The 72,089-nt window shown below is 35.2% G+C and overlaps 3 protein-coding genes, 1 long non-coding RNA gene, 1 other non-coding gene and 2 pseudogenes across 7 annotated transcripts in view; 5 read left to right on the top strand and 2 right to left on the bottom strand.

Moving 5' to 3' along the window:
- The first annotated feature begins 33,454 nt into the window (after positions 1-33,454).
- On the top strand, positions 33,455-36,491 carry LOC143623991 (uncharacterized). Its single transcript, XM_077094759.1, has 2 exons — positions 33,455-33,729; positions 35,334-36,491. Exons 1-2 carry the CDS (start codon positions 33,455-33,457, stop codon positions 36,148-36,150), a joined length of 1,092 nt encoding a protein of 363 aa, XP_076950874.1. The 3' UTR covers positions 36,151-36,491.
- Positions 36,492-39,936: 3,445 nt separating this feature from the next.
- TRNAL-CAA (transfer RNA leucine (anticodon CAA)) lies at positions 39,937-40,020 on the top strand. Its single transcript has one exon. It is a non-coding gene; the product is annotated as a tRNA-Leu (tRNA).
- Positions 40,021-41,007: 987 nt separating this feature from the next.
- On the top strand, positions 41,008-41,569 carry LOC143624011 (uncharacterized). Its single transcript, XR_013152013.1, has 3 exons — positions 41,008-41,123; positions 41,210-41,297; positions 41,426-41,569. It is a non-coding gene; the product is annotated as an uncharacterized LOC143624011 (long non-coding RNA).
- Positions 41,570-44,577: 3,008 nt separating this feature from the next.
- Positions 44,578-50,270, top strand: LOC143624054 (protease Do-like 7; annotated as a pseudogene). Its single transcript, XR_013152028.1, has 22 exons — positions 44,578-44,965; positions 45,088-45,158; positions 45,250-45,443; positions 46,047-46,083; positions 46,180-46,304; positions 46,371-46,473; positions 46,571-46,636; positions 46,727-46,783; positions 46,870-46,941; positions 47,012-47,128; positions 47,211-47,332; positions 47,428-47,593; positions 47,671-47,952; positions 48,057-48,239; positions 48,319-48,424; positions 48,490-48,660; positions 48,747-48,826; positions 48,934-49,161; positions 49,240-49,455; positions 49,529-49,686; positions 49,775-49,886; positions 49,975-50,270. The product of XR_013152028.1 is annotated as a protease Do-like 7 (transcript).
- An 11,623-nt stretch (positions 50,271-61,893) lies between these two features.
- Positions 61,894-63,885, top strand: LOC143624010 (uncharacterized). Its single transcript, XM_077094770.1, has 3 exons — positions 61,894-62,038; positions 62,234-62,310; positions 63,531-63,885. The coding sequence occupies exons 1-3, from the start codon at positions 61,938-61,940 to the stop codon at positions 63,656-63,658; spliced, it is 306 nt and encodes a 101-aa protein (XP_076950885.1). The 5' UTR covers positions 61,894-61,937; the 3' UTR covers positions 63,659-63,885.
- A 1,103-nt stretch (positions 63,886-64,988) lies between these two features.
- Positions 64,989-66,210, bottom strand: LOC143623989 (uncharacterized). The gene is made up of 3 exons (XM_077094758.1): positions 66,143-66,210; positions 66,005-66,081; positions 64,989-65,923 (listed from the first exon to the last, which is right to left on the bottom strand). Exons 1-3 carry the CDS (start codon positions 66,208-66,210, stop codon positions 65,244-65,246), a joined length of 825 nt encoding a protein of 274 aa, XP_076950873.1. The 3' UTR covers positions 64,989-65,243.
- A 4,700-nt stretch (positions 66,211-70,910) lies between these two features.
- The window catches only part of LOC143624009 (uncharacterized), a 4,818-nt pseudogene continuing 3,639 nt past the window's right edge, over positions 70,911-72,089 (bottom strand). Inside the window, exons 3-4 of the transcript XR_013152012.1 lie at positions 71,623-72,089; positions 70,911-71,027 (exon numbers count right to left, since the gene is read on the bottom strand). The exon at positions 71,623-72,089 is cut by the window's right edge and continues 236 nt beyond it. The product of XR_013152012.1 is annotated as an uncharacterized LOC143624009 (transcript). The remainder of the gene's footprint in view (positions 71,028-71,622) is intronic.

The following is a 72,089-nucleotide window of genomic DNA, read 5'->3' as shown; positions in this document are numbered from 1 at the left end:
TTTTCTCAGTTCTTGCGAATAGCTTGGCTGACGTCATGATTTCGTCCCAAGATTTGGGCATACCATCTCTTCCGGTTAGAGTACGAATCAGGGCGTCACTATTTACGTTCTTTCGGAATGCTCCTCTCAGCATGTCTTCACTGACTCCACCAATATTAAGGCTCTCATTATTGAAACGAGTAATGAAATCCTCAATGGATTCGTTATTTCACCTTACTACATCAAGTATTTCAGACGGGTCAGGAGTGTGTTTCTTTTGTTGATTAAAGTGTTAGGAAAACTTTGCTACGAAGTCTTTCCAACTCTTAATGTGTCCGCAAGGCAATTTTTCAAACCATTCTCGCGCAGCTCCAGTAAATATCAATGCGAACATATGGCACCAGTACGGAAGAGTCCAACCACTGACTCCTCCAACCACTGACTCCTCCAACCACTTCGAACCTTAGCAAGTGATCACTGGGGTCCGTCATCCCGTTATATGTCCCAACGAATGTTGGTATTTTCGCGTTTATCGGGAACGGAGCTGTCGCGATGGCCGAAATGAACTTGGATTTTTCTGCGAATGACTCTGGGCGGTATGGTTTGGAGAAGTCGTGTTCCGCATTGCTGTAATACTCTGCGTGGCAAATAGCCGATCGCGGGTAACTAGCCTCTCCAAATGGAAGAAAACGGCTGTCTCCGCTGTAATAACTACCTCCTGGATGATATGTTGAGTCGTGTCCGTCTAATTCTTCTTCGTAAGATGGTACTCGCATATTTATGCGGGGACGAGGACGTAACCTCGGGATTTCCTTCTGGTATTGCTCTTCTGGATGACTGTACTGAATATGACTTCCTCTTATCGGAGGAGAAATAGATCTCCTAGGAGGGTCATCATAACTTAGGGTACGGGCGTGAAGTCGCTCATTCCGTACCCTTCGTCCATATCCAGCGGCCAGACTCTCTTGTTGAATACGGAACCACTCATCCGGAGACAAGAGTTCCTCAGATATGTGGCTTATTGTATGAGTTTTCCTCAGGGCTGAGTCACCTGAATTTTCTTCGAGGTCCAATTCTGGGTGAGTCGGGCGACTTTCTCTCATAGTTCGCTCAAGATCTCCCAAATTGGAACCTCTCTAAGCTGTAACCCCTCCCAGATCATTGGGCGGGGTACCAGCTGGTGTTACTACATTTCTTGTACCCACTGGAGCAGCGTCTGCCAGTGGGGTACGATGCTTTCGAGTTGATGAACCACCCAAAGTAAAACCTCCAGGTGTCACAACATCATCTTGCTCATCGGGAGCAAGATTCTAAGCGAACAATGACGTTGCTCTCTCACGTGTTTCTAGGTTAGTAACACGTGGGATTTGTTCTGAGGTCCCCGTCGGCCCTTTAGGAATTTGATTCATATCGTGACTTCGAAAGCAAAATTTGCTGTTCTAACAAAAACACGGATGGCGCCAATGAAGAAACACGGATCCACTCCCCGGGTATGGGTCCTGGATCCGATGAGTCAACAGGGTAGGATACGGTTAACTGCCAAACGATATGAACCTAATTGCCTAAAGTCCAGTGACGAACACCTGCAAAACAGACACCGTGAGCTCGTTACGGGAAGGACAAGAGGGGAGGTCTTCCCGTAACCACCCTCCGGCGTGAGAATAAGTACTGTTCTGTAGAAGATAGGCACTTAAGTAAATTGAGAAAGTACAGTCGGAGTGAATGAATACCTCATGGTGGTTGAGAGAGTATTTATAGCCGAAGGGTGTGGGAAGGTGATTGGGGCCAGCTGTCCTTTAATAAGATGCCTGCATAACCGTCTGGACATGTGTCCTTATGTGATAGGTTCATCCTATACGTTGCATGTGCATGTATAACAACCTGGACACGTGTCTCTTTCCCATTGACTAATGGGGGAATATTGGCCATGTGCACGGTTATAACGTCCTTGTCACTTGTCATCAATTGACTGGTCGGGGGCTCACGTATTGCCCAACAAAGCATCTTGGTAAATCTTCTAGAAGGTAATTATGTGTTAACAGCTGTCCCCGAGCATTTACCTCGTGGTTATTTACGCGGAAGGATAGCTCTTCCCGCGGATGACCTTTGAGGGTGCTGTGGTGCTTCCGCATGCGCTATGAGGGTGTTTCTTCCTCAGATGATTACGCGGATGGTTCATATGTCCCGCGGGTGACTTATGAGGGACTTCTGATTGATCCGCAGGTAATCCTTAAGGGTATTTGGGTCTTTTTGATACCCTACCTCTATAAGAACTTATTAATATATACATAAATTTGAGTGAAAAAATAATATTGTAAATGCTAGAAAGGAAAAAAGATAACATTTGAGAGTACATGTTATAAGCCACTTCTTCTCTCTCCTCTTGTCTGTGCAAGTTTAATGGAAACCCTCTCCCCTTCGCAACCGGTTTCTCAGAATCACAAATAGCTAGAGTTATGTTAACGCCGGGGTCGGAGATTGCTGACCATGTTGCTGGTATTTCCACACACTTTGTCCATATTTCTATCAAAAGTTAACTCATTTCCTTTAATTTCTCTAAAATTTTACCTGAAATAGTAACTTTTTAGCTACTTTACTAAAAGAATTTCATGTTTTTACTGGTCTGTTAGCTAGTATGCCGAGATCTTGTAAATCCTTTAATGTTCCTAATGTATACTTCACTATCTTTTCTTGTTAAAAGCAATATCTATACAGATTATGTTACACAAATGTTAAGGCTTTAATTAATTAATTCTAAAATAACTTGTTTTAAAAGATGTCTTGCTTATGATCATATCTTTAAGGTTCAAAGCCCGATTTCATGGTCAACAAACTTCGGTGGGGGCGTCAACATAGCTCCGGCTGTTTGATGATTCTGAGACAGCAGCTGCTCAGGGGAGAAGGTTTCCATATGCCAAGCGTAGGGTACCCCGACGATAGAGGACCCGCTGTTAGAGAAGGACGAAGAACGATCAGAAGACAAGCTAGTATGTGCCTCGTGATCTATGGCAAGACGAACACGATACTGCTTCGAATGGCCCATGTCATAACCCATGGGAAGACGTGCATAATACCAACTCAGATTATTCATAATCATTATGTTTTAGTCATGTTTCAATTGTATTTTACTTATGTTATAATTACATTTTAACTATGTTCTAAGCATGAAGTCAATGTTTCAAAACTATGTTCTAAGCATGAAGTCAATATGAATGTTTGATCATGCTTATTTAACTTTACCTCATGACCCGATTTTACCCTGTCTAAAATTTATTGCTAAGTGATTTGAGTAAAAGGTGTTACTCTATTTCTTTTCTTTGAAAGATGACTTATATTGAAAAACCAGGTCAAAAGCAAGATGCTTAGCAAACCTAAACAAAAATACAAAAAACATAAACAAAAGAGAAAATTACCAAAATAGCCCTTTTTATGAGAGAGAAACTACAAAATAGCCCGTGAGATTTCATTTTCCTAAAATAGCCCTCGAAATCCAACTTTCACGTGAGATTAGGATATTCCTCGTGAGTTTTCGTGGACCAATCAAAATCTGCCATGTGTCAAGCATCCCCACCTACCACGCAAGTTTTCATCCTAAATCCGTCTTAAACGTTACTTTTCGCATCAAATCTAACCTTATGAAAACCAACTTTAACGTGATGTTTCAAGCTGTTTTCGTCTCCAACGTGAGTTTTCAAATTTTTGGTTTTTAAAGTTTTTTTGAAATTCATCTCTAAAGATGAATTTCAAATGAATTTCAACTTCGGAGATGAATTTTGATTACAATTTAACTGCCAAGATGAATTTCAATTAATCTTCAATTTCTTTTTCTATTATCCCTTTGTTTTTTCATATCCTCCATACAACAACCATGTTCTTCTTCTCCCACTCCCGTATGAATGGAATCATCAAGTGTTAACGGCGAGGATCCGCGAGGATCTACCTATATGGAACCCATAAATGGAATCCAAATCTTGTTAACGGCGAGGATCCGCGATTTCCTCCGTTGTGAAACGTAGATGTGGTAAGTTTAATTTTCTTCTTCTATTATCCCTTTGTTTTTTCATATCCTTCACACAACAACCATGTTCTTCTTCTCCCACTCCCGTATGAATGGAATCATCAAGTGTTAACGGCGAGGATCCGCGAGGATCTACCTTTACGAAACACATAAATGGAATCCAAATCTTGTTAACGGTGAGGATCCACGATTTCCTCCGTTGTGGAACGTAGATGTGGTAAGTTTGATTTTTTTTTGTTTACAATAATTTAGTGAGTAATTAATTGTTTTTTTTAATAAATTTTAGGTTTTTGTTCCAATATATGTTGAAGAAACAGTCTGGTATGTTATGGAAATTGACATGAAAACTTTTGAAATTCATGCATATTTTACAAATTCATGTGATCCGTCCGCAAGTGGAAGGACAAAGTGTTATCACCGGCAGTTTTTTGAAACAATTCATGTATTTGAGTCACTTTTTTTATAGTTGTTGGACCGTATTTGTTACTGGGAAAAAAGTGGGCGTCAAAAAAATATATTGTTGTTGGACCGTATTTGTTACTGGGAAATCTCAAGAGTAATCCTTTGTATATTGCTCTCGATCTTTTTAACTTCTTGTCTTTAGTTTATTTAGTTGTTATGGTTGTTTAATTAATAATGTTAGTTTTAGTAGATGAATTGTCCAATGCATGATGAAATTGAGTCATAGGAAGGCACATTTGCATTATGTTGAAAAACATAGTCAAAGTTTAAATTGTCCAACCCTTTTCAGAATACGTTGATTTTATGTTGAAAAACATAGTCAAAGTTGGAATTGTATTAAAATCCATCTTCAAAGACATTTTTTTGAGGAAAAAAATTTCATGTGGACCCCATCCACCTAACTCTTTTCAAAACACGTAGACTTTATGTTGAAAACCATAGTCAAATTGGAATTCTTATTAATTCCATGTTCAAAGACATTTTTGAGGAGAAAACTAAATGTGAACCCTATCCACCTAACCATTTTCAAGACACGTTGGTTTCATGTTCAAAACCATAGTCAAAGTTGGAATTGTAATAAAATCCATGTTCAAAGACATATTTGAGGAGAAATACTTTGTGTGGACCCCATCCACCTAACCCTTTTAAATTCCTATGAAATTCATCTTGGCAGTTGATTTTCTTTTTGAAATTCATCTCCGAAGTTGAAATTCATTTGCAATTCATCTTCGGAGATGAATTTCAAAAAAACTCAAAAATTATCTTTTTTGAAAACTCACGTTGGAGACGAAAACAGCTTGAAACATCACGTTAAAGTTGGTTTTCATAAGGTTAGATTTGATGCGAAAAGTAACGTTTAAGACGGATTTGGGATGAAAACTTGCGTGGTAGGTGGGGATTCTTGACACATGGCAGATTTTGATTGGTCCACGAAAACTCACGGGGAATATCCTAATCTCACGTGGAAGTTGGATTTCGAGGGCTATTTTGGGAAAATGAAATCTCACGAGCTATTTTGTAGTTTCTCTCTCATAAAAGGGCTATTTAGGTAATTTTCTCTGAACAAAAACATAACTGACTTACACCAATTATCTCAATCTAAATTCTAAATAACACTTCTTTGATCTTGACTTTAACTTTAGAAAACCCAATGCCATTATCTCTTTCACGATTACGCTTGTAGGTGGATGCAACCAATCTTGCATTGTCACCTCACGTTACGTATAGGAAAGTGTAGGGGTTTAAGTGTAAACGGTAGTAATAGAGGGACTAGTTAGTAATACTTGTAATTGTTAGGGATGCACTTGTAATCTAGCTAACAGACTGCTAGTTGAGAATTTGTTGTACTTAACTATGAGTGACGATAATAAACGCAGCGATTTGGTGGAATACCTCATCTCTGTTTTCTCTATTATATCTTTTTGCTTATCACCTTAGATTTACTTTGAACTATCCTAGAATACCTTAAGAGATAACGCCACTCCTTTCAGTCATCTTAAAGAATTTTTATTTTGTAATTAAAAATTACTAACAAAGTTTAAACTTAAAAACACAAAAAAAAACCAACATAGTTTTCATTTTAGAAATACATAAATAATTAAGTACTTTATTTTCTTCCAAAAATATATAAAAATAGTACTATTCTCAATTAAAACGACAATATTTAACAAACTCATTTCATTTCACAACATCGAAAATGTCACATAACAATATTCAAGAGATAGTCATACAAAATATAACAAATCAAATATTGTTAATTTTTGCTAATAACTTAAAGGTCTTGACATTCGTTTTCTCCGCAAGCATCGAATCAACCGAGATATAAACCTGTAACATTTCATAAAATAAAGTTTGTCAACACAAAGGTTGGTGAGCAATTCATAGTTTTGAGCATATATGTATATAATAAGAAATGCCACAATCTTGTATACGAAACAACAAATAAATAGCAATAATTTGGATAATTTGAGGTCGCTAGTAAGAATACATTAGCGGCACCGTCTATAAGAGAATACCAAATAGATTCGGATTTCATGAGGTCGATAATAAGAATACATTAACGGCACCGTGCTATAAGAGAATACCAGATAGTTCACGGATTTTATAAATCAACCTTCCAAAAGCGATAAATACATAAGCATATAATCATATAAGCATAGAACACCAAATCGAGCATTTATTTAAGTAAAGTATACAATAATGTTTGTGGTTTAAGACTCAAGTATAAAGCATTTAATTTGAATAAGTATGAAATGTCACCCAAAAACAAAAGATAGAAAACGGGGTATGAAGTTACTCACGTTCAAGTAATAAACTTGAAAAGTTGGTAATTTGAAGATTTGCCGGAATGACGAGTTAACGTATGAAGCCTAAATAAAAGAAAGTCTTGGATTTAGAAAGGTTGTCTTGAAGATCTTTAAATAAATAATTGTTGCAAAAAGTAAACAATTAAAGTTCAAGGTTTAAAATGTAACTATTTAAGAATTTATAATAATAACCCTTTAAAGATGTAAGTTTGCTCGAAACCGGGTTAAAGTATCTAACATTAATATTTACTTAACCTATGTTAAGTAATAAGGTGAGTAAAATGCTAAATGCAAGTTCCTTTGGGATAAAGATACTAAAACGGGTCTTTAACGAGTGTTCGGGTTGTTGGTTCGGATCTTGATAATTGGTCAAACCCAAAGTCAACTTTCCAAAATGATGAGTGTTATGAGATAACTCAATAAAACTTTATAAGACTTAACCAAGTATGTAGATCTATTGTTTTAGTACTAACAACGTACGTTAAGCGAGTGTTCGGTTTTGTCGGTCCAAACTATGTTATGAGATTAAGTTGGATCCAACAATTCCAAGTACTTAAGAAAATACTTATAATCAGTTTGTAAACTATTTTTAGAGAAATATACAAGTCTTGACAGCTAAAAACACACTTGTGTGTCCTAAGCGAGTAAAAATTGGATTGGTTCGGGTTCCATCTCACAATATGTTCCTTGATGGTTTCCATGTGCCCAAATATCATAGATCTTGTATAATAATTTATAAATGAAAAATATTTAAGTTTTACAACAAAAAGTTAACAACAAGTCTTTTAAGCAAGAGTTTCAGTTTGGTTCGGTTTCCATCTCACAATATGTTCCTTGGTGGATTCCACATGCTTAATATCAAAGAACTTGTAAAAATGATTTTAGAAACTCAAATCTAGCATTAAACATGTTTAAACAACTATTTTAACAAAACTAGTAAGCAAAAGTTCGGTTTCCGGTTTGGACTATTTACGGTTAAACCGAGGTTAGTCTATACAAACCCACACCATGGAACTTCATAATTATGACAAATAAACTAAAGAGTAGAAGTTAGTCATGGCTAGTATGTGCAAACAAGTTATATAACTGAGCAAGTTACAATGAAAGACTATGGTTAGTTTGACTTGAGAAGTCAAACCTTCAAGAATACATATATAAAACAACCTTGGATCTATGGAGAATGAGAGAGTTTTTGGAGATGTAGCAAGTGTGAAAATAAAGGAGATGGGTGTGTATATATAGGGTAAGGGTCAAAGCTTATTTACAAGGTTCTCTTTTATGTTTTTCATGAAAATAGGTTGGTTAAACAAACAAGCAAAGCACAAAACAACAAACAAACACGAAATGGTGTACAGGGGTGCCTAGGCGCCGCGCGAGTTCCCTTTGGCCCTCTGGTCGCGCAGCGCGGCGTGCCCAGGGGGGAGGGGGCTGGCCCAACTCGTCTAGTGGTTCGTTTCGCGTTCAGAAGTTCGTTTTTGATGTAATTTGCTCGTTTTAAGTCCGTTTTCGAATCCGTAAAAGGGGCTTTTCAAATTGAACAAATGGGAATGTTTTGGTAACATAAAAATCCAATATTTTATATATCATGAGTCTCGGATTACAAAGCGGGTCGGTTTAAAACATAAAACAAATACAAAACGAGTACAAACAAGACCCGAAATTGACGAATGCCACATTTAACCTCCTTGTAACTTTTATTAGTAATAAGTAAAAGTTACAAAATTGTAACTTATTGACTTATCCACTTACAACCTTTAACTTTCTCAAACACCTTATAGCCTATAAGTTATAATTCAAATATAGTTGTCGGATGCAAGAATAGAAGACGGAATGAAATAGTTCATTATGAAGGAATAAAAAAAAGAGTGTTTGGTTGGTTCATGGAAAGGAATCTTCTATTACGTACTCCATTCAATTTCCTCTAAAACATCTCAAATTATATCTATCCCATCACCTTGTATTACCTTAACCACTATCCTACCACTACCACCGACACTGCCACGACGACGACCACCACCAACGCAGCCAACATCGCCGACGCCTTCGACCACTGTTGTCGCCGCCGCCACAAGTTGTCACCTCCAACCACCGCCACCACCCACCACGCGCCTCCGATAACTGTCGACGCCTCCTACCATCGCCTACCAACCACCAGCGCCACCACCATCACTACTAACCTCCGCCTCTGACAATCATTGCTGCTACCAATCACCACTATCGTAGCCGCCACCCACCCCCACTGACCATCGCCACCACCCACCACCACTGCTAACCTCCGCCTCTGACTATCGCCGCCGCCACCGACCACCACTACTATCACCGCCACCCACCATCACCTCCCACCTCCGCCGCCACACACCAGCATCGCCAATCATCACCATCCGCCACAACCACCATCACTACCCCCATCACCACTAATTTTATTTTATTAATTCCTTCTTTTATTGTATATCAAACAACACAAAATAATAATTCATTTCATTCCAACATGGTAACCAAACAAAACAATAAAATAATAATGATCCGTTAAATTACCTCGTCCGTTCCAATCACATAGTCATTTAATTCCCTCACCTATTTCCTAATCACATACCAAACATAACCATAACTAATTAAAGTAGACAATCCCAAACACCCCGTAACTTACTTTGACGGTATATATAAGCCGTTCCACTTCACTTCTTATACTTACACTCGAACAAAACAACACATCTCATTCTTAAAAGCATGGCAAGCCTCTCCTCTCAGCAGTCGCTGACTCGGACTCAGAATCACTAAAACAGCCGGAGTTATGCCGGTGCCGGAGATTGCTGCTGGTAAATGTTTTAACCTTTTCCTTTTATCTTCACAACTCAACAACTTTTATCTAAACACATCATGACAGTGATCATGTGTATGCAAGTTAATAATGTAGTTTGTTTGTTCATTTTATTTTAGAAATTTTAGGCTTGTTTCGTTTAGACATGGTTTACATTTTGATTTTGGGACCACTCTAGCCCTAATTAGATGCATTGTTTGTAATTTATTGACCATGTAACATAACTATCAACTTTTATTTGTGTATATGTTACAAATGTCACAATTATTTGAAAACTTTGAGGCTTTAATCAGGCTTCAATTTATTTATTTATTTATTTTACCAGTCACAAGTTGTGATGGATAAATAATCAGATCAGGGCTTTAATTTCAAAACTTCATGTTGTGATGTCTTGCTGGTTATTATTTATTTATTTAGTTATTTTTATTAATTTTCTTTTTTTTTTAGGTTTAACGCCACATTGGTTATACAAGTGTCTTCTGAACCAGCATGCTCAAAAGTTGAAGAAACCAGCCCCGGTATACCAAACACAAAAAGAAGGATCTGAGCATCTTCCGATGTTCAGATCCACTGTTTGGGTTGATGGTGTGAACTACACATCTTCTAACACACTTTGACATCGTAAGAATGCCTAGATGGGTGCTTCCAGAGTTGCATATATCGCCATAACGCAGAAGGGCAAGGCCGGCATGTTGAACTTTATACGAGAGGTTTGATGTTCACGACTTATTGCATTGATGAACCTCTTAAACATAGCAAAACTGTTAATTTATATCATATAATTTTCGGTTTCTGTTTAATATGATAATTGATAAATTATGCTAAGCATAACCTAGAGAGTTAACGCCCTGCTTGCGGTGCGCACATATAATGTATATATGTGTGAACCCTTGGGTGGGCAAAAGTAAAATTGCACTAATTTTGACGTTATTTTACTAATCACGTGAAAATAACGTTAAAAGTGGCGGAAGGTTAATCAGGCATCATGTAGTGACGTTGATAGCCGAAAGACAAGGGCACATGCACCAATCAGCCGGTGTCCCGATGATTGAGTGTTATGTGTCTTATGTCCAAGGCTTGATTCAAAACTACTATCGAGCCGGGGGTCTCACCGGAAGCAGCCTCTCTATCCCTATGGGATAGAGGTAAGGCTGTCTACATCTTACCCTCCTCAGACCCTACCATAGCATTGCTATTGGTGGGATATACTGAGTACGATGATAACCTAGAGAGTTAAAACTGTATATGATCAATGATTTTTTTTAGACCTGGCAAGGTGCACGTGTCGGGTGGATTCAGGTTACGGATCATAACAGGTTCGGGTCAGAGTCGGTTCTAAGCAAAATGAGTTCGGGTCAAAGTGTCAAACGGGTTCTAAGAAAAATGAATTTGGGTCAATACGGGCCGTTTTTCAAAAAGTATCAATTTGGTTCGGTTCAAACTGGTTTGGCCAAAATAGAATTGGGTTGAGATGAGTTGTTTTAGAAATAAAATACCCGCCCCACCCTCCTTTTTTAAGTTAACAAGTTTTATAATAGTTGTTGTTTTGACCCATTGACTCAATTGAGTAGACCCAATTTGACACGTTGACTAATTTAAGTTGACCCAGGTTGACCCGTTGACAAATTAAAAAACACCCAAACGAACCCATGTCAGGTTATGATTGCCACCTATAATTTTTTTTCTATATTTTCTGTTGTATGCCAGTTGATTAATTTTGAAACTAAGTTAAAAGACGTTGTATCAAAGGGTTGACTCTCACAAATTGTATCCTATTGTTTACTCTTTATTAAGAAAACTAATATTTTCAGACTAAAATTTTTGCAATTATACTCATTGTATCGACTGTTATTAACATCTGAAAGAAATAGACATAAAAAGAAGTGGCAGATCCACCCAATCTGGCCTATTTTGACATGTAGAATATTATTGTTTTAATACGTGCGTTATCTTATTACTTGTTATCCAGGATAAAATATTTTGCAAGTCTGTTATGGCTGAATAAGCAGCTAAGAAGAATATAGGAAAACCGTATACGAGACAACTCGACTGCCATCACTTCCTGTATTCCGCTCTAAGTTGGTTTTCAATGGTGATACTTGGAGACAATGCCACCAGCAAAAAACAAGCCGAACAATTGGTTGCACGCTCTGTCATTATCAACTTTGTAGGTATTTTGAAAATCTTGATACGATGTTTTCCATGAGTGGCTTGCTTTTATATCATATACTTTATGCTAATTTCAGTTTCGGAAGCTGCAACTGATATGGTGGACATAGTTAACTCCAGGTTCAGACAATATCAGGAAATCAACAGTATTTCCATATGCAAGTGTGGCTCAACCAATTATCTCACAACAGTTGGTTGAGCCATCCACTCCAGCGGGAAAATTATGGATCTAGCCATTTGACCAACTCACTATTCCAAAATGAACATTGATAAATTGAGTTTACAAATTTATTATACCAATAGGAGCTCACCATATGTCCATTTCTCGCCTAGTCAACGAGAAACAGTGTAGGTTTCTCGCTCAAAGTTATATAAAAATAAAAAAAAATAATAATGTTTTATATGGTTCTCGTTGACTCAGCGAGAAATTATGGGCTTTTCTCGCCGGGTTTTTTTAAATGAATTCTCGCTTAATTTAAAAAAAGCAAAATTGTTTATTTTCATTAAAAAACCAAAAATTCATTAAAACCAAAAATTAAAAATATATTTTTTAAACAAAAAATATAGTTTTCAAATTCAAGTTATAATATAAATAACTTTAGATAACTATTATGAAAGTTAATTACCTTCTTTATAACAACTACCTTTAAAAATTTTAATAAATACCATTTATAACAATAAATATTTTAAATGTTTAAAAATTAAAATGGGAAAAAAAGTTATAAAATTTTAACTTTTTAAAAACCTTCTCGCTTATGGTATACTCGGTAGTACCCCAGATTAACTTTTTTTCGCATTTTAATTTTAAAAAGTTTTATATCTTCTTTTTTTACTTAAAAATTATGAAGGCCTTTGTTACAAAGAAGGTAATTAGCTTTCTTAAAAATTATTTAAATTTTTTATATTGTGATTTGAATTTGAAAACTACAATTTTTGTTTTTATTTATTTTGTTTTTTAATTGATTTATTTTGAGTCCGGTATTATTGGCCGGTTTGCTAGAACATCGTACCTGCGGTTTTTGTCTAAAATATCGGTTTTTACCGGCAAAACGGTTTAAAGTCCGAGAAATTTTTGATACTTGCAGCCCATATGTTTTCAAAATTACTTTTAACCCAACAATTAACATTTAAACATGTAAATTTTAGGACTATTTTTTATAAATTGATTTCTTTTACATTATTTTTTTAATATGGATCAACTTTTTGATTATTTTTTGTTATGAAATCATTTAAGTTTGAATTATTATTTTATTTAAGTTACATTTATAGTAAATTATAAGGTAAACTATTCAACCGGTTGAACCTCCCCGTATGTTTATTTTGGTAAAGTGAGTTGGTTAAAGGGCTGGATCCGTAATTCAACCGCAACCATCAACCAAGCTAATCATCCAGGTGTACCTGAATCGGTCATCCCACAGCTTTTGGTTGAGCACCACTGCAGCTGCTTCTATTGCAGTTCAACCACCTACTCAACAAGTATCAACCGAGCCCGTCAATCCAGTTGTTTTGCTCCTATTATAATTCAACAAGCTATTTCACAAGTATCAGTTGAACCATTTAAGCCGGTTGTTGCTGAACCTCCGGTTTTCACCCCGGTCACATATGCTTTAGTCAACAACTTAGCAACTGCCAATGTAATAAAGCAACCAAGCACTGAACCTGATCAAGCAATGGAGTACATACCACTTGTGGATCAAGCTTTGACAAGAAACGAAGCAGGACGAGCAGGATAAACGCTCGAAAGAAGATGCATGCTAGTGCTCAGTAAGTGTTATTCTTCTATCAACATTTTCTGATGTGTTTTTTATTATACGCTTGTCTAACTGATTTTCGTGTAAAGCTCCTTTTTTCAAATTTTGAGAAAAAAACGCAAATTCGTAGCTTAGGAATACAATCATACATACCATTATATGTGTGTAATCATGACCCAGTCTTTAAAGAATGAGTTAATTTGGGCATAAATAAATTGTATATGAGTTCATTTAGGTCATCTTAAATTAGTCATCGGGTCCATTTGGGTCTACTTAATTTAGTCATGGGCCATTTTGGGTCTACTTAGTATCGCCAACGGGTCAAAGTGGGTAACTTTTATAAAACTTGTTAACTTAAAAGGGTCCACATGGGTTAGGTTAGCCTCACCCATGACCATTGTTTGTCAGTTTGTCTCCACCACCTACACGTTGCCAACACTATCAGCGCCTTTGCCGCCATCTACACCACCACACTCATTTTGCTTTATCCTTATTGACCTGCACTTGATCTAACCTGAACCCGTTTTGACTTGTGACCGAATCCGTCTAGTTTGCCAGGCCTACATACTATTAAGCTGTTACTTCTGTCAAAATAGAATATAAAAAATGAAGAATATATCATCTTTTATGCTTTTTATTTTATTTCAGGATGCCTATGATACCTGCAACAAGTCAAGCTCTGCCATTTGCATCTCAATGAATGTATAGCTCCTATTCTGTGTTCTTCTATAAGGCGAGCAAACTGTTTCCATGGTGACGGCGTATGGATCTGAGTCGTTAAGCTATGAACAACAGTTCTTTTGTGGACCTTTTAATATAATGGTGGATGTTAGTTATTGTTTTAGTGATAGGAGTTACGTAGATGTCTACTGTTGTTCCTACATGATTATCTTTGTATATTTTTAATATATCATTTCTCAAAAATAAAGCCTAATTTGATGATTGTTTCATTATTTTATAAAATCAGGTACCTTCAAATGTGGGCAACATGCAAATACTAGTTGGACCTAACCCGCTCGTCTAAAGACCCTGGAATAAAAGCGGAACCAAACCGTTAGTGATAGTTCGGTTCGGTTTTATTTTCTAACGGTTTGGTTTCGGTTTTCAATAAGCAAAAACTATTACTAACAGTTTGGCTCACAGTTTTACCTAAAAACCGTTAAAACCGGGCCGTGAACATTCATAACGATGACATAGTGAAAGAAGGATGTTATTGCTTAACTTTCTCGAGAACAAAAGGGAGGAATTTGTCTATTGCTTAACTGATCCTACCCATTATTTTCTGTTTGAAAAACTAAAGGGAGAATTTAATGTGTTAGTCTAAATAGGTTTTGTTATACAATATACCAATACATATAAAGATAGTCAAATAATATGTAGTGCCTTTTGAGAGAAATTATAATCATGCACTTATTTTTTCCCCCAGTCATGTCTACTCTATTCAACCAAAGAACTAATGAACATCCAAACCTTTAATCGGGACTGTCAATAGTGCAATTTAGCTTCATGTGGCAAAAATATCAACCCAAACCCCTAACTAAGGTTTTTAAAAACAATTTTTTTGTACTAAACGCTAACAGCGGTTTTAAAAAACATAAATTATTGCAGGCTGAACTATTAATTACGACTTATGAATAACTCTTACCCTTTTTATTTGTAGTCCATAAGCAAATGACATTTGTGTCATTTGCTAGTAATATTCTACTAGTAGTATCCACTTATTATTTACGTTAATTTGTTTATGATTACATTTTGTATATGAAAACATTGTGATTGACCCAACAAGATATGTATGAACCGGAAATGCGTATCATTATAATTTAAAAATCATAATATATTAAGATACGTATGGACTGGGAATGCATATCAATCAAATGGTAGCCGCATGAGATGTTATGTATAAATCAATGTTGTAAAAGTAGGTCTACAAGGCCGAGTACTCTCCGAGTACTCGCTCCAAGGTATGGTGCCGAGGGGAGTTTCTTTAACTCCGCCTAGTTACTAAAAATTGTTCAAAGGCGGTCAACATAAGCCAGAAATACATCTAGTAGGTTAACTTGGGCCTATTTTGACTTAAAAATACAACATAATTCGTATTTCTATAATATTAAAGACCGAATATCATTTTTTTTAATTAATGCTTAACATTTTTTAAAATAATTTTGTATTTAAAAATGTATTTCTCTTATTTATATTCTCCCCGAGTACTCTGAGTACTCCCTCCAAGGGGGTCGGCCGCCTAGCGACTTTTGCAACATTGGTATAAATGGATGATGTTGTTTCTAATGTCATGAAGTTGAAAAATGTATTGCTAGGTTTTGTTGTAAACTATAGATAGAAAAGAAAGATATAACCCCTATATTTCATACTAAATTTAGTCAAAATGTGTTGTCACTAACTTTAGTCGTCATGATCTAAATTTTGTTGTCATCAAATCGCTACTCATTTCCCGATCATGAATACACGGGACGTGAATCAAGTAGATGGATATTATATAATTGTCTTGCGAGTTACAGGAACAACTTTAAAAAGGTGATATCAGCTAGAATAGAAGTTAGGGTTTAGGGTAATATAATTATCTTTATCATGATTAGGAGATATAGTTTGATAGGTTTATTTTGTAATTACACACATATACACACCGTTGTAATTAATAGATTGAATGCACCATTATATTCATGATCTAGATTATGCCATGTATATTGAATTCGATGCATTCCTTGTGAACCATGTTATCATAATATCCTATGGCATTTTAAGATCAGACATATGTTGAAAGAAAAAAAAACAAAGAAAATAATGATAAAAAGAAAAGAAAGAAAGAAAAAGAAGGAAAGGTCGTAGAGCCATCTCATTTTTTCACCTAAGCGAACACCTATCCAGGCAAAAAACTGTCTTACAAACATATATGTGATCATAGTAATATTTTATTGTGTTGATGATTTTTTAATTAAAGGGGACATTTTACAAGCTCGTCATTCGACCAACTATGTTATATGTCACAAATTGCTAGGCCATCAAGAAGACTTAAGCTCTTAAGCTGTCGTTAGTAGAGATACGGATGCGAAGGTGTGTGTGTGGGCACTAAAGAAGCTTGTAGCTCATTAATATTATATCTTTTGTCCTTTTTTGCCTTTTCGTCTGTATTCATGATCTAGAAACATCTTATGTTTAATATACTTTTCATATACAGGTATGGTTTCATGAAAATTTTTCATAAATGGTGCTTTTTACAAAAGTTGTTTCAAAAATGGTGTTGGTTTATAAACTTTTTCACAAATAGTGTAACCGTGGTTTCAAACCACGGTTTGTCTTCTTTATTTAAGAATATCATATATAATTTCATAAAACAATACATTTTAATTAAAATAATACAAACCGTGGTTTGAAACCATGGATTGTAGCCAAATTTGTAACCTAATACCACTATTCGTGAAGTGATGGTTTTGTTAGTCAAGCCGTGGTTTGAAACCACGGTTTGATGTTTTTTTATATTTTTTAATAAAGATAAGTATATAAAATTCACGGGTTTTCTTACCTTTTTATCTTCATGAATAGTGTATATTCCTATCTATTTTGTATTTAAGTGATTATGTGAGCTTTCTTACCTTTTATCTTCACAGATTGAATGTGTGAAAATTTGAGAATACAACTTAGATAACATTTCTTTTTAATAGTTTTTTTTATCTTAACTATGTGCTTATACTCTATTTGTAGCGTCCATTTGATAAGTATTTTTAATATAGTCATGAAAGATGCTAAATTATTGAAATGATAACATACTAAAAAGTTATTGACATTACATCACCTTACAAAAGAACTGCAATATAAAAAACCTATCAACCATCATGTGTAAACATTATTGAACTGAGAAGAGTTATAATAAAAAAATTCAAACCTTAGAAATAATATACATATTATTTCTCGGCATTTAAAAAATATTAAAAAGTTCAAACCGTGGTTTCAAACCACGGCTTGATTAATAAGCAAAACCATCACCTCTTCCTAGGTGGTATTCGGTTATTATTTTATGCAATCCGTGGTTTTAAACCACGGCTTGTCTTATTTTAATCAAAATATTGTTTTATGTAATTCAAATCTGACACACTCTAAAAAACATATACCCAAACCGTGGTTTCAAACCACGGTTACACCATTTTTGAAATACCTCTTAAAAGCATACCATTTGTGAAATAACTTTAACAAAGACACTATTTTTGAAAAATTTTCATGATTACAGAGCTTAGATCTTCTTGAAAACAACATATTTATCCTCTAGGTGGAGGTACGGTATGCTTATATCTCACCCTCTCAAACTCAATCAACAGCTTTGTTATGAGTGAGATTTCACTAAGTATGATAGATTAATTTCATGTTTGAAGTGTGAACACAAAATTGTAACACCTTACTTAAATCACATATAGTTTTATTTCATTTATAAGAGAAATATTAAGTCATAAAGAATTCATTGATGCAAAATCTCAAATACCTCCAATGAGTTTTGGGTGCAATGGTTGTGGATGAAAGACGAAATCTACAATCTAGGCTCGGATACAAGTAGATGAGTGGCCTTGCGGAGTTTTTCACTTGGGCAACTAAACACGAATTCGTAACGGGTAAAACAGGCAATATTGGATGATATGAGATTTTAGATGTTAAACATGGTATCAAAGTCACTCACTTGGAAATTTGATTCGCGAAATGTGATTCGCGCTTTGAGGTGGGTTTATCTTATATGTTTTTTTAATGGGAAAATTCTCTAAATAGCTTATTTTGACTAGCTTTTCCAGAAATAGCCTATGTTTTCAAAAAAATCCCCAAAATAATATATTTTTTTCGTCTGATTCGATGAAATTTCAACTTCGTCCGATGAAATTTTTGGACCTTTAAAACCGCGCCACGTGTCAACGTATTAATGGATCCAGCGGAATTAGTTAAAGAACCGTCGAATCCGACGGAATTCTTCATTTTCTACTTCTCAACCCCTAAACCTTCATAACCAACCTCCATCTTCACTTTTTTATTTCTCCACAAAATCAAGCAAATCCATAGTGCAAATCGTATACTTTCTCGAGAATACAACCATAGTGTTCAATTCACTTTATGACTCAAAAGAGAAAACACCTGAATTGAAAATCTAGGGTTCGACGAACAAATTAGACAGCCGGATCCGACTGTTTATTATTGCGTCGCCTAGAACACGAATCCGTCGGATAGCTTAAATAAACGTTGGATCCGCTGGAAATTTTGAATACGTGTCAACATCTGATAGGCTATACTAATCCGCCGGATCAGTTCTTGTTTTCCTCGAATTTGACGGAAAAAATAGGCCGTTTTGGAGATTTTTTGAAAACATAGGCTATTTTTTGAAAAAAGTTAGTAAAAAACAATATTTTGGGAATTTTCTCTTTTTTATTTACTCACTAACAAAAGAGAAAACCCAAAACATATAGTCATAAGATAATTAAATGGTATTAAAACGAGTTTGTTTCATTGTATTTTGTTTATGTAACATCAAAGCTCGGGCTACCAAACCTGCGTTGTGAGTTGTGACAGTAACCAAAGATAAGACCCAAAAAAATATAACAAGATTGGTTAATTGATTAGTTTAATATGTGAGTTAGTTAAACAAGAGTATTAACAAAATATACCACACGCTGTGACAGGTACCAAAGATAATATACAAAAAAGTATAATTTGTTCAATTAATTGGTTAGCTTGATACGTGAGTTACTTAAAAGTGATTAAAAGGAAATTAAAAACGTAAAAAAAATGAAAATATAAAAAAAAAATTGAAAACATGATGCTATCAGAGTAACACATGTGGACCAAAAAGGGTGAAAAATTATTCACCTAAAAAGAGAGAAATGATAATGCATAATGTCTTACCAACGCGTTTTAAGTATATGGTTGTGGATAATAGGATGACTCCGCAAGGACCACAACTATATGAACTAGTGTGGAGGTAATTCTAGAGAATAGCCATCCTCCTAGGAAGTTTACCCTCGAGTAACAAAAAAAAATGTACAAACTCTTACTATGCAGGACAGGCACTATCCAATAATATTGATGACTGATTATATAAGAATTATAGGTGACATGCTTTTAGCTCACATCCATCATTTTTGTGATCATTGGAGCTTTATGTATGGACAATAAGTAGTTTTATGAAAATATAACTTGTTTGATTACGTGTGTTTTGTACGTTATTGTGTGGACAATCATTCTGAATCACAATATCACTTTATATTGAAGTATTTCGATGGGTTATTCGAAATTAAATAAGATAACTTAAAACTAAGAACTAGTATATGTTTTGTGTTAAAAGTCTCTAACCTGAAATAAACCAAAACATTGAATTTGAATGTAGCGAACCATCGCATTGTGAATGTTTGGTTGAAACGATACAATGATTCATCAAACGGTGAACCGGTTTGGTAGGAAATTCGATTGGCACAAACAAATATGTTAGTTGAGTTTGACGACTAAATATTACATGGGCTCAAATGAATCGTTTTCAGCTGCTTGTGGGACTACCCCTTAACCCTGTTGTTTGCCAAAGCCGTAAAATCATATTTTAATCTTGAATAGGCATGCACTCCGCTACTCATAACCCATAACAAAGCTTATTCGGGTTTACTTATATCTATAGTGCATTTTGATTATATAAGGCCAAGTAAATTGATAACACTAAAATCGCCAACATGTTTATAGTTGTATTGCTTTCTCATTTAGAAGTGAAAGTTTAACAAAACCTTCTCATACGACACTAGTAAGATGAAGAGAAGAAAAACCGTGAGCGTGTTTGCCTAAGTTGTCAATCAGTCAAAAGTATTTGGAGTGGATTTTGCCAAACTTAATTGGACTGAAAAAAATAAGAAAATCAAGGAGAAAAACGAATAAATCATCATGATAAGATGAATTGTTTGTATGCTCAAAATGTATACTTTAAATGATTGTCTTCACGCAAGTTTTCAAAACACAATTTGAAAACAAGACTTTATTGCCATCATTTTCAAATCAATAGAAGAATAAAAAATATTATTTAATATGTTTGTTTATCTTAAAGAACAAAGATTAGGAAAACACATAACTTAAAATGGCCACTTTCAATTAAGAATCTTAATCTTGAATACGTTATTATTCAAAACTTTATGCTCGAATCCATTGCTTACTGTAAAAAATTATTCGGAATTGAGTACATATATGATTATTAGAAAATGATTTATAGTAATACATTTATGTTCAATACATAACCAATTTAAATGGCTAAAATATAATAAATAAGATATCTATGTATTACTTCTCCTTGGTTTGGATCAAATACAAATTAAATAAGTATGTGAACTTTGCGCATTAAGTGGTGTAACTATATATACGTCGTAGTTAATCATTTACATACTTACACTATTTGATTCGTATGGTTAGCACACTTTTTTTAGTTTGAACATTAACTTTTCCCATTTCCCATATTTAGGCAACACGACTTAGACCATCCATAACAACAAACTCATACAAGCTGATACATCATTGTCACATCAAATTTCAAACTTTTTTTTAAAACTCACTCTCTTCTATAATAACAAACCTTCATAGACCTATTAAAAACATATTAAATATGTATATATATGTATATGTACATATAGTATGTGTGTGTATAAAAGATGTGGGGCCCACACTACAGATTTGTTGCAAGTTTTAAGAAACAAACATGCCACAAACTTCAAAAATCTATAAGACTATACACTATGGGGCGGGGTTGGCTGAGGTGGCGTGGGGCGATGGGCGCGGTGGTTCCTTGGGCGCTGTTCATTCCATCGTTCAAACTGCCGGCCCGCTTGGAGTGTTTTGGTGGGTCCCCCCCCAAACGTTCATTTTGAACGGCTAATTTTTTTATAAAAAAAAACTAATTATTTTATTTATAAATACTAACTCATTGTATCATTCTATACTCAAACAAATACCAAATACTATCAAATTTCAAAACAAAAAACTCTCTACCATGAATTCTTTCTCAAATTTCACCGGATCGAGCTCAAACCCGAACCCAAACCAGAACACGAGCTCGAGCTCAAACCCTAACCAAAACCCGAACACCAACCCAAACCCGTGGGATCCGTCTCAAAGGTGATGGGCTAGTTTACTCGCAAACAATGACCCTACCAACCCTTACTTTGCCAACCAGCATGTACCCTCAATGCCTCTTGGAGGATATGTTTTATCGAATGCCAATGTCGTTTATGCCTCCGCCACCCCAAACCCAAACACCCGAAACCCAAGTTGTGGAAACCCAAATCCCCGAAACCCAAGTCGACGAACCCCAAGTTCGTCGCAAGAGAAGCCATAAAAAGAAGGTCGTTGCCGATCAAACACCAACCGAATTGTACGACAGGAAGAAGTGGGAAGACGATGAGGAAGCGGCGTTGGCGCAAGCGTGGATCGACTCATCCGAAGACTCGGTGTTAGGTGACGGTAAACGCACCGCGATATTTTGGAAAGAAATACGTGGTAAGTTTTTTGAGATAATGGGTCGAGGTCGCTACCACGGGGATGATTCCGTCTCCAACAAATTGAGGGCAATGGTTTTAAAAATGAACCACTTCTCCACAATTCACACTCACCTTAAAAACAACAGAGGAAGCGGCACGAACGTCGCCGACCTTCTTAAGGATATGTTGAAACAATACAATCGCCTTCATGGTAACGAATTCGGCATGAGGATGTTTGAAATTTGGAAGAAATGCACGAGCTCGTCAAAGTGGCATCTGATCCCGACATCTTCACCGCGACCGTCCAAACAATCAAAAACAACGTCTACTTCGGCCGATCAATCGCCGTCTCAAGCCGCGTCGGATGCACGTTCTCAATTTAACTTAAACGAGATTGATCCCGATTTTCAATTTGATGAACCGGATGAGTTGCCACGTCCGGTAGGAAGAGAAAGGGCCAAGGCGGCGGCTAGAGGTGGGGGGTCTTCGTCTAGAACGACATCCTCGATGAGTTCCGACGTGAGCGCGCGGTTTGACAACTTGGAGCTTGCACTTAAAGAGTTTTGCGAGGAAAAAAAATACTCGAAAGAGGAACTCAAGATAATACACGAAGAAAGAAAAGCGATGCATGTGGAATACAAAGCCATGCATGAAGAAAGAAAGAAGGCTAAATCGGAACGGCAACGAGAGAAGGACTTCAAGCTCCTCACAAAGGATCTCTCGCATCTAGATTCGGCCACGCGGGCGTTTTTGAAGAAAAAGAAAGAAAGGATAATGGCAAAATACGCAAACGAGGACTCGGACGCCGAAAATTAGTTTTATTTTTTTTTTCTATTTGTATGTTTTTTTATGTATTTTAGTTTAATTAAGTTTGATTTTTATTATTTAGTTTGTTATATTAAGTTTGTTAGTTTTATTAAATTAAAAAAAAATCAAGAGGCTTCGAAGCCTAGTCACCATTGAGGGGGTCTTTGGGGTGGGGCTTTGAAGCCCCCGTGCACACGTGGCGCTGACGTGGTACTGGGGAGGGGCTTCGAAGCCCCTCACCATAGTGACCAGTCTAATGGTTGATTTTAAATCTTCTCAAGTTCAAGTTAGCTTGTTCATTGGTGCCATATAAACTTACATTCTGGGATTTGTAGCTTAAATCGGATGCTCTTACAAACTTACAAGTGTTTGTTTGGTATGTTAATTTTACTTTTAAAGTAGTTGTATTGAACGGATATAATCTGATTTTTATAATTTATTGATTGGTTAGGAACATTTGTAAAGCGTTGGTAGAGATGGCCAAAAAAACCGGTTGGGGAACCGGTTTTCCGGTTTAAACCGGAAACCGGTTTTTACGAAAACTGGTTTTTTAAAAACCGGATTGACCGGTTTACAAACCGCCGGTTCGTCTTTCGGTTACAAGTTCTAGATCCAAAACCGGTTAACGAACCGGTTAATGGAAAAACCGGTTTTTTTTAAAACCGGTTATTATGAAAAAAACCGGTTATTAACCGGTTATTTTAAAAAAAAACCGGTTAACCGGTTATTAACCGGTTCTAACCGGTTTCTAAACCGGTCCTAACCGGTTAGACCGGTCCGAGTTTTGCACCAAAAAAACCGGTTAATAAACCGGTCCGGTTATTTAAAAACCGGTTTTTTTCCAGGCCAAGAAAAACCGGTCCGGTTATTAACCGAACCGGTTTTTTAAAAAAACCGATTTGTGCACCTCTAAGCGTTGGTGGGCAACAAGCCAACAATACATTTGTGTACTGTTTTTTTTATTGACAATGACTGTTGAGATTTACATAAACACCACCAAACAACCAATAAAAGGTTTATTGTTATTTTAATAATACATACATGATTGCAACTCTGTTTTTGTCTATATATAGCTACAACTCTCATATATTTCATTCAAAGATAAGATCATTCGTAGTGGGGGTTTTATGGGTGGGGTGGGGGGGGGGGGGGGGTTATGAGGTCATAAAGCTTGAGAACACCACCCCCCCCCCCCCCCCCGGCTTTATGGAGGCGTTTTGGGTAAAAAAATTTGGATGGCGTTTTGTAGATAACGCTGGTGGAAGGCACAAGAATTAAAAAAAAACAAATAAACAAAGTTATGAAAAGTTATGGAGGTTTTATGATTAGACCCTATTTTTATAAAAAGTCATAACTTTGACTGGACGCCACGTGACGCATAACGCCTAGAGATGAGGCTTTATGACTACACATGGTTAAGGAACTACAAATTTAACAAAGAAACCCCTGAAAAATCTATCTATTCTAATAAAAGACTGTCTATTTTTGCCACTTGTCATCCTCATAGCCATCCTCACATTTTTTTTTCACTTGTTTCAATATATGGTCCTTATCTTTTAAGCCATGTCAATATATGAATTCAGGATTGTTTTTATTATATGTAAATTCTAATCAATTCATTCATTAACATTAATGGTGAAATAAGGAAATATTAAAATTGACGTTACAAGTTTGTTAGAATATAATTTTAAAGTCACAGGTAATTACAAATTAAAATAAATAAAGGTTCATTATTGTCGAAGAATTTGGATTTGTATGGTAAACTACAAATTGTTTTTTAAACTGAGATTCGAGCAACATTGCATAATTTTTTATATAAGATTGGTTTCAAATTTGGATTTAAAATCTTCTCATGTGCATTTAAACTCGGGAAAATGTGTATTTTCTTAATTTTCTCCAAATGTTTTGTATATATATCGCAAACATAGAGAATACCTATTATATATCTTGGTGTTTAGTATTAAATTATTGAAGTTGAATTATATATTTATAATCTATATATATACCGATTTACTATATGAAGTATATGTCACTTTTTTATATGATTTTTTTTTGTAGTATAAAGAGTTTTAGCAATAAAAAATCAATATTTAATTTTCAATATTTTCTTTATAATTCAGACCAAAATGCTTCAGAACATATATTTCCACATTAATTTACAAAAAAATAGTTAATCCGGTTAAAAGTTATTTACCATGCTTCCAACAAATCCGGAATCTTTGTTTTTTTTTTCTATAAGTTTTTAATATATATATATATATATATATCGATTAATTAAATATTTCAACAACTCCCATAATATTAACAAATAACAGAGGATTAGTATTCAAAATTTAAATATTCCTTATCAAATACTTTCATCTCTCATAAATAAGAATCACTTACCTTCACTTTATGCAACTTTAAATCTTCTATTATTCTACTAACTAAGAATAATCACTTTTCTTCGAACATGACTTTAAGGTTAATATGTCTTTGTCATTTTCCATTAATATGAAATGAAAAAAAAACATTTTATTATATTTTAATTTTCGGTTTTATATGTTGCTTGATTATACAATTGTTAATTGTAAAATATAAAATCAAGTAAATATTTGTCATAAACAGAATATTAATGACACCAAATTTATCATGATCAATCAATTTAAAATTCTAAAAATTATAAGGATGACTATATCATCAAAGTTCAGGTAATCTGGTTTTTAGATAATCATATTTTGGGATAAACATGAACACATGATCTCAAATGACATTATATATATTAATTGATTAACAGACATGCTATTTTATGTGGAAGAATATTTTTTTTTGTTAGTTTCATGGATATATTATTATATATCGAGAGTTGGTATATACTTGAAGAATCTTATTTATCACACGGACAATTATACGTGGCTATATAAAGAGTTATAAACATACCTATAGGTTACCTTATTAAGAGTTATAAGCAAACATGGATTAAAGATTTGATTTGTGATAAACAATGTATACCAACCAATAAAATCACAAATGTAGCGTACAAGGACTGTTTTATTTATTTGTAACATATTTGTGTAATCTTGGTTATGTAATTTCTGTAATTTTAATGTAAATTGTAATTGTATTAAATAGATGATCATTTTGTTAAGTATATTTCACTTAATGATTAAAGTACAAAAGTTTTATCAATTACCCGTATAATACACGGGCCTCAAACTAGTATTGAAATAAAATATTAGATGATTAAACATTAATATTGTAGCTGATCATACCTGATTGTGGTTGTAATTTCCTCGTTAAGAACTTCATAATGACTTAAGATGTGTTATGTGCAATATGCTTGGTAATTATATTATGCTGACATAAATGTCAAACTCAAACTTTAGGTCCCGTGTAAGTGGATGTTACTGCCAATTGTTCCTCGTTTTTTATTGTAGTAGCATTTGACCCCAGATGGACTGCTAATCGCTTACGTATTGTTATGTTAGTGCAAATCGATCATGCCAACTAGCAAAATTGTTCTAATGAGAAGTTGTAACAGTTGCCACTAAATAAAATGATATTTGTATTTTTCACACACTTAAGACAAGACACAACTCACAACTATGTAGCTTAAAACTAGTATGAGAAATTCTGAAAACTGTTACAAATTATTCTATACATGAAACCAAAAGACGTTAACTTTTACTCATTCACCGAACCCATTTTTTTTTCCGTAAGTAATCATAAACTTGATAGTATATCAAAGGTTGAGATAACAGTACAAAAAGTTTTACTGAACTAGAAACAAAAATTTATAAAAGAAGGGGGTGTTTGGACTTTGGGATTCCTTATTTAAGCTGCTTTTAAGTTATAAGTTACAAAATTTTAACTTATGGGTTATTTACTCACAACCTTTAACTTTTTCAAACACCTTATAACTTATCTATATACTATATATAATATAGGAGAGAATGACAAATTAAGACGTTTGTTATTAAGTAATTTACAAAATGGGTGTTCAGGGCCTGTTTTGATAGTATTTAAGTAAAACATGCGAGCCAAGCTGCTAGTAACGATACCGTTGAAAATTATAACCGAAAGTTAAAAGAAAAAACTAACCGTGAAACCTAACCAATTTAAACGGTTGTAAGGTTTCAAACCAAACCGAACCATGAACACTCATAAGTGTTACGTGATTACCAGAGTCTGTGTTCAAACACCCGCCACATTGAAAAACACCCGTCTAGCAAATTATAAATCATAAGGATATTAAATAAGCAAATCCCAAACACCCTCAAATTATGATTACCACAAGTATGGAAGCTTAAAAAGTTTAATATATGGTGTCTGTTTTTTCATAATATTAATTTAAAGTATTAATAAACAAATATATGTTATAATATTAGCCCTAACTATAACAAGCTTATAAGAGTAATATATGAGACTTGGGGTTAACAAGAAACAATGGAATAAGGAAAATATAAGAATATGAACTTTTACTGATACATTAAATCTATCAAGATACATGGTATTTATAATATCAAAAGAACTGTTCTATATACTATTAGGAGGAGGGGACAAGAGTTAATAATTGGTGACAATAATGAAAATGTGTCATACACACAAAAGTGTCGGTGTTCATAAACAATAATGAAAATGTGTCATACACACAAAAGTGTCGGTGTTCATAACACTCCCCCTTGGATGACACCTTTTCAAAACTTCGGGGTCTTGAAGTACTGCCTCATTAAAAACCTTGCTAAAGAAAAACCCAATGGGAAAAAAACTTTAGCTAAGGGAAAAAGAGTGCAGTATATGGCTCCCCCTCAAATTGCAGGTCGTTACATTGTCCGTACATGGCGCATGCCAATATCATGAACATGTTTCCTGAATGTTGCTGTGGGAAGTGCTTTTGTGAAAAGATCAGCTGAGTTGTTGCTGGACTGGACATATCTCATCTCAACCAGATTGTCTTTAATAAGGTCCCGAGTATACTCAAAGTATCTTGGTGGTATATGCTTTGTTCTGTCACTTTTGATATATCCTTCCTTCATTTGCGAGACACAAGCTGCATTATCTTCATAGATAGGAGTTGGAATTCGATCTTTCTCTAGTCCACAAGAAATCAATATGTGTCGTGACATAGATCTTAACCATACACATTCTCTTGAAGCTTCATGCAATGCAATGACTTCAGCATGATTTGAAGATGTTGCAATGAGTGTTTGTTTCTGAGAACGCCATGAAATCGCAGTTCCTCCATTCTTAAATACATATCCAGTTTGAGATTTTGCTTTATGGGGATCAGATAAATAACCTGCATCTGCATAACCAACTAACCCTTCTTTTGAATCGTTAGGATAAAATAAACCTAAATCAACAGTTCCTTTTAAATACCGAAAAATATGTTTAATGCCATTCCAATGTCTTTTAGTAGGGGATGAACTGAATCTTGCCAATAAATTAACTGCAAAAGAAATGTCAGGTCTTGTACAGTTAGTAAGATACATAAGTGCTCCAATTGCACTGAGGTATGGTACTTCGGGACCAATAATCTCTTCATTATCTTCGCAAGGACGAAATGGATCATTTTCAACATTGAGTGATCTAACAACCATCGGTGTGCTTAAAGGATTTGCTTTGTCCATATTGAAACGTTTTAAGAGTTTCTCAGTATAAGTTGACTGATGCACAAGTATCCCATTATGCATATGCTCAATTTGTAAACCAAGACAATATTTGGTTTTTCCAAGATCTTTCATTTCGAATTCTTTCTTTAAAAGAGCAATTGCTTCATTAATTTCCTTTTGTGTCCCAATTAAATTTAGATCGTCAACATACACAGCTATGATCACATATCCTGATGTTGTCTTCTTGATGAAGACACATGGACAAATAAGATTATTTGTGTATCCTTTGCTTATCCAATAATCACTCAAACGATTGTACCACATCCTTCCAGATTATTTCAGTCCATACAAGGATCTTTGTAATTTGATGGAATACATTTCCTTAGGCTTTGAGCTTATTGCATCGGGGAGTTTAAATCCTTCGGGAATTTTCATATAGATGTCACTATCTAGTGATCCATACAAGTAAGCTGTGACAACATCCATAAGGCGCATCTCTAAATTTTTAGAGACTGCTAAGCTGATTAAATATCTAAACGTAATAGCATCCATGACAGGAGAATACGTTTCTTCATAGTCAATTCCTGGCCTCTGAGAAAAACCTTGAGCTACAAGTCTTGCTTTATATCTTGTAACTTCATTTTTCTCATTTCGTTTTCTCACAAAAACCCATTTATATCCTACAGGTTTCATTGACTTTGGTGTAATGACAATAGGTCCAAAAACCTTTTGATTGTTTAGTGAGTTTAATTCAGCTTGCATAGCATCTTTCCATTTGTTCCAATCTTGTCGATTTTTACAATCATCTACAGATTTTGGTTCAGGGTCATCATTTTCTTCCATGATATCGCTTGCCACAGAATAAGAAAATATATCATCAATATTTTCCATTTCATCTCGATCCCACATTATATGTGATTTACCATAGTTTATTGACAATTCTTTATTGGAATCATTTATTTCTTCCTGAGGAAATGTTATATCATTTATTCTTTCCTGAGGGAAGGTTTTGTCAATCATTCCTTCCTTAGGGTCAGTATCCTTCTCAGAACCCTTTCTTTTTCGAGGATTTTTATCCTTTGAACCGATTGGCCTTCCACGTTTTAAACGTTTTTGAGATTCATGAGGTGCATTATTATGGTTTTGCTTGCTTGGAATCTCAACTCGAGCTGGAGCATTAGCAGCTGGTATATGAGATTTAGTGACCCTGTTTATATCAGTAAATGCATCAGGTAACTGATTTGCAATTTCTTGTAGATGTATTATTTTTTGAACCTCTGTCTCACTTTGTTTTGATCTTGGGTCTAGGTGTAACAATGATGGCACACACCATGATATATCTCTTTCTTGCTTTTTCATTTCTCCCCCTAATTTCGGGAACATTGTCTCGTTAAAATGACAATCAGCAAAACGTGCTGTAAATACATCACCTGTTAAAGGTTCAAGGTATCTTATGATGGAAGATGTTTCATATCCAACATATATTCCCAACCTTCTTTGGGGACCCATTTTTGTGCGTTGTGGTGGTGCAATAGGAACATACACGGCACAACCAAAAATTCTAAGATGAGAGATATTTGGCTCATTTCCAGAAACAAGTTGTGTGGGAGAGTATTTATGATTTGCACTTGGTCTCGCGCGGATTAATGATCCAGCATGCATAATTGCATGACCCCAAATAGAAACAGGGAGTTTTGTCCTCATTATTAATGGTCTAGCTATTAGCTGTAGGCGTTTGATCAACGACTCGGCTAAGCCATTTTGTGTGTGTACATGAGCAACAGGGTGTTCTACAACAATCCCCACAGACATGCAATAATCATCAAAAGCATGTGATGTAAATTCTCCCGCATTATCAAGCCTTACTCTTTTAATGGTATAATCCGGAAAATGTGCACGTAATTTGATAATTTGAGCAAGAAATTTTGCAAAAACAACATTACGAGTCGATAATAAAGAGATATTAGACCATCTGCAGGATGCGTCTATTAAGACCATGAAGTATCTAAATGGTCCACATGGTGGATGAATTGGTCCACATATGTCACCTTGAATTCTTTCAAGAAACATTGGTGTTTCTTTATCGACTTTTAATGGCGAAGGCCTTGTAATTAATTTTCCAAGAGAACAAGATGTACATTGAGGCATTTTATCTATTTTATGGATCTTTTGACCTTTCAGTGGATGCCCATGTGTATTTTCAATGATCCTTTTCATCATTGTGGATCCTGGATGGCCTAATCTGTCATGCCATAAGTTTATGATACCAGAATCGCAACAATTTTCTTTGACTGCCATATGTGCTTGAGGCACATTTATATATGTATAATGCAAACCAGAATGGAGCATTGGCAATTTTTCCAATATTTGATCTTTGCTTATGATATGCAAATTTTTGTCATTACTAACAGTCCTTGACTGAGTATCATATCCATTATGATATATGTTTCTGAAACTCAACAAATTTCTTGTTGATTTTGGGGAAAATAAAACATTTTCTATTTTGAGCTTTGTACCATTTGGTAATGCTAAATTAGCTTTTCCCACTCCTTCTATCAAGTTTGTAGGACCTGATATTGTATTGATGATCCCTTTTGTTGGTTTCAGTTTATAAAAATATTTTTTAGATCTAAGTATAGTATGCGTGGCTCCACTATCCGCTATACATATATCTTCTTCATTTGTTTGATCTTGTGCTCCGGTGATTTTCATTTTAAATCTTGAAAAATATTAAGAAAAAAAATAAGTGTATAACGAAGACATATGATATTTTAATAAGAACTTTATTTAATTGAAACACAAGTAGTACATGAAAGAGGAACTACATAATTAAAGATAATGAGAACACACTTAATAACTGCATCTAATTATAATGATCAAGCAACTTTGTTTCAAAGTTCTACCCCAAAGTCTTCAACGCTCAGCTCAGCATTGATATTATTAAAGTTATCAACATGGTTCACTTCTTTCTCTTTTCCTTTTAGAGAGGCTTGGTACAGTTCAGACAGATGTGGAGCTGTGCGACAAGCCTTTGCCCAGTGGTTTGTACTTCCACATCTAAAACATGAAGTGCCATTGTTTTCGGACCTACCAGCTTCATTCCATTTATTTTGGTGGTTGGAATTGGTATTGTGTGGAACATGATAATTATTGGCTCTCTGGTTACGACCACGACCACGGCCACGACCACGACCGTAAGAGTTATTGTTCCATTTGAATGGATGCTTACGATCATTAAAATGCCTTTTGTCAAAATGACCACGTCCACGTCCACGGCCTCGTCCTCGACTTTGTTCCCATTTATGATCAGAATTTTTATGAGAACTTTTGTGAGCAACATGTACTTCTGGTATTGCTAATGAACCCGTGGGACGAGATTGATGATTTTTCATCAATAATTCATTACTTTTCTCTGCTACAAGGAGTAATGCATTTAGATCAGAGTATCTCCTAAAATTCTGCAAACGATAATGTGTTTGCAAGTTTATATTTGATGCATGAAACGTGGAGAAAGTTTTCTCTAACTTTTCTTCCTCTGTTACGGGATACCCACAAAATTCTAGCTTTGAACAAATTCGGTATAAAGCAGAGGTGTAATCATTTACCCTCTTAAAATCTTGGAACCTAAGACTGTTCCATTCATCTCTAGAAGTAGGAAGTAAAACTTCCTTTAGATGACCGAATCTGCTTTTCAAATCTTCCCATATCATATATGGGTTATCATAATTAAAATACTCATGCTGTAGTAATTCATCAATATGTTTATGGATGAAAACATCAGCTCTTGCTTTATCCTGGTCAGAGCAATCATTGTGTTCTTGGATTGTGTCTAACACATCCATAGATTTTAAATGTCTTTTGACATTTGCTGTCCAAAACATATAATTTTCTCCAGAAATGTTGAGTGCAGGGAATTCGAGTTTTGCTATATTTGACATTTTGTTGCTAAACATAATAGAGCAAATAATAAGATAAATATTAGAATCCATATATATCAATCAACAATGAGATACAATACATTGGTAGAGCTATAAACATATAAAAGAAAAAGAAAATGCCGAAATCTTCAGATGGGAGATTAAAAATTAGAATGAGAAGTAGTATAAGCATTATAGTGACCAACAGCAAAACCGGGTGAATCATTTTGAGAATTTTATCTTGGATAAATTTAATAAGAAGAATGTTTGTTGTAAATGAAATGGGGTTAATGATTGGTTATTTATAGTGAAAATTTATAACCCTTTTATAACGGTTACATTACCGTTTATAACGGTAACATTACCGTTTGTATGTGTGTGTGTATATTAATTATTTTAAAGTAAGATAATAAATAAGATATTAAATACAGTTTATTTTATAAAATATATAATTAGTATGCACAATAATAAGAATAGAATTGTTAGTGTAAATAAATCTAACTTCTAAATGAGATATTAGTGTGCATATATAAATAAAAGTTAGAATAGTTATCAAATTTTAATAACAATGTTTATACACATTATTGCTATTACTTAGTATATTAGTTAGTATATGTATATGCATAGATATATATATCTAATGTACATAATTAAAGAAGTGTTTATGATGCTTATGTAGATACCTTTGTGTCTATTACCTTTCTTGGTTAGGATATAAGCGGCTCGTGCTGATAACGTGTTATAATATTAGCCCTAACTATAACAAGCTTATAAGAGTAATATATGAGACTTGGAGTTAACAAGAAACAATGGAATAAGGAAATATAAGAATATGAACTTTTACTGATGCATTAAATCTATCAAGATACATGGTATTTATAATATCAAAAGAACTGTTCTATATACTATTGGGAGGAGGGGACAAGAGTTAATAATTGGTGACAATAATGAAAATGTGTGATACACACAAAAGTGTCGGTGTTCATAAACAATAATGAAAATGTGTGATACACACAAAAGTGTCGGTGTTCATCACAATATATATATTCTAGAAAAAGAAAAAGCCGTTGATAATAATAACTGTTGCTCAACGCCAAGGCACCTCTCTTTTAAACCTTCACTTAATTTCATCCAGTGCCAAATCCCCATGGATTCAAACACCACCACCATCACCGGTGATCATACTCCGGCAACCTCCACCATCGACCGTACACTTCATATCATCCAACAACACAACAATGATACGTTTTCAAAAATTCAAGCAGCTAAAGAAATACGACGCCTCACCAAAACATCACAACGCTTACGTCGACAATTCTCCGACGCCATACCTCCGCTTGTTTCCATGCTATGCTATCCGTCCGTTGAAGCGAAAGCTGCAGCTCTTCTAGCGCTGCTTAATCTTGCCGTCCAAGACGAAATGTAAGTTTTTTTTACAACGAATTTCTGTTATTTATGGGACTTAAAAGACTTTGCCTTTGCCACCGGGTTCGTACTTGGTAAGATGAAACATAAGTTAATATTATTATTTAAGTCAAAGTTCGGTTTTGGCTACAATTGTCAATTTAGTCCAAAAAGTTATTTTACATATTTTGGTTTGCAATTTTTGCCAGGCATGTTGTGGTTTGTATTTTTTTTAAATTACCAGTTCCCAAAATAAACTTTAATCCAAAAGTTTATTTTTTGCCGTTTCAGTTTTATTTTTTTCGCTAGTTGTTCGGTTTTGAATGAATGGTTTTTGTTGGTCGTTCAAAAAAAAATTTAGCTGACTAACCCTGACAAAGGTTATTTATGTTAATCATAGGGAAGAAAACCGAAGTTTTGGATTGAAGTTTAAATTAAATTATTGTTGTGTCATTTTCTATGCTTATGTGTGCATATTTTTTCTCAAATTCATCAATTCAAAGAAAAAGGAGAGTGCAATAATCAATAATGTTAAAAGTATTCTGTTTGTGGTTATACTTTTTAATCAATCATGATTTTAATTGGTTGGTTGAGAAAAGTTAACAGATCATGTTAAAGACTTATCTGAAGATAATATGGTTAGTTCGTTTGTTAATCAAATCATTAATTTGACGTAATTTCAAAAAGAAAGCTGGTAATGGTATTACTATTATCTACAGTTACTGTTTATGTGTCTTGATCGGTGATCACCAATCACCAAAAGGGGATAGCGGCGCAGCTTGTTGCTCGCTTACCCATTATCCAGATGTAGCTCGGTTTGTGTTATTTATAAAATGATACGTGAGTTTTACCAATCACCAATATGGATCTTGCTTTCTGGTTGATTAATTCAGTTTGAAGTTAAATGCGGTTGTTGTTTTAAAGAGACTGTTTTATGTCACTTTCTGGTGTCTATTCTGCTTATTCATTAATGTATTGTTGAAGAAATCTTGAATTGTAAATGATCCTTTTAATGTATGATTGGATCCAACCGAATTAAAATCGTAATTTGCGTTTTTACAGAAATAATTACTGAAAAACAGAGAGATTGAAAAGAGTTATGTACTTATGTTCATTTTGCAAGAAATTTTGGGAAGTATTAATTTTCTTTATAAAAAAATTACAAGTCTAATGTTATTTTTTTCAAGAAATTGGTTGATTTGTTCGTTATGATCATTTCAGTGGGTTAAAACGGGTCATTTTTATAAACTTGCTAATGGGTCCGGTTGTACCGATAATATTCTAGAGAGAGTATATTATTATTCTATACACGCGTTGATATTTGCAGCAAAACCCAATTCACTAACCATTGTATTTAATAACTATGCAGAAAGATAAGCATGAATATAAGATGAATGTATTTATTCGGTACCAACGTTGATATTCGTAGAGAGCTTGATTAACTAACCATTCTATTAAATATTTACTTAAGAAGAAAAGCATGAAGTCAATGAATGCTTTGTAATTGGGCATAGAATCCGATACGGGATAACGTGGGCATGACTCTAATGCTTTTACTCACTTGTCACACTTTTCTTAATTGTTCTTCATTTTTTTATAACTTTTTGATTCAATTTGTACAGAAACAAGATCAGTATTGTGGATGCTGGTGCATTGGACCCAATTGTCACAATTTTTAAATCAGGGAATTTAAATATGCAAGAGCACGCAACCGCGTTATTAGCCACATTATCCGCATCACCTGTCACAAGGTCAACCATTGGTGCATCCGGTTCGATACCGTTTCTAGTTAAGGTTCTTGATCAGGGGACCCCACAAACCAAGGTGGATGCAGTCATGGCACTATACAATCTTTCATCAGACAAAAACAACCTTAACCTCATCCTACAATCACAACCTGTTCCTTACCTAGTAAACATCCTTAAAAGCTCCAAAAAATCCTCAAAGATTTCCGAAAGATGCACGGGTGTTCTTGAATCTTTGATTGGTTTTGAAGAAGGGAGAGTTTCTTTAACTTCAGAAGAAGGCGGCGTGCTTGCGGTTGTGGAGGTTCTCGAGCGTGGGTCCCCCCAAAACCGTGAGCACGCGGTGGGTACACTTTTAACCATGTGTGAAAGTGACCGGTGTAGGTATAGGGAACCTATACTTAAAGAAGGTGTTATCCCGGGGCTTCTGGAGCTTACGGTTCAAGGAACCGTAACCTCGCAGACAAAAGCCCGTACTTTGCTTCGGTTGTTACGGGAATCCTCGTACCGAAGATCAGAGCGCGAGCCCGATACGCTTGAAAACATTGTGTGTGATATAATATCACATATTGAAGGTAAGGAACAGTCTGGGAATGCAAAACAGATGTTAGCAGATATGGTGCAAGTTAGCATGGAACAGAGTTTGAGACATCTACAACGGAGACATTTGCACGTAACGGGTTCTCATGATTAAAAAAAAGTCGCTAATATGTTTTTTTTAAATGTGGGTTTTGTTGGATCAGTTTAATGTAACATGATATATTATGGACATGTGGTGGGATAATATGTTGTTACATACTAGGAAAGCCAGTCCAGGCCTTTTGTGTTTGGTAGGTATCATGTGACTGGTAAGTGGTAAATGTTGATAAACTTGTCAAAATTGGTGTAGTTCATTGTAAATATTGTGGAAGACTGAATAATATATACAAGGTTGGTAAAATATTGTACCCCTGAATCTATTTAGTTACACCAACTAATGTGTTTTGAGTGTTGTATAAATTAAGTATTTATTCTTTTTATAAGTTTTAATTTATATATTTTATATAAATTCAATAGATCGTTAAACCAGGTTTATTTCCATTTATAATCTACCTTTAAAACCAGGCTTATAGTTATAACTTGTAACCATGTACTCAAATATGTATAAGATATATGTTAATATTCTAAAAGAAATACTTATACAAGGGTGGAAGCACCAAAATAATTTGAACACTCTTCCACCCTAGCCACCATTCAATGATAATTAATGATGTCCTTTTATTTGCAACTAAAACTATTCTAAAGTGTTGTGGCACCATCTTTCTTTGTCAAGGTCCACAACGGCTTGATTGATGAGTTTATGACTCATAAAGCTTACCCGGAGCTTGAAGCCACTCCACTTGCGGCGCTGTTCCCATTATACCCAATTGAACCCAAGCTCGAACCCGTTGAATGTTCTGACCACCCGATGGCAAAATAATTAAAAAGTCTAATCAAGAGTGAACTTGGGATATTCATAGTCAAATTAGTTTGGTTTTTGTAAAAAAAAATTAGTTGAACAGCCTACTATGGATTTGGTGTTGATCCAACCTATCGTGGTTCACGGTTTAACGGTTTTAGGACGAAAAATAATATATTTCTCAAAAGCATAATTGTGTATATAAAATAATAAGGATTGTTCATGAAATTAATATATATGAATAACTTTATATTCCTAAAATTGGGTGACGGGGACGGAGAGGGGGCAGGGCAAAGAATAAGAAGAAATGTTAAACGACCAACTCAATTTACACGGCTAGTTAGAAGTTCCAAAATGTAGATTGTTATAGCTTTCATATCAAACCATAAACTACATTGTATATACTTTAAAGTTTAAACCGTCCAAACCCACCAGCTTTCGATGTTTATGAACAAACCTAGTGAAGAAACACTAGTGAGGTCAACTAAGAGTCCTGAATACGAGGGTAAATTGTGGTGATATCTGCAAATACAAAGATGCAAAGAGAACAATCGTGTGATGATGGTTAGAAGGGAGAGATGCTAAAAAGCATCATCGGCGCCTTCATAATGGTCTTTTCGTGAATACAAGTGTGTAAAACACAAGAAAAGTAGTATGAAGTTAAAGAGAGTGAGGATGGAATCTTTTACTGTTTGGTGGAGTCCAGTATTGGTATTTTTAGCCGGCGGTGTGAGGTATTGAAGAAAACATGTTGGGCCACGTGTAGAGGGAATATCTGATTTGTCCCCTCTGCTACCGTAATAACGGAGATCGTGAATGTCATGTTACGCAGGGCCCACAGCTTAGTACTATCTTCCTTGTTGGTGCATTTGCCTGCACACTTATGATATAAGCAATGGTCCAGCCTATAACTTCTCTTGCGTGGCCCTTTGAACGCATTCATCCTAAATGTTCGCCATGTGTGTTCCTTCTTGGCATTTTTCTTCATAGTGCTTGGTTGTTTTTAGTCCTGGGTCCGGATCAAACCTGGATCCAGGTCCATATCTCATAACCTAGTAAGTAGTAAGAATAGTAAATATAGCATGTAATTATGTAAGTTATATATAGTAGTTTTTACCGATTAAAACAAAAATGTTTATATCATATACTTATCTCAAACTCATCTATTATGATAGTGAAAAGTATTTAAGTTTCATTTACTTTGAAAGAAAAATGGCTCTATCTTTCGGTAAATTAATAAATAACTAATATATTTCAGAATAAAATGTTTGAATTGGTGTATAATAATATTCAAGAACACCATTAAAACGTTTAGACTTTTCATACTAGAGTAACTAGACCTTGACTTTGCTGTGTTTTTGGACCACTAACTTATTAGCGGGCCTCTATATGACTAATGTCTATATCTTCTATAAGGGAGGCCTGACTATTAGTATTAGCCAATTAGCCAATTACACATCTTTATTGACTTGTTTTTCAAAAGAAGTGTCTTTTCAAACAAAAAATATTTAAATCAACATAAACGCAATAAAAAAATATTATATTATAGTAAAGCATTCTCTCTTTTTTCAACTATTTTAAAAGCAGTTATCATAGACGAAATATTCACAAATGAAATAATACTTATGGGTAGTTTACACAAAAATCGTTATCGACGGGTTGGGTCAAAACATGCTTCATAAACTAATTACGTTAAACCGTCACAAGGAAACATTTCTCACTAGTGTATGACGTCTAATCAAACTTCAAGAACTCAATAGCTTAACGCAATATGTTAAATTAAATTTCTTATGTTTTCCATTTGCTTTATAAGTATTCAGGATTTCTAAAGCTCTAAAACCCTGATACAAATTAGATTGTTAAATATCCAAGTTATCTTATTCTTAAAATCACAGTGCTTTGAAAGTTGAAACTAAAATCGTTTTTAAGTTTTTTAGAACTGAAAATGCAGTGCCTTTTTATTGGGCCGGATAAACTATAAGAGGACGGCCCTCCCCTTATTGGGCCTTAAACATGCATGTTCTGATCAATAGATGTTCTTGTGCGTTATTGTGTAATTTCCTACTTGGGTGCATACATCTGTTTTAGAGTCAAAACCGGTTCGGTTTAAGTTAAAACTTAAAAGACGTTCATAACTTGTTTTTCACTTTTTCCCACACCTTCAAGTTTGAAACCGGTTTCTAACTGAAAAATGAATGGTTCGGTTTAAAACCAATTTTTAACTGATTTGATTTTTACCAGTTTTAATTGGGGAGTTCTCAAAAAGACATCAAATTGGCGGCTCAGTTTAAATCGCGATCAGTTTCATCAAACAAGTTTCATAATCGATTTCAGTTTGGGTTGAAAACCGTTTCCGGTCTACACATCAGTCCATTATATTCACCTCTATGAAGTATTACTCAAAAAGTAACACATGTAATAGTCGGGGCATGCATGTTCATATAATCACATCTGAACTAATATATATGTGCATAATGTTGCAACAAAAATAGAATAAAAAGGTGCTTAATTTCTATCTACACTCTCAATAACTTATCTCTTCTCTCTAGATTTTTTTTAAGTATAGCAACGGGCGTATGAAGTGATTAACACAAATGCATCAATGTTCTTAACTCTTTATTAGAACTGGTAAAGCGGGTTCCAACTTATTTATCTTAAATCTCTGTAAGTGATGGTTAAGCGGGTTTCAAACATGTTGAATTTCAATTTATCATCGTTTATTACACTTGAAAGTTTATCCCAACTAAAATAAATACAACTCAGATGAAACTACTATCTGAAAACAAATAAAATCATCACACATATAATACCTTTTCTTTTAAACAACAAGATACTTTAACAAAATAAAAACCAAGAGGCATACATGGTGATGCCCATTAGCAGGCTATAAAACGAAGCTAATAAAAGCACTCAATCAAGTCATCATATAATTAGTTAATTGCATAGCAATTTATTTGTATATTATCTTTGGAAGTTGAAACAACTATTTACATGATTAAAAAGTTAAATATCAGTAACTAATTCAGTATCAATAGACATCAAGTCAGGATGGCCGAGTGGTCTAAGGCGCCAGACTCAAGTTCTGGTCTTCGATAGAGGGCGTGGGTTCAAATCCCACTTCTGACAACGTTATTTTTATTTCCGGTTAGCCAATGATGAATTGCTAACGTTCACTTCTGCCCCTCGTGTTACAAAGATAAATTATATATTATATTGTTCCCGGTCGGTTAGCCAATGATGAATTGCTAACTTTCACTTCTGCCCCTCGTGTTACAGAGATAAATTATATTATATATTATATTGTTCCCGGTGAATCCAACATTGAATATCAGCCATCAGGTCAGGAGTAAATCTCAGCCGTTTTAAAGGCATGAATTTTGCGTCAGTTATTAGCTTTTGACAGTTTTCATCTCACTTCCCCCATTTACGCATCTCTTTCATAAACTCCCTTTCACCATCTGTTGATTACACAACTGCTCTTCAACTCTTCCTTGATGATCTCCTCCGTCCCTAAATCGATCCGCAGGTACACCTTTCATTGCAATTCGAAACATCCGTGTGTATTTACGTACGGACACCCAAATAGGGTTTTATGAGAGTTTTATTATTGTAATTTCTGATAAAAATGGTATGTTTTCCGTCATGATTTGGTAGTGGAAATTGACAATTTGCAAACGACGAACTGAATTCGAGCCTTCATTTTAGTGAAACACGAGCCAGTTGATTCGGAACTATCGTATCATTATTTCTACTTATTTGTTACTTCAATTCATTTTGAAATCTAATCTCATCGCTAGTGAAACTGATGGTGACTGACGAGCTTTGATAATTGACGATTTATGTCGAGTTACTGCATATCAACCTGTTAATTTGTGCCTAAATTTGTCTTATTTAAGTTTGAATTTGTTAATTATGAATATAGTCAACAGTTGTTATGTTATGTGTTCAATTTGTTGAGATATAGAACCAGTGAGGCTAACATCACCTGCAGTTATTGCATCAATGGACTTCATTTTTCTGATCTTGTGATTGTTTTACAACCAGACATAACTTTCAGATGCAGTGGGAATAATCAATGCCTTTTGCTTTGTACCTTCTGCTTAAATGATTGCAATTTCTTGATGTATTTCAGGTGGAAATATAGTGCTCCTGGCCACTTGGAATCACGTAATGGAAACAAGGTTTATTGCTAATGTCATCATAATCACTTGAATCTACATTTTCCTATGGTATTTGTACGCATGCTAATTATTTAATTTTAGTTATTAACTATTATTGTCATTTAACTGCAACTTTCTAAACTGTCATGTTTCAGGTAACCGGTCATGAAACCAACCTTTTAGCTAATTTAATTTGCAACATAGGGTAGGTACATACTAAGTCGTGACTACATGAGCCTTAAGGTACATATTTTAATACTTTATTGAATTTATCGGTTAAATATTTATAGGTTAAACTATGTCTCATTTTCATTATTGCTTTTTTATAGATATTCAGTTAATGTGAGATATAAATATGGATTATGACCCAGTTGCAACTTTCCACGTGCATGAACTAGTGTAGGGCGGGAAGACTTTGTATAATGAAGTAGAAGTTGTCGAGGGATGGAAGTTGGACACGGGAACATATCTCCCACATTTCGTTACAAACCAAAAAAATATTAAATGTGTAAGTTCATGTGATTATTACTATGTTAGAGTGTAAATAAATAGGGTTACGTTTATCTATTTAAATATATACATTCATTGATGTTTCACAGGAAGAAGCTTTAAGTCATTAGTTTGGTTATCAAAGTGTTAAGAGTTGGTACTGAAGGTAGCATTATCCCCAATGATTAGTATGAGATAAGAGAATTTGTAGTATTGTTATCATTCCCCAATATAATTAAGGATTATTCCAAATTGCTGAATCTATATCTCTTTGTTAACTAAATGATAAAAGGTACAAAGAAGCTGGATGCGACAATATTTTTCTGAATTGAGCTGAATACGGGGATAACTAATATGCTTAAGGAGACTAGGGCTGCTAAAGGTCCAATGCTTCATGTAAGTAGTTCTCTAATCATTTGAGTGATTAACTTACCCATGTAAGTATTGAAAGAATCCATGGTTGGAATGGGTATCTTTGCACTTTGTTTCAAGGCTGGTGAGGTTTCAATGATAGGTAGGGACTTACTTGAGTTCGGACCTCTATAATGCATCATTGCTTTTTCTCGTATGCTAACTTCTTGGCTCGCATGAAACATGCCACCACATCTGAATTTCAGATTTCATTGAGATTAGGAAGGCCCTTAAGGTGTTGTAAGAGCCTAGGAGGGGTACAGTATTTACCCTAGAGACTGCGAAACTGTAAAGGGAAAACTATCTCACTCAAAAATCATTCATCGCAGTAAGTGCCCCTTCTAAAACAAACCAAAGTTTTGTGTTAAACAAATTTGTTTTACTATATGCACATTTGTTTTGACCTTTTATATTTTGTGGAAATGACAGACTGAAAGTTGTGCCCCTTCCGCAAACTAGTTTAACAACGCACAGTATTTCTACAATCTAGCCAATCACGTCTTTTTTGTTTATGTTGATTTAAGCTTAGTTTGCTTGTATGTTCTTTTTTTTTCGTAATTTCTTGACGTTTTGGTCACAACATGTATCTGTCATTGTAACATAAAGTTCTCCTGTTTGGGTAATTTTGTATGCAAAGAACCAGCCAAATGATATTTATTCTATGCACAATGTAAAATTTATGTACAAATAATATTAGATTTATAAATATGATTAGATTCAATGTACCGACTTCAATATAAATACTTATTAATGCATTGATTCGGATTTGTTTATATTACGAAGAAAAAATACTTATGCCGTTACGACATTGAAATGCCCGTCCACCGGACGGGTATAAAACTAGTTAATGGTGGCTACGTAAACATTCTGATTCATATAACATACTTTAAAATCAAAGAGGGACTATTTTTGTTTATTTTAAATTTTATTTATTCACTTGTGATAAATTATGTATTCATTTCATAAGTAGTATTAAAATGCTTTTCAAAACAAAGATTGTGTGAGTATTTGCTTGCTTTATAAACTTTGTAACACTTCATTATAATATAATACCATAAACAATAATTAAAGGTTGCTACAACAAAATTCAATAGGTTTGTAAAAAGATCTTGTTAACGGGATGAATGAGTGCAATAATCATCTATTCTCGTCTTAGTGGTCATCCTTAATATAATATATGTTCATACGTAGAAAAAGTAATAACGAACACGTAGGACAGTCGTAACCAGATTCATATATATATATATATCCAATGAATTATGCTAGTTGAATAAAATAATATTCTTTGTCGGCTATGTAGGCCAATTGGGATTTTGTTTATACATCCGTATTCAAACTACTCGGACCATATTTTGATCTATGGTGGGACCAAACCAAACCACACTCCATCCATGACCCACCCACCTAGAAAACAAAGAAGCAAACAAACTTTCATGTAATTTCAGTGAAAGATCTTTCATCTTTGTACCTTTTATCAAATACCAAAAGGCACACAATAGACAAACACAGTACTTTATTTCTTTCTTGGCAGCTTTGCTTTTACCTAATTTTGTTTTATTGTAAGGTATAACAACATTTTATTCTTTCTTCTTAAAAAGTCTATATTTAACACTCTAGTAGTCTAGTGTATTATAATTTAAATCGTTTGTGTGTATAGATACGAAGTAAATTATATTAAATAAACTAATTTATATGATATTATCTAGCGCCGGTTTCATAAATAAATCAATAAAAACACTAACTTTTTATCCAATCTGGTATCAGTAATGCTATCATCAATTTGCTCATGTGGCTATGGGTTTTTCACTAAGAAATTTCCTTTTGAGGATGTTCCCGTTCAATTCCTACTAAGTGCAAGTTCTATAAATATGAGCAACCACCACATAGAAAGATTTCAACTTCGGGTAAGGAGAGTTTGACAAGTGTTATGACACTTTAAGAGATATATCACCGCCTTGGACATTTGTTTATATATGTTTTGTAATATAATTAATCTTTTTCATATTTATCTTCTACTCTGCTAGCAAACATGATGTATTTATATTGTATGGTTGTTAATAGAAAAGTATCAAATATTGTATGGCTTTTAATAGAAAAGTATCAAATAATCCTAAGATACATGTATAATTTGTAATTATAATTTGTATCTTTTTCATATTTATTTTCTAAACAACTAATATTTCCATAGTAAAACCAGAACCCACAACATTTTAAAGTTTTGATTAAAAGTTATATATTTTTACCACTAGATCAAGTAGTAATTCTGCTCCATATTTAATATACAATTCATGAGAAAATCTTTTATATTATATTATAGTATATATAATATTGACAGGCATGACCGGTGCCGCAGGTTATTTTTAAATTTCTAATTTCTTTTATTTGGTTTTTACATGTTTGATTTTTTTATAATTTTTTTAATTCATAACAAACTTAATTAACACCGATCAAATTTACGTCCCAGTTTCGCCACAACTAGTTATATTCATTTCGCGTGATTCTAAAGTAGAATTGGAAACTAGAATTTTGAAATATACTATTGGTAAAAGGATTTGTTACACCAACTTCACATAATAAAAGTTCACGTTGACCAATAGTTTGACTCGAACAGCCATTTATAACTGTTTATAACTATTTTACTCTTCGCCTTCGATCTCTCAAAAACCTCTGTAATCACCACCGTAACCGTCGCCGGAGTTCCATTTCACCACCATACACAGTCACCGGAGATGGACGACTCACTGGAAGCATCACAGTCGGAGCCATTGGATATTATTAATCATCACGATGATGATCTGTCCATGGAAATCGATCCTCCGTCGGGAGACAACCACAGACGGCTGAGGATTGGCGTAAAGCGTTGCACAAGGTCGTTCCGGCGGTGGTTGTGCTCCGTACGACGGCGTGTAGAGCCTTTGACACCGAGTCCGCTGCTGCAAGCCACGCCACAGGGTTCGTTGTTGATAAGCGTCGTGGAATTATTTTAACTAATCGCCACGTCGTTAAACCAGGTAATTATGTTTATGAATCCGTTTCGATCACTACTTTTTAATTTAATTGTTGATTATAAAAATAATAAGTTGACTTTATAGTGATTGAGTTGACTTTTAATTTGAGTGTGTGTGTTTTATAGGTCCGGTGACAGCTGAAGCTATGTTTGTGAACCGTGAAGAGATTCCGGTGTATCCGATATACCAAGACCCTGTGAGTTGGTTTGATAATAAGATTATTGATGAGTTTGAGAGTTTATGGTGATTATAAATTTTTTATGTTGTGAGTTTGCAATTAATTTCAGGTTCATGATTTTGGATTCTTTCGGTATGATCCTGCTGCGGTGAAGTTTCTGAGCTATGAGGAGATACCTTTGGCTCCTGAAGCGGCTTCTGTTGGACTGGAAATTAGAGTTGTTGGGAATGATAGTGGAGAGAAGATCTCTATTTTGGCGGGTACTCTTGCGCGTCTAGACAGAGATGCACCACATTATAGGAAGTATGCTGCTTCACAATATTTCCCTTGTTTATATTCTTGGTCTGATAAAGTTGTATAGACAAACAGATATTTGGCTACTTGCATCCTTGGTAAAGAAAATTGATATAATATTGAATCTTTAAACTATTACATGAAGCCTTCTTTTACAGGGTAAATCTATATTTAGTTTTCGAAAACTGAAAATAACTAAGATTTATGCGTATTTACAATGAAAAGGAAATAATTTTATTTTGCTAAAACTGGGGAAACCTGTTAAGAGTTTGAAATCCGGGGCCCATTGAGATTTTTCATCCATTACTAAATACTAATGGGCCCCGTAACTCCAAACGTAGCAAAAGTTATGCCATTTTGAACCTTTTCTAGCCCATTTCGAATTGGTCCACGTATGAGTATGTTAGCTCTTGGATTAACTTCGTGCCAAAGATGATTAAAATCCTTGCAGCTTACATTATATTTGGTTGATTTACTACACCTATATGCCTGATTTTTTCTGCTTTCATATGTGTTCTTTGGATTTTATAATATGTAATAATAGTGAAAAAGATGAATAAAAGATCACCACTATGCATCTCATGTTAACAATGAGGTATTTTCTTGCTGCAGAGATGGCTACAACGATTTCAATACATTCTACATACAGGTGAACTCCCAGCTACTAATGCTATTATTTTTGGTTTATTTTTGACTTTGACCAAGTAGCTTGGATTTCTTATATTATTTTGATTTCCCACAACAGGCAGCCTCAGGTACTAAAGGCGGTTCAAGTGGGTCCCCAGTCGTTGATTGGAAAGGACGTGCGGTTGCATTAAACGCTGGCGGCAACTCTTCTAGTGCCTTGGCATTTTACTTTAGAACGAGTAAGTACAATATAATATGTTGGAACAAGAAATGTTATGTTTTCTAAGAAATCATACATAAACTCTGAAGTTTGCATTTGCAGGTTGTTAGGGCATTAAATTTCTTGCAAAAAGGAAGAGATTCTAGTCAAGATAAGTGGCAGGCTGTTACAGTACTTCGCGGTACAATCCAGGTTTGTTGGTTACATTAGCTGAAAGTTAATTTCATTATTGTTAAACTTAATGTTGTTGTTGTTGTTGTTGTTATTATCAATCTCTTGTTTATGTTAGGCAACCTTTGTCCACAAAGGATTTGATGAAACACGCAGGCTCGGTTTACAAAGTGAAACAGAGCAGGTCTGTTAGTTTTTATTCAACTTTATTTGTTGATTTGTAAACAAAACGTTAAGTTCTCACGTTCTGGTATTTGATTTGTTTTTGGGTTAGTTGGTTCGCCATGCATCTCCACTAACTGAAACCGGAATGCTTGTAGTTGACTCTGTGGTAAGTCCTTCAGATTCTGTTGTGAAATTGCTATCTACAGATTCAGCTGAGCATGTATGTCTGACATCATCACGGGTATGCTGTAGGTGCCAGGTGGCCCGGTTTGTAAACATTTGGAACCGGGTGATGTTCTTGTTCGCATGAATGGGGATTTATGTGTTATATGAATATAGTTTCTTATGCTCATCATTTGTAAAACTATGCTTTAATGAGCTAGAGTTTATGCAGGTGATTACTCAGTTTCTGAAGATGGAGACTTTACTTGATGACAGTGTGGACCAAAATGTTGAGCTAGAGTTTGAAAGGGGTGGCACATCTTTGACCGTTCAGTTAGTGGTGAGTGATGGTTGACCGGTCTCTTACATCCAAGTTTTGTGCTTTACAAAAATTTAGTGTTGGAAAATTCAATATTGTGTTTTGTTTCAGGTTGAGGATTTACACTCCAAACTACTTTTTGGAAGTTAGTGGGGGGATTATACACCCCCTCTCATATCAACAAGCTAGGAATTTTCGTTTTAACTGTGGTCTTGTATATGTAGCAGAACCCGGGTAAATATGTGTGCAGATAACAAGGTTTTTCTTTGGTCTACTTCTAAAAATGAAATGTTCAATCATTTGTTTTTGTCTCTCTTTTTCATTTGCAGTTACATGCTTTATCGAGCCGGGGTCCCACGGCATGCCATTATCAAAAGATTAGCCAATGAAGACATTTCAAATGTTGAAAACTTCATTAATGTTCTATCCAATCTCTCTAAAGGAGCTCGGGTCCCATTAGAATACATAAACTACAAAGATCGACACAGGAGGAAGGTATTCTAATAATAATATTGCCAAAGTATATTTTTTGGATGTTTTTGTGGATACTATTGACTTTCTTTTGTTCGTAGTCTGTTCTTTTTACAGTTAACCGCCATGAGTGGTATGCTTCACCTAGCATATATACACGCAACGACACTTCTGGTATTTGGATAAGAAAGATGGCTTTGCCCTCAAATTCCCAAGTACCTAATGGCGTTGCCAGCATGGACACTTGTAGCTCCGCACATGTTCAAGAGGAATCCACCAATAAAGATTCATCTGCTGATATGGAAGATCAAGACACATCAGCAGACTCCGTTAATGCTTCTGTTGCTGAGCGTGTGATAGAGCCTACTCTGGTCAGGTTTTCGGTAACATCTTCAACATCAAATCATTGTTCATTTATTATTATTATTTGATGGGATTTGTGTACAACTTTTGGAATATTTATATTTACTGGTGTATGACATGTCAGGTTCATGTACCATCATCATGTATGGTTGATGGTGTTTATGCACAGCATTTTTTTGGAACTGGTGTCATTATCTATCATTCAGAAGAAATGGGGTTGGTTGCAGTTGACAAGAATACTGTCGCTGTATCAGCATCTGACGTCATGCTTTCTTTTGCCGCCTTTCCAATCGAAATTCCTGGGGAGGTATGAAACAGATATTAAAAAAATTAATAAGCCGACCGGCCCGACCGTTTATTTTTTGTCACAAGTTTTGATTTTTCAGGTGGTCTTTCTCCATCCTGTTCATAACTATGCAATTATTGCATATGACCCTTCTGCCCTTGGACCCGCTGGTAGTTCAGTAGTCTGAGCTGCCCAACTTCTTCCAGGTAGAAAAACTTGTACCAGATCAATGGTTGAGATGTTTTCTCATTTTTATTTCATTTTGTGATAGAACCTGCATTGAGGCGTGGAGAGGATGTGTATCTTGTGGGATTAAATAAGAGTTTACAAGCAACATCTAGAAAATCTGTTGTAACCAATCCGTATGCACCTCTAAAGATAAGTTCAGCTGATTCACCGCGTTATAGAGCAACCAACATGGAAGTTATAGAGCTTGATACCGGTAATTATCATTATCCGGTTTTTAAATGAATTTTAAAACATATTTATATACATTAATTAGTTAATGATGTTGGTTGCTGTTTGCAGATTTTGGTAGCAGTTTTTCAGGAGTACTAACTGATGAGCATGGAAGAGTTAAAGCTATATGGGGAAGTTTTTCAACTCAGGTTTGTACTAATCATCAATCAAAAAAGAAAAGGAAGGTTGGTTCTCTTAGTTCTTTATTAGTCAACCGTAGGTTGACTAAAATCTGATGATGAAATCTTGGTTGCAGATCAAATATGGTGCGAATACGTCTGAAGATCATCATTTTGCAAGAGGTATTCATATACATTCAATCAGTCAAGTTCTTGACAAAATAATATCAGGCGTGAAAGGACCGACACTTCTAATAAATGGTGTTAAAAGACCAATGCCTCTAGTAAGGGTTTTAGAGGTCGAGTTTAGTCGTACTTTACTTTCCAAGGCTAGAAGTTTTGGGCTCAGCAACAACTGGATCCAGGTATGCAGTATGTTTCTCACTTTTTTTATGTGTAATATATGCAGGAATTGATATTTTTATAAATTTGTTGTTTTGCAGGCTCTTGTAAAGAAAGATCCTGTTAGACGTCAGGTCCTACGGGTCAAAGGTTGTTTAGCAGGATCTAAAGCTGAGAATCTATTAGAACAAGGTGATATGGTTCTTGCAATCAATAAGAAGCCAGTTACATGTTTTAGTGATATTGAAGATGCATGCCATGCCTTGGATATGTATGATGACATGGATGCAAAACTTGAATTTACCGTCTTTCGCCAGGTTAATCATATTAATGAATCTTTGTTTAATGTGAGAAATATTAATGAATTTTGTTTTATGGATTGCTCTTCAGGGGCGTGAAATGGATGTTCAAGTGGGAACAGATATAAGAGATGGAAACGGCACCACACGTGTAATTAACTGGTGTGGATGTTTAGTACAAGATCCTCACCCGGAAGTACGTGCTCTCGGGTTTCTTCCGCAAGAGGGCCATGGTGTATATGTCACGAGGTACGGGTTTGACCTGTCTTTGTCCAGTCAGCATCGGTGTCGACTTATTGTGTCTAAATGCTAAAGAATATAATTTACACTGTTGCAGGTGTTCCTCCGGGAGCCCGGTGCATAGATATGGTTTATATGCTCAACAATGGATTGTGGAAGTTAATGGAAAACCAACTCCTGATTTGGATTCTTTTGTTAATGTCACAAAGGTACAAATGTTCATTTATTCTTTGTGTTTTTCAATAAATTACACTTTCGTTTATTAAACTTAAAGCAATGCATGTATACTGCATACAGGAAATTGAAGACGAAGAATTTGTTCGTGTACGGACAGTGCACTTGAATGAGAAGCCACGGGTCCTGACACTGAAACAGGACCTGCACTACTGGCCTACATGGGAGCTCAGGTTCGATCCTGAAACCGCCATGTGGCACAGAAAGATTATTAAATCATTGGAAACTGGAGATAGCATATGAGCACTGAATTCGTATCAAATCATTGTGATATATTTATTTCTTAGATATATACATTGTAGCATGTACATGTAACTTCATATATTTGATGCATAATAAATGTTTGTATTTGAGGTTTTCTGGCATTTTTTAATCGAAAGACTGAACTATGAACTATAATAGAACTATATATCATAAAATTGCATTATAAACATTTAAAACAATCCAATTATTTGACACTAATCAATAAACTGATAACAGACATTTGTAATACATCATATATGTAATCTGATCTTTAACAAAACTACACTTACAAGAACTCTGAAGGTGAATTAGCATCTGGCTTACCATGATCATCCAATCCACCTGGAACCGGATGCTGCAAAACCTGCGGAGCCAAAGCACCCAACCCATCACTCGTCGACCCAAAAAACTGACAAAAAACCCGAGCCATAACTCCAAGAATCTGCATCTGATTCTGACACGCGTTTGCATGCAGCTGCATCATCTGTTTCTCATGCTCAACCTGCATCCGCACCATCTTCTCCCGCCACTTCATCTCCTCCTCCTCCCACCTCTCCTCCACCGCCATCCTTCGCCTCCTCTCCTCATCAAACTCCATTTCCAGCCTCATCCTACTCTCAACCTCCCGTTTCGCCATCACCATCCGCCTCTCTTCAAACTCCAACTCGTTCCGAGAATCTCTCTCGGCCTTCTTCTCTTCTCGTTTCCACTCCCTCTCCTTCCGCTTCTCCTCTCTCCTCATCATAACATCTCTCAACTCCAACATTTGAGCTCCGACTAACCCCAACATCCTCCCATTCACCCCCTTCCTCGACTTCTTCACATGAACCGAACCCGAATCATCTGTTTCCTCATTCTGATCATTCCCACTCCCGTCCTCCTCCTCCTCCTCCTTATCATTTTGTAACTCATCAAACCCTAAACCAAAAAACTCATCAAACCCATCAATTACCCTCTTACTATCACTCGCTTCAACCTCGACATCACCGAACACCTCCTTATACCTCATGAAATTCTCCCAGTGATTCTCGCCGTCCTCCCAATTGAACTCCGTATCAGAAACCCTAATCTTCTGCTTCACTCCTAAATACTGATGACGCATGTTTTGGACTTTGATGCATACGTCACGCCATGACCACCTGAAGGGGAAATTGACGGGGTCACGGAGGTGATGAACGGAGTTGACGTGTTCGGCGATAGGTTTGAACTTCTTTTCTCTGGTTTTGAGCTTGGCTAGGGTTCCGGTGGTGAGCAGGTCAGAGTATTTGGTGAGGAGTGTTTGCTCTTCGAGCTCTGACCACTTCTTTCGCTTCATGTTCTACCGGCGGTTAATCGGAAATATGAGTGCTGGCCGGAGACTAGAAACTGAATCGGGGCGGGTGTATTCAAGAACCGGTTTATTACGGACTGGACCAGAAAACAAATTATTCTTTGAATTGAATATATAATGATTTTTTAATAATATAACAAGTCTTTGATGGTTAATGACTTTATATAGTCTTAATGTGTGTTTAAACAAAAAAATTGTTAAAATTGGGTAAATATGAGATGTGAACTGATGAATCGTGATTTGGCATAAGGTTGCAAACTGAGCTGGCTAATTAGAGACAGGTCGGGCTTAGATCATTTACCTTGATGAGTTGAAATATTAAGTTTAGATTTTAGAGTTAAACTCACAAAGAGCTCAAGTCAGATTGTTTATTTTTTAATTTAACCATATTTTTATATGTTTTTTTGATTTTTTATATTTTGATATATACAACAACAATCACCATACACTGTGATAATCCCACCAATAGCAAAGTTATTAGTAGACGTACTATAGAATTTAAAAGTAACTAATTTATATATTGGAACTTTAGCTTTATTTTAAATTACTCAAACAAGTGAGCCAACTAATGAGTGAGTTTACCCTGGCTCGGCCTCGATTTGTTTACAAAAGGGTCGATTTTGAGTGAGTTATGAACTTTTTCAACATCCACAGTTTGGCATGGTCAATAATCCGTCCCTAAATATGTTTATACCTTAAAATGCAATTGGTCAGTGACCAAAACTAATTTGGTGGATTTTAAAACTAACATGTTAGGTTTAGGTGATTAAGACAATAGAACTGAAAACCAATCTTATAATTTTGAACATAATCAAATGGATGTGTACTAGAGTTGAATTGGGCATGTGATTAATGAAAATAACCAATAGGTAGTGCTTAAAAAGCTCACTAATAAAGATTGTGTTAACTTTTTCGGATGCTTTAGTAAGAAATGAGACCAAGAATTGCACATTAAAGCCTAAGTTGCTAGGGGAGTACAAAAGCCTTCTAAAAATAAGTATATGCTTTTGTTAACAACAATTTTTGTATGCCTAAATCACGCCTAACCTTGCACTTGCAACCATATATTTAGGGGCTGTTTGTTTGCATCTGAATGGAACCATTCAGATGTAAACATCTGATTCATTCAGACTTCAGACTGTTTGGTTTCAAACAGAAAAACATCTGAATGGTTAAAATTATGTCTGAATCATTCACACTTGTTGTTGTTGCTGAATGGGACAGAGGTTCATTCAGACCTGACTCATTCAGATCTGAATGAACCAAACAAGAAAAATAAGCATAATCGTGTTTTACCTTATTAAATCCTTTAACTTAATTATAATGAATCATATCAAGAATGATAAACGATAATTAACGCACAACTTAGAAATAACCGACTTATATTATAACCAGAAAATATAACTCAAAAAACTGATTACAATAACTTTGGTAGTGATGGTGGTGATTGTTGTTGATGTTGTATCTAACACTAACTTTGTACATGTATTTATACTAGTAACCCAACTTGGTCACCAAGCATAATATGTGGTCACCACTCAACTTGGCCACCAAGGTAAACTTGGGCAACAAGGTGAACTTGGCCAACAAGGTGAACTTGGCCACCAAGCATATGGAATGTTTCATAATACCCCTTAAACTTTAACTGACTTGTTAAAACCTCTTAGGCTCGGTTCACCGACTTGTGACCCGGAATAGAAATTAATCCAACATTCACCCCCCTAATCTCTAATTCGGATTAGAAAGGTCTTCAACTCCAAGTAACTTGTGCATCTCCGTGAACTTGATTCTTGCGAGTGCTTTAGTGAGGATATCAGTCCGTTGCTCTTTCCCGCTAATGTGCTCAACAACGACCTCGCCGTCGTTGTAGCAATCTCGGATAAAATGAAAGCGAGACTTTATATGCTTTGTTCGGTTGTGAAAAAATGGATTTTTCACAAGGGCTATTGCGGACGTGTTATCAACTTTCAACATAACTTTCTGTAATGCTTCTCCAGTCAACTTGCTCAACAACTCTCGGAGCCATACAGCTTGACATGCAGCTGCTGAAGCCGCCATGTACTCGGTTTCACACGATGATAGTGCAACTGTCGCTTGCTTTTGTGAGCACCATGTAATTGGAGATTGCCCGTGATAAAACACGTGCCCCGTGGTACTTCTACCATCATCCTCATCTCTGTTGTGACTACTATCACTATACCCGACAAGTCGTTTGGACCCGTTCTTCCTGTACTTGATCCCATAACTCGTCGTGTTCTTCAAGTATCTCAACATGTGTCATATTGTCATACCATGAGATTCTCGTGGGCATTGCATATATCGACTAACAATACCCACAGAGTACGCCATATCCGGACGAGTGTGTAATAAATACCGTAAGCAACCCACTACCTTTCGATACTCGGTTGCATCGAGTTCGACTTCATTCTCGGCTTTTGAGTATTTCACACCATGATCCATCGGGACTTGAGACGGATTACAGTTTTGCATACCGGTCTCCTTTAGAATCATTTTGGCGTATCCTTCTTGTGTAATTACTATCTTGTCCTCTTGTTGGACTACTTCAATTCCGAGATAGTAGGTCAACTTCCCGATATCCGACATCTCAAACTTGGTCGCCATACCCCTTTTGAAATAGGAAATTATACTCGAGCTTGTACCTGTCACAAATAAATCATCCACATACACGGCTACGATCAAAAAATGTTTCCCATCCGTCTTCCGGTAAACCGATTGTTCCTTGGAACATTTTTGAAACTTCATGTCTCGTGGGATGTTATCGAGCTTTGTGTTCCAAGCTCGGGGAGCTTTCCTTAACCCGTATAAGGCCTTTGACAACTTGTAAACTTTTGTCTCCTCGCCTTTTTCTCGTATCCTTCGGGTTGTGAAACGAACACAACTTCTTTCAATTCACCATGTAGAAAAGCCGTCTTTACATCAAGATGGTGGATTTCCCACCCGTTAGATGCTGCCAATGCGATTAGTAGCCGAACGGTCTTGATTCGGGCTACCGGAGCGAAAACATCATCAAAGTCAATCCCGGGTTGTTGCACGTAACCCTTTGCAACCAACCTTGCTTTGTACTTGTTTATCGTTCCATCCGCGTTTCATTTGATTTTGAACACCCACTTCAACCCGATACATTTTGCACCATTTGGAAGTTCGACTAACCTCCATGTTTCATTCTTGTTTATCGAATCGATCTCGGTATTCATAGCTCGAACCCATTCTTGGTTCGAATTAGCCTCAAAATAACTACTCGGTTCACCACTTGCTGTGAGAAGCAATTGCTCATAGTCAGAGTCAATATGTAACACATAATCTTCTTGTAATCTTCTTGGTAAAACCGAGACTCGGGTTGAACGTCTTAGAACCGTTTGGGCCTCATTATCACCCGAATGGACCTGTGACCCATTACTCGTCGACTGAACTTCAGAGCGGGTTGAGGAATTAGACCCGATATGACTTGGTTCGGTTGAGTCGTTGGACTCGGGTTGAACTGATGATGTAGGTTCAGAGCTTGGGCTACCCGGGTTGCTTCTAGACGTTTCTTCAATAGTGGGTTCGATTTGACCTGATCCATTGTCAACCCCCCCCCCCCAACCAAACAATAGAAAACATACCCGGTTCGTAGTCATTCTTCTCGACTTTCTTTACCCAATTCCACCCTTTGTTTTCGTCAAACACAACGTCCCGACTAACAACAATTTTCCGGGTGTTCGGATTGAAGAGACGGTATGCTTTTAAACCCGTCTCCGACCCGAGATAAACGAGCTGTCTTGACCTATCATCAAGTTTCTTTAGATGTACACTATCAACTTTAGCATACGCCATGTACCCAAATACTCGAACGTGTTCAATAATCGGTTTCTTTTTCTTGAACCGTCATATGGAGTTTGATCAACCAAGGCCCGGGTTGGGACCCGATTGATTAAAAAGGTTGAATGTCGGACCGCTTCTCCCCACATATAATTCGGTACCTGCATCGCCTTTAGAATACTCCGCACCATCCCCATTAAAGTCTGGTTTCGCCTTTATACTACGCCATTTTGTTGCGGTGTGTACGGGGCGGTTAAATGCCTAATAATTCCACTTTCATCACAAAACCGATTGAAATCACGTGAAGTGAATTCTCCTCCCCTATCGGTTCGAAGAGTTTTCATTGGTAAACCTACCTCCGTCTCGATTAGGGCTTTAAACCTCTTAAAACTTTCAAACGATTCACATTTTTCTTTCAATAAAAACGTCCACATATATCGTGAGTAATCGTTTATAATAACAAAGACATACCTATTACCCGAGATAGTGGATGGGCTTATTGGACTGCACAAATCACCATGAACTAACTCCAATGGTTGGGATGCTCTAAACGAGGATGTAGCCGGAAATGAACGCCTCGTTTGTTTTCCCACCAAACACGATTCACACAACTGATTTTCGTGTTCAACGTGTGGTAAACCTCGTACAAGATCCTTCTTAGCCATCGATTTCATTAACTCGAAATTGATATGCCCAAGTCTTGCGTGCCAACGCCATGCATCATCTTCAATCTTCGATTGCAAACACACGGGAGCTCCAATTTTCATTCGTATTTTGTAGAGTCGGTTTTCGGATCTCTTGACCTTCATGAGTAACCTCCCGTTCTCATCATACATGGTCAGAAGATCGTGTTTCATCGGAATGTCACATCCGGACTCCGTTGCTTGACCAAGACTTATTATATTATTTTTTAACTCCGGAATATAATAAATCTCGGTTAGCAAGTCTTGGTCACCCGATTTTCCTTGGAAAATAATTGAGCATTTTCCCTTGATTTGAACAAATGACCCATCTCCGAACTTAACCCTCCCGGTTATGTTCTCGTTTAACTCTAAAAAATATGACTGATTTCCCGTCATATGATTACCTGCCCCATTATCCAAATACCATACATCATATTCGACCCGCTCGGTCTCGTATTTCTTTGGTATTAGGTTTTGTTCATTTAATAACACAACTTGATGCATATACGCCGCATCATCAAAATTTTCACGGGCTTCGGTTTTGTTTGCTTCTTGACCCTTTTGAACTCGGTCCGGGCAACCGGATGCAAAGTGACCAAACTGGTCACATCGGTAACATAAAATATTTGACCGATCTTTCTTCGCCCTTACTTTTCCCTGACTTGATGACCCTTGTTCGGTACTAGGGGTTCGGTATTGGCCATTGAAACGGCCTCGGCCGCGACCTCGTCCCCCGTTAGATTCAAAACTTCTATGGCTTGATGAATCATATTTACCGAATAAAAGTTTACCTTGGTCACCCCCTTGAATTTCTTCTTCTCGGATTCGCTCCTCATAGGCTCGGAGTCGGCCTACAACATCTTCAAATCCCGTTTTATTGAGATCCAACACTTGCTCAAGCGAAGCAACCATTTAAATATACTTCGATCTTGGGAGACTTTTGAGAAACTTCTTTACCAACCTTGCTTCATCTATAACTTTGCTGAGAGCCGCTGATTTCGAGGCAAAGCTCGATAACTTGCCCGCAAAGTTATCTATGGAATCTGACTCTTTCATCTTCATATTGTCAAATTCCATTGACAAGGTTTGGAGACGTGCTTCTCTAACCCGTTCGGCACCTAAGTGTCGGGTTTTAATCGAATCCACATGGCTTTAGCGGTTTCTTGATCTCCAATTTGCATGATCAAGGTTTCGGGTATGGATTGAAACAACAAGGCCATAGCCATGTCATTTTTGTCTTCATCGGGGACACCCGAGTTGATGGTGTCCCAAACTTTGTGAACTCTTAGGACTACTTTCATCCTCATAGCCCACACAGTATAGTTCGTTGCAGTTAACATTGGACATTGAACGGAAGATGGCTCGTTCTCTTTCCCCTTTGGCGGCGGCGGCGGAGTCGTGTCACCCATGGCTACTCAAACCCAACTTGTTTGAATAAAGTAACAATTGAACGAACTATGCGATCGACAATGACAACAACTTCTTTGGGAGATCAAACCAACTTGTTCGATCAACCACGGTAACAACTTCTTCGGGAAATCAAACCAACTTGTTCGATCGAGATACCTTCTTTGTTGGCCGTTAATTATCGCGTTCTTGAACCAAGCTCTGATACCAATTCAAGAATGATAAACGATAATTAACGCACAACTTAGAAATAACCGACTTATATTATAACCAGAAAATATAACTCAAAAAACTGATTACAATAACTTTGGTAGTGATTGTGGTGATTGTTGTGTTTGTTGTTGATGTTGTATCTAACACTAACTTTGTACATGTATTTATACTAGTAACCTAACTTGGTCACCAAGCATAATATGTGGTCACCACTCAACTTGGCCACCAAGGTGAACTTGGGCAACAAGGTCAACTTGGCCAACAAGGTGAACTTGGCCACCAAACATATGGAATGTTTCATAATACCCCTTAGACTTTAACCGACTTGTTAAAACCTCTTAGGCCCGGTTCACCGACTTGTGACCCGGAATAGAAATCAATCCAACATCTTATTATAAAGTCATGTTCATTGCATCACCCTTTTATTGATTATGATTGCCCATAAACTTATTTACTCTTCTCACAAACCTGAAGTATATAACTCTTAGTTTATATTTTGTTCCAAGTTGCGTGCAATAGATCCCCTTTGTCAATGACAAATTTGGATGTTAATTACCATGATAAAAACATGATCAGAAACATTAGCAAGTTGGGTAGAAACCAATTGATCAGATTATTCTAGGTTATTTTTGCCAAAAAATCTAAATTTACAAGATCAAAAACATAAGCGGGTTGGGTAGAAGGTCAAAGTGACTAATTTTGTATGGACCGGTTGGAACCGGAACACTCCTTGTCCAGTATTTTGATTAGCAATATGGGTGCACATATGAATACAAAAGCTTTATTATTTTGAAATCGAGCTGAAATGAATTTAGCCAATATTTCTTTCCTTTTTTCCTCTCTTTTTCGATCTATTTGACTGATTATGAATATACAAATCGAACAAAATGAATGAGACAAGTGTTGGATATTAAATCATGGTTAGTTTGGTTATTTTTTGTTGTTAATTACAGGTAATAGTAGAAGCAATAATTAGACATCAGATGGTCTCATCAATTGTTAGAAAAACTAGCAATTAGTTCAAATAAAAAAAATTGTATATGATTTGTATATCCTTTGTTGCTATACAAAGTGTGGTTTATTAATGTTTCAGTAAAACTGTAGCAATTTATTTGTATATATACAACTTGCAATTTATTTGTAATTTTAGTGATTTATGAACTTTTCGTTTTTCATTATTATATGTAATACGTAAGTTTAATCATATAACGTATTTAAAAAGATTTATCAATTATACCGTTTTTATTGTCCTACCCATGTAATACACGGGTTCCTAACCTAGTATAAAAAATGAGAAGCATTTAAAGACATTCAAGAACCATATATGCTCAATAGAACACACAAAACCATATATATTAATAGTGATGGTTTCCTGCTACCAACACATGCATGCATGCAAACTCTAGAATCCCAAAAACAAAATATATACTACCTTAAACCTAGCTTTGATTACATTATGATCATTCAACATGATCAAGTGCAAAACAAAGCTTTTCATGAACCCTAAAAGACAAAACCTTAATCACCATGCCTTCCTTCAACCCATTTATCTTCACAACTTGGTTCCAGTTGGTCTTTAACACATAATATTCGTTGCTCATCTTCCACCTCGCAAGATTTAGCATCAGTTTTCGCCTTTCCGGATCAAACACGCACACACTTATGTCTTGTTATTTCCGAGTAACATTTTCTCGTTTGCCATTAAGAACCCCTGATTATTAACTTTTGACACCGGAATCAAAAGCCGGCCCTGGTTACCGGTCACATCCGATGATGTCAGCCTCTTCTCGATCACTAACCCGGCCTCCGACCCGCCCATAGTTTTAATAAAACCCATCACACCCTCACCTTCGTTATTGTTTATCATCGTTCCATTACTGTTGTGATCTTCTTTCTCTTGAGAATAAGGGTTTCAGAATGTGGACGTTTATAAGGAACGATTGGTAAACATGTTGTTGATCCACCGAACTTGAAGATAATTTTTCGAATTGTTGGAGGTTTCTTGATCATCACATCACCCACATCGGCCGATTCTCTTCGTTGAATCTCTATAAGTTTCTTGCGCATGAATTTGATGGTATTCTGAAGATCATCATCGTGATACTTCACTGCAGCCAAGAATTCACCAATGTATCTTCTGCCCGTTTGTTCTTTCGTAAGAGTTTTGGTGATTTTCGCCATTGACGTACTTTGAGAACTAATTCAAATGAACAAGATGATGATGAAACTTGTAAGGCAAGTCAAAGTTGGAGTTTAATAAATAGGGAATATGATATGAAATTTTGTATTATTATTTTAAACGACAAGCTAGAAATCCAACGAATGGGGTTGAAATGGATGAAAAAATTTAGGGATTTCATATTAATTGTGAGATTTTTGTGTATCGTTTTCTTTTAAAAATTTTAGGAAATTATATATTACACATATATTTTCTAAATACTGTTTACTTGTTTAGAACCTTAGTTTCCAAGTTAAATGTTTAGGCCTCAAGAATCCGTCTTTTACAAATTTAACATCTATAAATTTAACAAGCTAACTATTTGTGCTAATTATATAAACGCAGTTCTTGTTCATTACTTAAGCAATGTAAAGAACATATAAAGGGGTGAAATGTTAAAGTACATACTACATGCATTTATATTTCTTTTAACGGGGTAAATACTATTATAATTATTATTTTTATTTTTATTTTTATTATTATATTATTATTAAAAACGAATATATAAGTGGTTAGAAATATCAATAAACTTATAGTTATAATAATTTATTGTTCAAACTTGGTTAGAACCAGTATGCTACACGAAGCTAAAAAAAGGAACATTATTACACACTATGTATTGACTTTAATATACATATTATCATACATTATGGATACATAACATGTAAACAAATACACAAAGTATATAATAATAATAATAATAATAATAACAACAACAACAACAACATATCTCTAAATATCTTTTTATACACATCGTTTGTGGTTGTATTTGTGAGTTTGTCATTCTTATAATCCTCTAGTGTCGATTAGAGGATTTTCCCCTAGTAAGATGGTAATCCTCCTTTGAGCCGGTAGTTTCTTCCCATTTCTCTTGAGCATCTTTGCTAAACTGGAGTCAAGAACACAATTATTAGTTCAATTCATACCATATGCAGTAACGAATTCAAGAAATTTTCTTACAGGGGTCGAAAAACTTTTTAGTCGGTATCCAGTTGACCATCGCTACATAGTTTTTTTTCGATGTGGTTCGGGCAGTCGTGACAAGTAATCCGTATATAACTTTTTTGGTCCGGTTGGGCCCTTCCGATTGGCTAGAATCGGGTCGGCTCGAATAATATAGAAAAAAGATTATCAAACAAAAAAAATTACGTGAAACTTTATTAAAAATGCATAAATAAAATGTTATATGTCTAAAATTTGTTGTTTAGGGGTTTACATTTTTTGAAGCTTAACAAAAACATCATATAGTATGCATGTCTTTTTCAATAAAACAAATACAGCTATCGTTTAAATTCTCCTGACCCATTTGATTACGCAAATTAGACTTCACGTAAAAGTATTTTCAACGTTCGCGGTTACAACGTGCAAATCGAGAGCTAGTATAATAATAAAGGTAAAAGATGTGGTATTTAGTTGAAAATGAGATTGGAAAAAAAAAGTGAAATCTTAGTCTAATTTTAGGTTTTGAGATAAGAAAAAGGAACGTGAACGCAAATTATAAGAGTAAATTCCAATATTCCATGGCGAAAATTTACATAGAGCCCAATGAGTAGCTTAATAATCCAAGTTTTGTTTAAATATGAAAAAGCCCACTTCTGGTTCAACTTGTTTTATACTATTGCGTTGCGTACCCTTGTTTGTTCTTTCTAACCTTCACCACCACTCGGCCGGCAACCTGTAAGGCGACCTTCATGTCATTCAATTTTATGTTTATGTTGTTTATTATTACTACCTGTCTTTATAGCAACCAAGCAAGCACGTCTTTATGCTGTTTTGACTTATTGTTCGCGGATTCTAACTCTTATGGGTTTAGGTCAATATTAAATATTAATTTTTAGGGTTGTCTTGTGTCTTTGTAAATTTGTTATCTTTTAGTCTAACTATTTGATGTAGTACGGTCTCGACTAATCTAATTGCAGCATTGCCCACTTCATATCTATCTATCTATCTGATTAAACATTGAGTTTTGGTGTTTCTTATTGGATTAAACCTTTTTAGTTTGTTTACTGATGCTTATATATGATTCTCATGCTTTAGTTATGTCTTCAGATTTCGGTTGTTGTTTCGCGCTAATATATATTTTGGTCTACAATTTTCAGATTTTTAGTCCAAAATGGAGCACGGGTCGTATGCCGATCAATCAAATTCAACGTTTACTTTGCCCAATGAGGATCATACACTCGCTAACGCTCTGAGATTCACTCTCAACCAAGAGTCAGTAACTTTCTAATTCTTTACATTTTTTTATATAATTTAGGTTGATGTTTGGCAGTCTGTATTGTTTACATTTTAAGCTGCGGTATCCCATCACAAAAACACAAGAAGTTTCCGCCTTTTTCATATGCTTTGAAGCCAAACTTGAATCTTAACTGTTTCTTGGTGTTTTATATTGTAATTATGTCATTGCAGTCCAAGAGTTACCGTCTGCGGGTACAGCATTCCTCATCCTTCTGAGGAGCGGGTCAACATAAGAGTCCAGACTACTGGTATCGTCTCTTTTCTTATTCTGTTAATTATATATTTTTTTTCGTTGAAATTTGTCTATAATGTCTTGGAGTTTATATGTAACTGTATTATTTAATAGAGGCTTTATTATGTAATTGTAGTTACTTCATGATTATATGTTGATAACTTGATCATAGTTATCAAATGCGCTAGGCGCACTGTTAGGATAACCCTTAGAGGGGGTCAAGCTCCAAGCAGTAAAGATAAGGAATAGATATTTTGGAACGATTTTTCTTCTCTGATTTCTTAACTTGAAGTACAAATGCTTAAATAAACAAGCTAGCCTACACTACATGCACTTTATTTGGAGAACAATAAGGAAACATGCAAAACAATAAGAGAACATGCAAAACAAACATGCAACGTGGGCTATCCCCACTAACTATTTTCCTAACTTCTATTCCTAACTTGTAGTGCATCCATTTGACTGGGATGACCGGGTTGCCACTTTCTGCCTCGGGTCTTGGGTATGGGTCGGTTGAGATGGGTCCGGGATCGCATCACGCACTCAAGGTGCATAGGTGTCGCTTGGGGCCTAGGCGCAAGGAGCAAGAAAAAGTGAGGGCCAAAAGAAAAAAAAGCACACTAAAATAAAAAATAAAAAATATATATTATGCATACGAAAATGAATGTTATTCTGCAAGTAAAATAAACACAGTTATTATATAACATTTAATATCATCTAATTAGTACCAAAAGATTTATAAAAAAGTCAAGATTCAAAAGTAATTTCAAAACCTGAATAACATAATGTATCAATATAATGCCTTTGACCTCTCCTAGATCTAAGTTTCAATAGCACTTGTTGCGTTTCTTTTGCTCGGCTTTTATCTTCACGTGCTCCTGATGTAGACATTGCCGAAGCTTTCAAATAGGAACTAGAAACACATTTATTGAGTCTCGCCTGAAAAATGGGCTTAGGTGCAAGAAGCGAGGGATTTTAATAACTATGAACTTGATACATGTGTCTTAATATTGTTTATTACTTTTTTCTGTTTATTTTCTTTATAAAGATCTAGTGTTTTATGTTTGAAAAACTACTTTGATGGTAATAATAATCTAGTTTTTTAAAAAATAGAATAAAGTTATATTGTTTTTTGAAAAGAAACCATAACTCGAATAAACATAATCATAATAATAACGAGTCACAATTGTTACCTCCATTCAGAATATTACTCGGTTATATGATTTGGTTTTGTAGGCGATCCAGCAAAGGAAGTAATCAAAGACTCGTGTCAAGATCTAATGATGATAGGCCAGCATGTCCGGAGCACCTTTGACCAAGCTGTTGCCGATTTTAAAAAACATAATGGTTCTGGCAGCAAGTAAATTAACAACCCTTTTATATCTCTATTTACTTATGGATTGTGTGGTTTGATTTATATTTGTTTTTGCGGGAATTGTGTCCATTTTTTTTCTTACCCTATTTTGTATCCACCTCATTTAGATGCGATGTATTAAATCATTTTGTTTTATATTAAGCGTTGATAGCGCTTATGTGATCCAACATCCAATCCATACACAACAATTTGTTACAAGTTGTTTTGACTTAAACTGGACCAACTGAATTTTATGTTTCTATAACCGGAACTTGACGATGTGTGATGAAATATTTGAGTAGTCAAATTTCAAGGACCGAGTCGTAACGTCTACATTAGTTAAGGGTCAAGTTTGTTAAGTTGTTTTTGTTGTAACCTGAAGTTGATATTTTAAAAGATAGGTTATATAAAATGCTTATTAAATATTCGTGCGAATTGGTTTTTGTTGTCAAATTTAATATTTTAGATTTTTACCTAGTGGGAATGAGGTGTACAAATTGGTTAGCGGGCCCAAATCGATGTGGGTTATAAACCGGAACAGTTTAGTCAATAACTGATCATAACTGGTTTGGCGCTCAAACCAGTTCGGGTTATAAACCGGCTTAGGAGGAAAGATGTTTGAACCTATCAAATCGATTCGGCCAAGTTATAAACCAGTTTGGGGAAAAGAACCTTTTTTTCAGAATGGGCCGGGTCTTAAAGCGGTTTAAATCTCTGTAGTGTGAACCTATACGAACCGCCTGTCTGGGTTGTGCCTGAAACCAGTTTGGGTTTGGTATTGGGGTGGTTCAGGAATCAGATTACTGGTTTGATAAGCCAATGTAAAGCAAGACTTTATTAAAACCTTATAGCTGGTTATTTTTCTTTGAATTGAACTGTATGTATTTATTCAAAACAACTCATTGTATCCAAATTGATTTTGTATCATCATGATATCTTTTCAAATTGCAAACTAACCATTGTACTTATTAATATGCCAAAAAGAAAACTATCATTGATGTTCTTGTTATATTTATGCTGGTGATTTGATTTATAGATCTTTTTTCTTAACCTTCTGAGTCAAAATTCACTGTGTTGATTAATAAAGAACCAATTATAAGTTGAACACTGTAAAGGTGTACTAATAATATGGTACATAAGGCTGTCAATACGTATAAGCGGTTATACGATTTTTTTATTATTTAAAATTCCTTCACCCTAATATGTACTCTTCCAATTTCTCCTTTTTGGGTTCAAAAAATTTACAAGAAATTGATTATTGAAATTTGCTAACTTGATGCATCTATTGATCCTTTCCTTTAGTGACCCGTTTCATCGAAACACCCAAGTAGGCAAGTACCCGAGCTTTAGTTAGTAGTTACAGCTGAGCATACAAAGGGGCCCATGCTATGATAAATCATATTATATGCTTCTTGTTGATTATATTATGCTACTAAATGAGATTTATTGAAGATATCAAGATTAATGCACGTCTTAATCGAGTAACAAAAACTTATACCATATTTGTATTCATATCCATACAATCCTTCATAAAAACTTAGCAATGGTACTATAAAGTTAAAATCAACCTAATCATAAAACAATACGGTATGAGATTAGTAGTAACCATCATAAGGGGCATGATGAACCATGGGCAACACATGATTTGGCACATGAGGTTGATGCATGTACATGTTGTCATGCATCATAACATTCCCCATACTACCATGCATGTTCTTGTTCATGTTCATGTTCATCATCATAGGCGATGGATAGCTTTGCGGATACATGTTCATCATCATAGGCGATGGGTAGCTTTGTTGATACATGTTCATCATCATAGGTGATGATGGATAGCTTTGCTGATACATGTTCATCATGGGCATTCTTGGTTGATGAAGATGAAGATGATGATCATGATAAGTTTGCAATCCACCAAGTTGACTTCCTTGTAAGTCAACAAAACTAGACTCATTTTCGCCAACCGAACTCCTATCGATATCATCCCATCCCATATTCTTCATATTCATACTCTGTTTCAAATACCTTTCAAAGGACATTTGGTCTTCAAGGCTTCTAGGAGTCAACAAAGGTAGTCTTTTTGGAGCATTGATCAGATTATGAATCTGATTTTGGTCATTTTCATCATCCATGAAACTTGGAACTTGTTGGTCACTTGTTGGCCAAAGTTGTGCATACTTACCTGATTTGACCAGCTTCTTGATCAATGTGGTGGAGTCAACATCTCCATACACTTTGACCTGTTGCTCTGCATCAATCTCTACATAATAAACCCCTGCACTCATAATCCCATCTCAGTAATCATGGTAAAAATATGTTTTGAAGATGATTAATTTAAGAGAAGGATGATTATTACCTTCAATTTTTTTGAGTATTTTTTTAACCTTTTTCTTGCATCCATCACAGTGAATGTGGACTTTTGAGTGCAAGTTCCTGTTTATGCAAGAAAGAATAAAAGGGTAAGTAGTAATAATAAATTAGAGAAGCAAGAAACACATTATTATTAAGATTTGTGAAGAAAAGCATTGAAACCTTAATCTGTAAGATTTGAAACTGTTCCATGTTTCTTGAGAGTAAAATGTTCTTGTTCTTGTTTTGTTGGTTGTTTTGTTTTCTAGTTTGATAATTATACCTGCAAAAAGGAAGAGTACTGGACACGGTAAAAGTGTGTGATTTGACTGCAAAATGATGTGTACTTTTTTATCCTCTGATTTTATTTGTTAGCTGTCCAAGTAAAACAAAAATCATTCTTTAAGGACATAAATAAACCCACTCAGTTAGAAACCTAAAATGTTGTCACATTAATTTTGAAGTTTGAACTACTCATTTCTTGCTCTACTCGCATATTTTATAGATATTAGAAGGGTGCCCAAATGATTTCGCGGAAAAAATTAGAATCAGTAATCACGTAAAATGCTAATTTTTTAAATAGCAATATCATACTCAAATTAAATAATATAAAATGCTCGTTTTTATGGTGTTTTTTTTTTTTAAATATATTAAGTATGGAAAGGTTATTGTCATTTAAAAATCACGTGGAATATTGGTTTAAAACGAAACTAAAAGAAACATATGGGTAAAGATAATGGAGTAAAAATGTAAGTAGTCGTAAAATAACTAAAGTTGGGTAAAAATGAACGTGTAAGAGTGTATGTATGTGCATAAATAGTTAAAAACTATTTTGTCCTCTTAAACACGTGGAATAAGTGTTGTGTTATTGCTAATAAATATTGTGTTACTTAAATTTTAAATGTTATGGGTGCTCTTATAAATTTATAATATAGTATGGTGAGCACGGTTCGGTTCAGTTATGGGCTTTCATTGTAATCGAAACCGATAATTCAGTTATGGTCTGCTCGATTAACCGTCGGTTATGGATCAGTAAGTTTTTGTTGGGCTAGGTTTGATCTAAAATAATGAATGTTGGGTCAGGTTTGTTGCATCGTGACTGTTGTAGTGTTGGTTATGTATTTCAGTATGACAAATCAACAAAAATACACAAGTATTCTAAATGCAGTAACTCAAACTTATTTTTTTTTCTTTCTTTTTAATTTTAAATTCTCTGTTAGAAGCAGAAACACAAAATGCATATACATAATACATCACTAATCCATATCAATGATTCCGAGAAAGCAAAAAAAAAAAAAAATTAGATCAAAGGCGGAAATTTTTTTGGACCTTAAGTAAAAGAGTATTTTGTTGGGTTTATGCAATTTAATTTTTATATGAGTTTACTTGATAATTGGGTTGTGTAAAAAACTTTTGTATAAAAATAGAATTAACACGTCTCAAATGAGAGTAGAACTCATAACTTTTGGGTTGAGAGTAATACTATTTTGCCACTAGACCAAACTAGTGGTTATGTAATTGAGTTTAAACATTAAATATACATATTGTTTTAATAAAAATACCTATAATTTAAAAAAAAATAAATAAATTCGGGCCTAGTGGGGTGTCGGTCTGTGACCGTCGACCACCCGGCCACACCTTATGGCCGGCCCTGGTGGTCATATGTAGCAAATTGTTAACAGGTTGTAAATATAGGATAATATGAAGGGGGTAAAGTTAAAATATAAAAGGAGACCCAAATGAGAAGTGTTAGAAGGACTTATAGCCACATAAAAAGGGAGAATTCTGAAAATAGTCCCTAGTAGGAGAGAGATTCTCAAAATAGTCCAAAACTTTTTGCATTTTGAAAATAGTCCTCCGAAATCTATCTCCCACGTGAGATTGAGATTCGTGACGTGAGTTTTGGTTGACGAATCACAAAAGGACACGTGTAAAGTTGAAGATAAACTTTAAGCGAAATCTGTCTCGGTCGATAGTTTTATAGTCAAAATAGTCTTCTGGGAAATCATAGGTTTGGAATGAAAGTTGCTCGTCACGTGAGGTTTCAAAAAAGATTATTTTCGCGTTTTTTTGAAATGCATCTCCTCGGACGCATTTCAAATGAATTTCGTCTATTTTTGCATAAAAAGACGTGTTGTCTGAAAAGATAGATTTTGTTACAAAATATTTTAATTCGATGGTTTTTTATGAAACTTATCTGTTTTTGCAAAAAAGAATAGATATTAGAAAAGGTAAATTTATCCACCCACGGCCATCATTCACCACCCACCGCCATCATAACCACCACCACCCACCGTCATCATCCACCACCACCACCACCCACCGCCCACCGCCATCATCCACCACCACCACCACCCACCCCCATCATCAACCACCACTGCCCACCGCCATCATCCACCACCATCACCACCACCCACCGCCATCATCAACCACCACCACCCACCACCCACCGCCATCATCAACCACCACCACCTACCGCCCACCGCCATCATCAACCACCACCGCCATCATCCACCACCATCACCACCCACCGCCATCATCAACCACCACCACCCATCGCCATCATCAACCACCCACCGCCATCATCCACCACCACCACGCACCGCCATCATCCACCACCCACCACATTCTTAACACTTGCCATATTTTTAAAATTTTTATAAAAATCATATAAGGAGATTAAATTCGTTGGGAAATTATCGTTTGTTTAAATTTTTTTGAAAATCATCTCACAAAACTAAGTTCACTGAAAAAGTATCGTTTTTTTTCCATCTTTTTTGAAATTTCACGTAGTAGACGAAATTAATTTGAAATGCGTCTGAGGAGATGAATTTCAAAAAAACGCGGAAACCGATGAGTTTAAAACCTCACGTGACGGACAACTTTCATTCCAAACCTATGGTTTTCCAAAAGGCTATTTTGACTACAAAACTATCAGCCGAGACAGATTTCGCTTAAAGTTTATCTTCAACTTTACACGTGTCCTTTTGTGATTCGTCAACCAAAACTCACGTCACGAATTCCAATCTCACGTGGGAGATAGATTTCGGAGAACTATTTTCAGAATGCAAAAAGTTTTGGACTATTTTGATAATCTCTCTCCTACTAAGGACTATTTTCAGAATTCTCCCACATAAAAAACCTTAACAATAAATTAAAAATAATAAAAAAAATCATAACTCAAAATATAAATATAAAACGAAAAATTTTAAAAACTAAAATGTTTTCACCATCATTCTTGTTCAATTTTATTTTAAATAAAAAAAATGACGAAAAGACACAATGCCAAGATCAAAGACACAATGACGAAAATGAACAAAATACACAACTATAACTAAAAATAGAAACAATAGATCGCAAAATATAACAAAATGCCGAACAAAATATAACACAATGTTAAGTAATATAACACAATATAAAGAAAAAAAGACATAATGTCAAGGAAAAAAGATGCAATCAATGACGAAAACAAACCCAAAACACAATAATAAAAAAAAGGCATGACGACTTTTTTCACTCACCATTGTGTTTTTTTAGAACGAGAAAGACGGTGGAAACATTTTTGTGTTTTTATTTTTTTCGTTTTTTTATTAAATTTTGAGTTATGATTTTTTTATTAATTTTTTTGAGGGGTTTTTTTTATATGGCTAGAAATTTTACTCATCCTTCTCATTTTTATTCCCATTTGTAGAATAACTTGACTCTAAGTTAAAAACCATAAAGTTTATATAGTTTGTCAAACATCTTATACACATTATTAACTTTTTTAAAAAGTTTATAAGTTAAAAAGTTAATGGAAATAACACCCCTTAGTTGAATTCAATGCAACTTATTTCGCCTATGAGTTGTTGAACATAGGACTGACAATTCGTGTCTTAACAGGTTTAACAGGTAAGAAGCGACCCGCGTAACACAAATTTCAAACTTGAATACAACTCGTTTAACTACTTTATATGTCATGACTATAAGACAGTTTTAAGTTTTGTGTACCAATAAGGGAAAATGATGGAGTCTAGCCAACTAATTTCAATTATTTAAGAAAATAAAAAAATCACATACCACACTTTTTTTATTAGCAGGTCTTATCGTATCTTAAACAGGTACTTGAACGTCTTTTTTTTAATGTTGATTATTATTATTATTTTGTTTTTTCCATTTATAAATAAACTCACACTCTCAACTATTTTCCATAAACTATTCTACAAACCATTTTTTACAAACCATTTTTGCTTTCTTATATTTCTATCAAACTTTTACATTTTCTTTCTAGCATCACTTTTTGAAGTAACCAAATACCAAACTGAGAATTAAGGGCCACAAACATGGTGCAATGATGAAGTAGCGTTAGCGAATGTTTGGGTCCATGTTTTCGAAAATTTGGATCCTATGAACTAACAAGAATTGGGTTTTTGGCAACTGAGTTTGCAACTATTTTGTGGCAGAGAGAGAGGACCAAGCAATTATACCGTGTACCAAGTGTGTTCGAAATGGCAAAATATGATGAGACAAATTAAAGCTCACGATTACGGCACATTTGAAGTGAAAACGAAAGTTAAAAGCCAATGGAATTGGGAATAGTACTATTTTTGTGTGTTTTTTAAAAAAATAAAGTTTTTAATTATTTATGAATTTTTCTAATGAAATCTATGTTTTTTATATATATTTGTTTTTATAAAATTTAAAATTTATTAGTAATTTTAATAAAAATAAATAAATATTTTTTTGGAGAGATTGAAAGTAATAGTTTAGAGTAAAACTGAGGTCATAAAACATAAATTAGTGATTGCTACAAAACACCAGTTAAAAGGTCCATAAAACAACCAACAGTACAATCATCTACATAAATCCTATCACTAAGACAATAATTAACATCCACTAATTAGATTTAAGGTCCACAAAAGAACTGTTGTTCAAAGCTCAACCCCATCGCCACCGCCATGAAAACACCTTTCTTGGATGAACATAGAACTGGAGCTATTCATTGAGATGCAAATGGCGGAACTTGACTTGTTTCAGTCATCATAGGCATCCTGAAATTAAAATAAAAAATAAGAAAAGCAGAAAAGATAATATATCCTCTATTTTTATATTCTATTTCAAGCAAACTGGCGGGTTTGGGTCACAAGTCATAACGAACAAGGTCGTGTTGGAAGTGAAGGCAGTGGTGGTGATGATGTTGGCAACGAGTAGGTGGTGGGGGCAAACTGACAAGCAATGGTCATGGGTGGGGGCTAATCCATTTGGGCCGTTTTCAGTTAAAAAAGTTTTATAATATTTACCCGTTGACTAATTTAAGTACACCCAGATTCACCCCTTAACCAGCCTCTCTATCCCTATGGGATAGAGGTAAGGCTGTCTACATCTTACCCTCCTCAGACCCTACCATAGCATTGCTATTGGTGGGATATACTGAGTACGATGATGATGATGATGATGATACAGTTTAATGTTTGCCCAAATCAACCCATTTAAAGAATGGTTTTAGACTTCCACGTATAACAGTATGTCCTCCTAAACTATGAATTTGGGTGTTTCTCAAAAAGATACCTTTACATGAAAGTAAATTATTACTCGTATTAGATAGAAAATACATAAAAAAAATTTTAATAGAAGAATAATACTTACTGAATACTGCCACGCATCTTCTTTCGAGCATTTCTATTGCTTGGGCTACTTCGTTTCTTGTCAGAAGCTTGATCCACGAGGGGTATGAACTCCATTGCTTGATCAGGTTCAGCCTTTGGTTGTTTTCTCGCATTGGCGGTTGCTGAGTAGTTGATTAAAGCAGATGGGACCGGATTTAAAACCAAAGGTTCAGCAACAACCGGCTTCATTTGTTCAACTAACACTTGTGAAATTGGTTGTTGATCAGCTTCAGCCTTTGGTTGTTTCATTACATTAGTGACTGCTGAGTTGTTGATTAAAGCAGATGAGACTGTGTTCAAAAGCAAAGGTTCAGTAACAACCGGCTTGATTGGTTCAACCAATACCTGTGAAATTGGTTGTTGATCAGGTTCAGGCTTTGGTTGTTTTAAAACATTAGCGGTTGCTGAGTTGTTGACTAGAACAGATGGGACCGGGGTGAAAACTAG

The sequence above is a fragment of the Bidens hawaiensis genome, unplaced genomic scaffold, assembly GCF_021521415.1.
Source record: "Bidens hawaiensis isolate Kalapana, Puna unplaced genomic scaffold, B.hawaiensis_p1.1 tig00003653_1, whole genome shotgun sequence".
In the NCBI taxonomy this organism is placed as follows: Eukaryota; Viridiplantae; Streptophyta; class Magnoliopsida; order Asterales; family Asteraceae; genus Bidens; species Bidens hawaiensis.
Note: the sequence above shows the minus strand (reverse complement) of the source record. Positions and strands in the feature narration are given on the sequence as shown.

Coding starts and splice junctions, on each gene's coding strand:
- LOC143623991 (XM_077094759.1), top strand. CDS start 33,455: ATGGATTCAAACACCACCACCATCACCGGTGATCATACTCCGGCAACC. Junction 33,730..35,333: donor CTTGCCGTCCAAGACGAAAT/GTAAGTTTTTTT, acceptor CAATTTGTACAG/AAACAAGATCAGTATTGTGG.
- LOC143624010 (XM_077094770.1), top strand. CDS start 61,938: ATGGAGCACGGGTCGTATGCCGATCAATCAAATTCAACGTTTACTTTG. Junction 62,039..62,233: donor AGATTCACTCTCAACCAAGA/GTCAGTAACTTT, acceptor ATGTCATTGCAG/TCCAAGAGTTACCGTCTGCG. Junction 62,311..63,530: donor CATAAGAGTCCAGACTACTG/GTATCGTCTCTT, acceptor TTGGTTTTGTAG/GCGATCCAGCAAAGGAAGTA.
- LOC143623989 (XM_077094758.1), bottom strand. CDS start 66,210: ATGGAACAGTTTCAAATCTTACAGATTAAGGTTTCAATGCTTTTCTTC. Junction 66,082..66,142: donor ACAAATCTTAATAATAATGT/GTTTCTTGCTTC, acceptor TTGCATAAACAG/GAACTTGCACTCAAAAGTCC. Junction 65,924..66,004: donor AATACTCAAAAAAATTGAAG/GTAATAATCATC, acceptor TTATGAGTGCAG/GGGTTTATTATGTAGAGATT.